Source organism: Lactuca virosa, chromosome 3 (genome assembly GCF_052849685.1).
Source record: "Lactuca virosa cultivar CGN04683 chromosome 3, Lactuca_virosa_CGN04683_v6, whole genome shotgun sequence".
Lineage (NCBI taxonomy): Eukaryota > Viridiplantae > Streptophyta > Magnoliopsida > Asterales > Asteraceae > Lactuca > Lactuca virosa.
In genome coordinates this window covers 119,598,435-119,670,523 of record NC_136428.1, presented here as the reverse complement: position 1 = coordinate 119,670,523, position 72,089 = coordinate 119,598,435, and the positions used below count along the sequence as shown (strand labels likewise).

General features: G+C 36.9%; 3 protein-coding genes, 1 long non-coding RNA gene and 1 pseudogene across 5 annotated transcripts in view; 3 read left to right on the top strand and 2 right to left on the bottom strand.

Annotated features, from left to right (window-relative positions):
* LOC145166473 (LEAF RUST 10 DISEASE-RESISTANCE LOCUS RECEPTOR-LIKE PROTEIN KINASE-like 1.1) overlaps positions 1-433 on the top strand; it is a 2,747-nt pseudogene extending 2,314 nt beyond the window's left edge. Inside the window, exon 4 of the transcript XR_013740549.1 lies at positions 1-433. This exon is cut by the window's left edge and continues 699 nt beyond it. The product of XR_013740549.1 is annotated as an LEAF RUST 10 DISEASE-RESISTANCE LOCUS RECEPTOR-LIKE PROTEIN KINASE-like 1.1 (transcript).
* A 34,168-nt stretch (positions 434-34,601) lies between these two features.
* Positions 34,602-35,219, bottom strand: LOC145163971 (uncharacterized). Its single transcript, XM_079082706.1, has one exon. The coding sequence runs from the start codon at positions 35,217-35,219 to the stop codon at positions 34,602-34,604; it is 618 nt and encodes a 205-aa protein (XP_078938832.1).
* Positions 35,220-51,430: 16,211 nt separating this feature from the next.
* Positions 51,431-52,445, top strand: LOC145163970 (uncharacterized). Its single transcript, XM_079082705.1, has 2 exons — positions 51,431-51,983; positions 52,048-52,445. The coding sequence occupies exons 1-2, from the start codon at positions 51,431-51,433 to the stop codon at positions 52,443-52,445; spliced, it is 951 nt and encodes a 316-aa protein (XP_078938831.1).
* An 8,882-nt stretch (positions 52,446-61,327) lies between these two features.
* Positions 61,328-63,891, bottom strand: LOC145166471 (LEAF RUST 10 DISEASE-RESISTANCE LOCUS RECEPTOR-LIKE PROTEIN KINASE-like 1.1). The gene is made up of 4 exons (XM_079085456.1): positions 63,140-63,891; positions 62,994-63,026; positions 62,651-62,887; positions 61,328-62,552 (listed from the first exon to the last, which is right to left on the bottom strand). Exons 1-4 carry the CDS (start codon positions 63,888-63,890, stop codon positions 61,594-61,596), a joined length of 1,980 nt encoding a protein of 659 aa, XP_078941582.1. The 5' UTR covers position 63,891; the 3' UTR covers positions 61,328-61,593.
* Positions 62,101-65,349, top strand: LOC145166472 (uncharacterized). The gene is made up of 3 exons (XR_013740548.1): positions 62,101-62,915; positions 63,496-64,040; positions 65,013-65,349. It is a non-coding gene; the product is annotated as an uncharacterized LOC145166472 (long non-coding RNA).
* The last annotated feature ends 6,740 nt before the right edge of the window (positions 65,350-72,089 follow it).

Here is a 72,089-nt window from a genome sequence, read left to right as displayed (position 1 = left end):
GGCTTTTCAGTGTTTACAGTTTTATTCAGAAATGAGGCCTACAATGAATGTGGTGTTGGACGTGTTGGAGGATATTCAAGCCCAGCGGAGAATAGATGCTGAAGAGTCGAAAACCCTAAAACCGCCACCTCGGTCGGAAAACACTGATACGACGGTTTTGTTGAAAAACTTCCCGCCTTCGCCGGTGTCCGTCACTGGTGAATGGCATAGCGATAGCACTGCATCAACTACACTAAGCATCAGATAGATTGGAGATGAAGAATCGTATACCATCGACTAGAAGTTTCAACAATTGCACTTATTTTACAGTTCCTCGATAATCACTAAAAGCAAATTCAATTCTTGTACTTCCATGGAATTGAAGGTATCGAAAGAGATATGTCTCTGAGCATATCCGACGCCACTTCTAATTTTTCTTCAAGTCAGCGTATGACAGTCAATTATTTGAAATTTTCAAAAAAACCTCTCTTTCCACTCTTTCATGAGAAAAGTCATTATTTTCTAAGAGACATTAATATTTATAAATATTAAGAAAAAAAAAACTATCCTTCACATTTTATACTTGTTAACATGTCATAATTATATACCAATAAAAAAACTCACGTCATTTTGAGTTCGAATAAATTTAACGAAATCTGTAAAGACTTGATTTAAATTTCTAAATATCAGACATTTCTAAAAGGATAATAATGCAAACATAATTTTTTATATCATTCTTAAGAGACATAGTAACATTGATGTTGGAAGTGTAACATACATAACCTTCCTACATAACTAAAAAAAATTACCTTCGTTTATATTTCCATTACTTGGTTGTGGTTTCGATAATGTGGCAAAAACTTTAGGGGTCACATTTGGTAAATGATAGGGACCAAAAATGGCAAACTCTTGAAACATTTGTAGCTAAATTCTGAATCATAAAAAAGATAGTGTGTGAATAATGATATGAGGAAAATATGGGACCAAAAATGTCGATTTTTGAAACAATTGTGGCAAAATTCTAATCATCAAAAAGTTACTGTTCCTAGAGCTAGGATAAATGAAGTTTTTTGTAAACTAAATAATATAACTTCAAGATATATGGTTGATTTAATTATCAAGAGCACAATTAGCAATTAGCATGTTCATATCAACTATTAATTACAAATGCATCGATTACAAAAGATATTACAATTAATAAATATGTTTATGTGGAAATATATATATTTTTATTAGATTTAAATAGTATTTTCATATATTTATTTACACTTAAACTATAGTTTTATATTTGCATTTAAACTATAGTTTTACATTAAAATCACATATTTGTATGTAAAAATATAGATTTTATGTTAACTTGCATATTTAACAAAAAAATACGGTTATAATATAAATAATATATATCTATACATAATATTACAATTTATATGTAAAAGCTGGTATTTATATAAAAAAGATATGGTTTTTAGTTATAAAAAATGTATTTAAATGGTTTTTCATGTAAAAACATTACTTATACAGTTTCAAATAAAAACTAACAACATTGAAATAAATAGAAAACATGAGGTTTGATTTGGACACAAAAACTAAGTGAAAAAAAAAACCTTAATGTCAAAATTGAAAAATAAAATGAAAAATTAGTGTCTTTTGTGCCCCTTTTTTTTTCAAACTTAGACATGTTTTCATGCAACTTTAGCAACAAATAACCAAATAGTGTTGTGTTTGATGACATGAAACCTTTTGTTGCAAAGACCTAAATCTCTTAAAATATAAAACTTTTGTTTATAATAACTAAATCTTTGAAAATAGAAACCCTTTGTTGTAGGAATCAAATCTGTCAAAATGTAAAACAATGTAAAACATTTTAGTAGGGCACCAATTTACTAAAAGACATAAACCAAAAGTGACAACTTTGGAAATTTTGGTGGCAAAAGTATTAACTAATGAAAAAGTGTGTTGGAGGGACCAAAATGACAACCTTTAAAAGTTGTGTGGTCAAATTCTAAGAATAAAAAAATATACTATTTCTCAATGGTTTGTGAATATATATATATATATATATATATATATATATATATATATATATATATATATATATATATATATATATATATATTAATTAGATAATAAATCTTTATAAATGGTCTGTGTGATTTTAAATAAGTTTAGTCATTAATTTTTTTCGGTTTTATGATATTGAAAAGTCATTTTGGTTTTAATTTCAAGCATGATTGGTCTATAACCCTTATAAAGACTTATTTATCATTTATTTTGTATTCTATTTTTTATTGTAATGATTAAAAAACAAAAAATAAATAATGAAAGTGTCCTTTTTATTCGGCCTAAACAAAACCATTTTTATTCAACCCAAGTAAGGGTTAATATCATTCTAACCCAACAAACTATTTTGATTTTACTCAGTTGGTCACTCATATTTTTTTTGTGTAGTCTACCTCCTCAAACTTTCAAAACCCATATCATAAAACCACTTTTACAAAATTGAAAGGGTCAACCGGTTAACATGTCTACATGACATGCCATATGATTCTTTGGTTAACAAAAATAGTCTGCATCACGTGACATGGCATACAAATCAATTTTTATGTTAATTTATTATTTCTTTTTAATTCTAAAATTACGTATTGGATTTTTAATTATATTAAATTTATTAAATATACAAAATCTTGTAATTAATATGAACATGAACGGACTACGAAGAACTTCATCTGTAATTAATATGAACATGATCTTCTCGAACAAAAAGCATCATGCATAACTTGAACGTTACAAATTTGAAGTGAAAAATACATCACTTGAAGGCTATGTAATCAAATATATTTTTATATGTTATCATCGATTTCCAACGGGAAATACATCTCTAGAACCACATCAAACCTATAAAAAAATAACAAAAATAAATAAAAATAAACAGTAATCGAACATGATGTAATATCCATTTTCAGAATGATGAATGTCAATGAAGATCCAGGTTCTTGTTATTGGATCTCTATTCGTCTTGTTACATAGATTTTTGAACCTAGGTTTTTAATAACGTGTTCTTTATTTTCTTTCACTGATAATTATTCTTGGGATGACTTAATAGAGGAATCAAGAACACAGATTTTAAACCAAGGAATACCGACTTTAAACCCAGAAAACAAGAACACAAAATCTTATGTTTTTAAAACCCTTATGTGTACCAGATCTTTGTATTTCAGAGGGTTTCATATGAATGTTGGGTTTTGTACCCAAGAAATCAAGAACATAAATTTTAAACCCTGAAAACAAGAACACAAAATCGTAATTTTTGAAAGCCCTTACTTGTACCAGATCTTAGAAGACTCATATAGAAGCAAACGAGATAAACTCGAAGCTTAAACATAAACCATGAATGGCCCTTTAAACCTTACAACCCCCCCCCCCCCCCCCCCCATAAATCAAAGCTTTTATAGGCGAAGAGATCTATGAACCATAAAAAAGTAGAACACATAAGACAAACTGAATTAGAAAATTCAAAGTAAGAAGCAAGATAGATACATTTAACTCAATAAAGCTACACCCTTTTATTTTTAAAAATTAAGATGGGTTGGAAACTGGCATCGAAGTTAATGATGAGTTTTGAGCATAACAAACAATCATATGTGTGCATGCAACCCTAATTGCTTTGTTCTATGTTTTCTCTAATTGAACATACAAGTATTGAACATCAAAAGGAAAACCCTAAAAGGTATATACTATTTTCGAAAATTAAAACATAAGATAATAGACATACATTTGATTGTTATGTAGTAATAACAACATGAATCCAAGAGTTCTTAAAGCTTGAGAGAAAGTGTTACAATTGTCACACCTCTAATGAATCACATCCAAAACTTTGCAAGAGGATGAAAGAGGAGAGAAAGGGGAGAAGCTCTTAGAAATTTGGTTATCCTTCTACGGATGTGGTTGCCAAAATTGTGAAGGGGTGAAGCCCTTTATATAGTGAGGTAGCTTAGAGTCAAAACTAGGGTTTTAGGAGGAAACCCTAATTCTCTTAGCTTAAGGACTAAGCAGCCCAAGAACTCACATCCAAGAGGCCTTGGACGAAAATTCTAGCGCATTCCTATAAATTTTCGTCCAACCCTTCTAGGGAGGTTCTAGAGCCCAATTCCTCAACTATCAATAAATTTCCAAACAACCCCTTCACTTTTAATTAATACAATTAATCCCAATTTTTTTTGAGTTCTCAATTCAATCCACTCAATAGAATTAAAAAGTTAATACATCTAGTTATCATCGTACAACGAATGAGAATTTCAATTAATTTCTGATTAACTATTAATTAAATAATATGATTTTTAATTAATATATTATTTTCATAATACATTAATAAATCATTTATTTCAATTTATTAATCAAATAAGTTCAACCTCTCTCCAAAAGTCATCATGTCTAGTTGTCAGTTATGAGGGCAACCTAAAAGGATTGTGCAACTATCAATTCAAGTATATATCAATTATAGTTATGGGCTTAGACACCTAATCCAACAGTATCCTACTTGGATAAGTCTAATAACTTTAGTTGCTAGTATAACTTCAAATTTTGATTAGCAAATTGTAGCTCTCAAAGTCGATGTCGAAATCTGACCTAGTCAGTTATGTGTCCTATCATAAGTGATCATATAATCCTCTGTTCTGCAAGATATCATGTGGAAAAACGACATGGAACCGAATCAATCTCATTGTACAATATTTTGTTTCTCGATCCAATTTGTAATGACAAAGAACTACTAATCGAACACATCAATTTAGTCCTGGTCGGGCCCGACACTATAAGTCAACACGAAATCATCGAGGGGCCCAAGATATCGCTTTTCCCGTTAAAGAAATGTTTACGTACCCCACTGGGAATCCGTCAAATACAACGGAGCCGTCAGTCTGACAAACAAATCCGAACGACGAACAGCTAGCACCGGGTCCTCACGCTCGCTCCTGCCCTCGAGCTCCCATGCTTATTCTTTAGCGCCCAAGCATCAAGGCCAGAGTCGAGACAAAACAGTACCAACCCACTCGTAGGGCGACAGGTGTGGTCCCTAGAACATCACACCTGGAGAACCTACGCCAATGGCAGGCAACCACTTGCGGAACACGGTTCACCAATCATAGTTCACCTGGCTCTGGCGGAACCTGATAAAGCAGAAAGTACTATCGGGGATCTGTCCCCCCCCCCCCCCCTTTTACCACAGGTATAAAAATCCACCTTTTCCCCCAAGAGAAGGGGTCAAGATCTCTAACCCTTCAACATTTCTTTACACTTTTAGCCCTATCTCAGACCCTCACCGACTTAATCGTCGAAGCCTCGTTCCAGGACAACCTCCTGGACGATGATTGACGGTCTTATCTTCTTCGTTACGATCCACATGCTCTTCATTCACGCCCTCGGATAGACGGAGTCAAGCCGGTGACATATCACAACAGTTGGCACCATCCAAACGTACACCCAGTGCGGCACAACCCGATAAACAACAACACATACCTATAATGGAGAGCAGACGCACTACACTGGCGCAACACGATAACATTGGGCCATACGACGTTGTCACGTGCAGTACAGCGACCACCAGGTGCCAATCGATTACTTCCTTAGTAAACGGAGCGCTGACAACAAACACACAACGAAAGCCAGAAGGAGTGTTCACAGTCAATAGGTCATGCATGAAACGAGAACAAACTCGAGCAAAGCACGACGTGTAAGCGCTGACCCGGCGGATTAACAATATTCACTTTTCACCAAACGACCCGAGACCGCCAAATGGGATCCCAGAGACCCAATCCTCATAACCGCATGCATAAGACACAAACAAATCCACTGTGTCTACATAGATAATGGCAGTAGCACGAACATCTTATACGAACATTGCTTCCGGCAGTTACCAGAGTCATGGAAGAAAGAGTTAAAGCCCTCAGCAGGTGGACCCCTAGTCGGCTTCACAGGGCACAGTCTATGGCTTCTCGGCACAATACACCTCCCACTGATGCTAGTCAGCCAGTGGAACAAAATATACTGTTAGGGCGTCCAACACTCTACGAGCTACATGCCGTACCGTAAACAAGTCACGGCACAGTCAAATTTGGCACAAGGACCGGATCAGCAACCATCATCGCCGATGCCCCATACAAATGGAAGTGTCACCAGATCATGGTGGCGGCGGGCCTCGTCAGCGCCACCAAGAAATGCAAAGAAGACCACCCGCTAGAAAAGCACGTCATACACAATGAACACCCCCGAACAAGCAATAAGGATCAGATCTAACCTATCGGCAGAAACCAAGGCCCAACTAGTCGCGTTACTAACACGGTTCGTCAGGGTCTTTGCATGGCAACCCACAGATATGATAGGTGTAGACCGAAGGATCATCAAACACAACCTTAACATCCTACCGGGCAGCACTCCGATTAAACAAAAAAGGAGGGGACAGGCGAGTGACAGAAACAAAGCGATTAATGAAGAAGTTTCGAAACTCGTGGTTGTGGGCATCCTCCGGGAAGCAATGTTCCCCACATGGATAGCAAAACTGGTTATGGTAAATAAGCATGATGGCTCATGGCAGATGTGCATCGACTACTCCGAATTGAACAACTCATGCCCAAAAGATCACTATCCCCTCCCCGAAATCGACCAAAAGGTCGAATCCCTGGAAGGTTTCCAACTCAAATGCTTCCTTGACACCTACAAAGGCTACCACCAAGTCTAGATGTGGCAGGAAGACGAGGAAAAGACAGCTTTCCACACCGATCGAGGCACTAACTGCTACCAGAAGATGACATTCGGCCTTAAGAACGTCGGGGCAACATATCAGCGCCTAATGGATAAAGTCTTTGCAGAACAGATTGGCAAGAATGTAGAGGTATACGTCGACGAAATGGTCATTAAAAGTCGCAGTGAAGCAACGTTGCTCTTGATGTGGAAGAGACCCTCTAGACATTAACACAAGCCCAAATGAAGCTTAACCTGGGAAAGTGCACTTTCGGAGTAGAATAGGTTCAGTTCCTAGGATACCAGATAACCAAAGAGGGAATCAAGCCAAATCAGGTCAAAATCCAGGAATTCCTAGATTCCAAGGTCCCGCACAGTATAAAAGATGTCCAAGAAATCAACGAGAGGCTAACTGTGCTGGGCAGGTTCGTTTCCAAGTCAGCAGAAAAAGCCTTACCGCTTTTCCAAACTCTGAAAAGATGTGTCGACAAGAACCACTTCAAATGGACGAAGGAGGCCGACGCAACCCTCCAAAGCTTAAAAGGGGCCCTACGTCAGTTGCCAACAATGGCAAGCTCCCTCCCAGGCGAAACCTTACAAGTATACCTTGCGGCCGCTGATGAAGCCATCTCGTCAGTTCTGGCAGTAGTGAGAAACAAGAAGCAGTCGCCGATACATTTCGTGAACAGGGCACCACAAGGCCCCAAAACCAATTACCCCATCCTGGAAAAACTAGTACTAGCGCTAATCTATACGGCCAGACTCTTACGACGCTACTTTCAGGCGCACAAAATCAAAGTACTGACCAGCCACCCGATAAAACAGGTCCTACTGTGACCCGAAAAGTCAGGACGACTAGCGAAATGGGTAATAGAGTTGGGGGAACACGACATAAAACACTGGCCGCGAACCAGTATCAAGGCCCATGCCTTAGCAGACTTCCTGGTAGAAATACCAGACATGTTTAGGGGAATACCAAAGGCCTTACCTGCAGACCCGCTGGAGCCCGAAGCAAGCAAATACGTATGGGAACTACACACCGATGGTGCTGCAAGTAAGGAGGGTTCGGGCGCAAGCCTGATTCTGAAAAACCCCAGGGGGGATGAAATAACTTAAGCCCTAAGATTCGATTTCCAAGTTTCAAATAATGAGGCCGAATACGAAGCGCTCCTCGCGGGCCTTAGCTTGGCGCAAGAATTTGGGGCGAAACACCTCCGAGCGTTTAGCAATTTGCTGCTAATAACTAACCAGGTAAATGGCACTTACAAAGCCAAAGATCGGAAAATGCAAAGATACCTGGAAAAGACGCAACAACTAGCACAGTCATTCAACAACTTCGAAATCAAACAAATACCCAGGGGGAAGAATACAAGAGCCGACGCTCTTAGTAAATTGGCCTCAACATCCTTCGACCATTTAACCAATAAGGTGCATGTAGAATTACTCGGAGAAAGGAGCATCGACAACAAGCAAGTCGATGCCATGACAGTACTGCCAGACTGGACAAAACCATACCTAGATTACTTGCATCATGGGGTTCTCCCAGATGACCCAGAAGAGGCCAGGAAGATAAAAATCAAAGCCCCTCCCCCCCCAGTTCGTGGTGAAAGGCGTGCAACTGTACAAAAGAGGGTATCTAGCACCATGGCTCAGATGCATCTCGTGCAACGAAGGCCAAGCTCTCCTGGAAGAAAGTCACTCAGGTGAGACGGGAGCGCATGAGGGGGCCCGACCACTCACAAGGAAAATACTACACCTAGGGGTATAGTGACCCAACGTGTACAAGGACGTAGCGGGAGTCACAAAGAAATGCCCGGAGTGCCAAGCATTCGCCCCGTTCCAGAACCTACCAGCGACAACCATGACCAGAATCAGCAGTCCATGGCTTTTCCACCAATGGGGTATCGATATCGTGGGACCATTCCCAACGGCCCCAGGGGGATTAAAGTTCCTATTAGTCGCAGTCGACTACTTTACAAAGTAGATTGAAGCAGAGCCTTTGGCCACAATCACAGGCAAACAGATGATCAGATTCATCTGGAAGAACATTCTGACTCGGTTTGGAACTCCCATGGTCTTGATAAGTAACAACGACACCCAGTTTGAAGGTAGCCCCTTCGAAGAATGGTGTGGGGAGAAGCGAATCCACCGTCGTTTTACCTCTATCGTGCACCCCCAGACGAACGGACAAACCGAAGTATCAAATAAGACCATCGTGAACGAACTTAAAAATGCCTAATGAAAACAAAGGGGTCCTGGACCGAAGAGTTTCCAACGGTGTTGTGGTCATATCGCACCACCGAGCGGTCAGGAACTGGAGAAACACCCTTCAGTCTAACATACGACACAGAAACGGTGCTCCCACTCGAGATTCTGAGCGAATCCCTACAGGTGACGAACTTTGACACGAACTCGAACGAGGAAGAGTGACGGCAAGACCTGGATATGCTAGACGAGAAGCATTAGGCAGCACAGTTGCGACAAGCAGCCTACAAAACCCGCACATAAAACTTCTACAATAAACGGGTGCGAGTAAAAAACTTCAAAATCGGAGAATGGGTGCTGAGAAAAAAACAAGGTCAGCCACTCGGAGGCACAGGGCAAGCTAAGCGCGACCTAGGAAGGCTCGTATAAAGTAGTGCAGACGCACCAAGACAGAGCGTACACACTGGAAGCACAAGATGGGAGACCAATACCTCGAACATGGAACGCACGAAACCTATGCCACTTTTACTTATAAAACAACTGGTGAATAGCATAACAAGAACAAAAAAAGGGGGAAAGTGTCGCCTGAACTTTTAGCCTCAGGGATGCACCCAAGTCAAAGTGACAACACGTAAACCTTCGAGATTTTCCCTAAGCACTTTCCCAAAATAGTAAAGTCTTGAAAGAAAATAGAACCGTGGATAAACATTAGGGTTAGCATATAAATATTGCATGCATGTATAGCTTTTAGTTGATCGTTCTCATTAATTACTTGCATTGTAACCCTAGCACACCTCTACAGTCGAAGTTCTTCATCGAGCTCTTCTGAGGTGTAAGTTATTAATCATTCGACACCACTGATTCGACAAAAAAAAAAGATTCAAAAAAAAATTGTAGGGTTTCAAAGCACTCCATGGATGATGGCAATGGGCCCCCTTGATGAAGTGTAGGTTAAAAGCCCAAGACTTGTCTTTTCCCTATAAATAGTCATGTATTATTCATTATTAGGGTTAAGAGTGAGGAAAAATGTAGCCGCCACGTTGTGAGGTTTCTTGTAGAGTTAGATTCTTATTCTTAAAGTGTAATTTATTCCTCATGTTTTGAATAAATTGAGTGATAATTCGACATATCTTATTTATTTGTGTTTGTTCTTATTTTCCACATCTTGTTCATCAAATCACAATTAAGGTTTTAATATTCTCAACAAGTGGTATCAGAGCGGGTATTTGAAGATCTATTGATTTTTGAAGTATCGGTTCTTGATTTGATGATTTTCTGCACAAGTTATTGAAGATTACTGGTGTTTTGGCGTCTTGGAATCAGAATTCTGTTCAAGCAACTGTTCATAGAGAATTTTGTTACTGTTCATCACTGTTTATATGGGTATGTTCTGTTCCGATCAATTGTTCAATTCAAGGTTATTGAATTTCTTCCCATATTTTGTTCACTTGATTAACCCCAATTTTTTTTATGTCGATCTACTGTTAATGAGCCCAACAAGTGTGTGTTCATCGTTTGACCCAACAAACATTTGTTCATTCTAGTCGCAAGTCAAAATCCCATGTTCGTTGAATCTTATATCGATTGAGTATTCCTGTATTTTAATCGATTCAAAATTACGTTTGGGTTTTTCATAGTTTTGATCACAATCCTTTCAATTGGTTTAATCTTCTCGATAATAGAGTTTGTGGTTGAATAACCGATCTGTGATCTGTTTAAATCGAGTTGCTTAAGAACAAATTTCTGTGAATCTTTGATTTTGTGGGCTGTTTCAAACATCAAGAATAAGATATCGATGGCGGTTATTGATCGTATAATCAGGAAATCGTTTTTTTATGTGGCAATTTGGTGTTTGTTAAATGGAAATTTCGACACCTGAGATGAACCGTTGAAGAACATATGAACATGGTATGCTAATCTCGTAGCCTGATGATGAATGGATGAACAGCTTGTATCTCGATTTGGTTGGTCAATCTAGAAAAGTCAAAATTCAAAATCAAGTTGAAATCGGGATGTTGTAATCAATGAAGAAGTATTCGATGTTTTGGAGTTACAGTCAAATCGCCATATGGGTCTCGCATCATCAAAGCTTAATACAATCGGAACGAGAAGGATTGTGATGAAAAACGAAGACTGTCAAAATCGAAAGTGTGAAATTTTTCTGGGATCGGAACTGGATGTGAATGATCTGTTTTGAATATCAATATCAAGTGAATGTTTGTTTCAGGAACAATGGTGAAACTAAACACTCGGAACGAAAGAATGATGAGTTACATGCGAACGAATGAAATCGAACTGGAATGGTTTAAAGTTGTTCTTGGTGGTCAATGCGAAAGTCAAAATTAAGATTACATCTTAATCAGATTCGTGTGCGATCGAATGAAATCTAAATTGAAATCAGGGTGAACAACTGCGAACGTCTGTTGATGATTGATTCGCAGCGAACCTGATTCTCGATTCGTATCTGCTGGACTCGTAACGAATAATTCATGGGAGTTATTATTTTTTATTTTTTTTGGATTCGCAGTTCACGAGTGGTTATTTGCCAATTTGCGTCTGGTTGATTAATTGGGAAGAAGATGTTAAAGATTCACTATTGGTCCCTGCAACTTCAGAAAATTGAAACTTTTGGTGCATGTTGTTTTCACAGCTTGGCAGTTTTGGACCATTTCCAGAATTTGTTACAAATGAAGGGGAATATGGTGCAGAATTATTAATTTAGTCCCCTGAATTTCAGCAAAGTGACAATTTCAGCCCAGTTTTCTAAAAGTTTGCAAATATGAGGGCTGGTGAACAGTTTTGGATTTTTTAACGCACATATTTTTTTTCGTAAACAGAAAAATAAAGATTTCATCAAGTCTTCGCGGTTCGGAAAGTCCTTTTTCGCAATAACGTCAAATTTTCATGACTTTTTCGGATTTTATACTTCATCGTTTATATCATTTTGTCATGGGGGAGCATAGTAATTTTTATCCGTTCAAGATCATTCTCATGACCATTTGAAGGCTTTATAATCACATTTTTTATTATAAATCGGGGGAGAATTTGGTATGGGCATTCGAAATTGGATTGTGACTTTTCAAAGTTGAAGATTTTTGATAAAGCTTGTGGTAGAATTATGAAGGTAGCTTTTACAGTAGAAGTTCTTCATCGAGCTCTGCTAAAGCTTTTACAGAGAAGTATCATTTACAGTAGAAGTTCTTCATGGAGCTCATCTAAGGACTTGTTATATCCCCGACTTCTTGTATTTTCTCGATCAAGTGGCGTTACGAATATTAAAGTTTGGGTTGCTACATGATATTTTTTGATGGCTTATATCATTAGCTTATTTGAAGATCATTGTGACTTGGAGGGGGAGCTCTTCAAAGACAAGAAGTGATTTGGTTTCTTTGTTTTGAAATGGGTTTTGCATGGCGGGTTTGGTTTTCATGAAGATTTTTTTTGGGATTACATTCGAAAATGAAGTTTAAAGACATTACTTCAGTGCTTGGTTTATATATCCTAGAGCCCGTGTTTGAAGACTATTGAAGAATCAAGATTCGTAGATTGCTTCATATATTCCTCGTTGTAGATCTTTTTATTTGCTAGATGCTTGTTTTGGAAGTTAAAGCATTGTCATCCATTCCATACTTTGAGGGGGAGATTGTAGGGTTTCAAAGCACTCCATGGATGATGGCAATGGGCCCCCTTGATGAAGTGTAGGTTAAAAGCCCAAGACTTGTCTTTTCCCTATAAATAGTCATGTATTATTCATTATTAGGGTTAAGAGTGAGGCAAAATGTAGCCGCCACGTTGTGAGGTTTCTTGTAGAGTTAGATTCTTATTCTTAAAGTGTAATCTATTCCTCATGTTTTGAATAAATCAAGTGATCATTCGACATATCTTCTTTATTTGTGTTTGTTCTTATTTTCCGCATCTTGTTCATCAAATCACAATTAGGGTTTTAATATTCTTAACAAAATTCCAGCCCATTGTTGCTTCTGATGTTACGAACAAGCTTTCGCAACTGAACTTCCACTTGCTTTATAAAGTTCTTCAGCTTTGGAGTAGCCTCTGATTTCTGTTTAAGAAAATATACCCAAGTGAAACGGGAAAAATTGTGACAAACCCGGAATTTCTATCTTGTAATGCCATTCAATTCAATCAAGAGTCAGACTTGTTTCTGCTATCTTCTAGCATTGTTAAGGGTCTGTTTGAGTGTTCTAAGCCTAGTACATTCAAGGATTGAGTGTTAGGAAGCATCTACTAGAGTTTATTGTGCAGCATTCAAGCCGGAAAACTCCATCACTTGGAGTTTACGGCCGTAAACTAGAGTTTACGGTCGTAAGCTTTTGTTTGGCCGTGAACTAGTCCCTTATGTATGATATTCCTTCATTATTCTTCACTTCTCACACTCCCAACTCAAGAACACTCAATTCTCTCTCAAGTATCATCAAGAACACATCCATTTCTCGTCAAATTTGTAAGTGATTCTTTCTATGTTAGTTGATATCATTCTTAATCTAGTAAAACCCTATGATTTCATCTGTGAATTCATCTCTTTTGGGTTAGATCTTCAAGAACACCAAGAACACACACTAGTTCTTTGGGCTGTGAACACCCCTTCAAGCTTCAAAACGTAAGTATCATTTCCATATACTAGTTATCCATTAGAAGATCTTGAAACACGTCCAAGAACCAACCATTTTAGCTTGAACATCAAGAGTTTACGGCCATAGATTCTCCCTTGGTCGTAAACCCTTCTCAAGAACATCTTTGGCCATAAACCCTAGCTACTTCATGTGTTGGCCGTGAACATCTTTGGCCGTAAACACCTTGGTCGTGAACACATTTAGGCCGTAAACACACCCTTGTGTGGTCATGAACACCTTTAGAACAATCATATGTGATTGTAACACTTCATTCTAAGTGTTTCCTAGTCCCTAAGGTTGTTCCCTAACATGATTAGTTGTTATATACACTAATTATATTCATATATGTGTCATTATATGCTTAATAGGATCCGTTTGTGCTCGAGACTTCACTTGACACTTAGCATCCTATGTCGATCTTACATTCGAATCACTCACTACAGGTGAGTTCATACCCCTAACTTATCTTTTAAATGATTTTAAATGCTTTTAGGGGGAGGGGGGGAATACAAGTAGAATACATTATAGTTATTGTATCAATCACATGTGATTTATAACTATCAAACAAGAGGATTTCTTATACTTCAAAGCTGTGTTATCAAACAAACTGTTTCAAATCATTTTATAAACTCTTTTATATGTTAAACTCTTTATCAAACTCTTTTAAACTAATATATTGTCAACATTATGTCTATATAGACATAGTTATGTAAATAAGGTTGAAAGGGCTTAGGACTGATAACTCGCTTTATTTCTTGTTCCTTGTTTGGTTGTGGACTTAGGGTATCGGTTGTTTGTCCGAGTGTCGTTTGAATCTTAGTTATATATTATGTATATGTATGTAGATATAAAAGTTCTTCCAATCAGTTCAATGCCTTTGGGTAGCAAAGGTGTACAAACATGATCAGTCATTCAAACAACAGTACTAGTAAACTATAATAGGTATAGTTTAGAGGTTACTACTCACTATTTCTAGAACAATGAAACATACAAGAGTCAGTTCATACATTAGTCAGTTCAAAACATACTAATACTATAACTAGAATAGAAGAAACATATTATACACTAGAACAGAAAGAACATACTATACACTAGAATAGAGAGAACATACTATACAAATACAAGAATAATCTAACATTAATGTGAGCCACTACTTCATGTCATGGCAATATACTGTTGTGTCACGTTTTATAACCAGAGTCTCTTGGAGGGAGAGCGTGATTTTGTGTATAGATCTATACGGGATTGACCATTGTACACCTTGCTGCTAGCTACAGTGGGACCTGCAGGTCTACGGGTGACGAATGTCATATCATTTTGACGTCTTTGATTGTCGTGTTTACTAGTCAATCAAGTATGGTTATAATCTCATCACATATTACCTTAATTAAAAAAACTGGTTTAAGGTAGTTAGTACATTGGTAGTTACTTATATATAATACTACAGTACATCTTTATTTTCCCATTACATTCAGATTGTGATCTTCTCACATAAACGGTAATGTAAAATATATTTTGGTAATGATAGTCATACTTGGTAAAAACACTCACTTTTACAAAAGAACAAACATAAAGAACAGTCGGGTCTTGGTAGAAGACTACTTTAGTAGAAAATATAGGATTTTCTAGGAAGTATACAAACATTTACATCAAACGCTTACAAACATGTACATCAAACACATACAAACATTTTCATCAAACTTATACAAACAATGACACTAAAATACTTATGAACTCACCAGCTTAAATGTTGATCTACGCTTTCAAAATAACTTGTATTCTCAGGTCACCAGTAGACAGCTACCGATGACCAGGTTTTGAGAAGACGGAGCATATTCAAGACTCGTCTTTTATTTTGATTCTTATTTTGGTGTCTTTCAAACTATACAGAACACACTTGTATTAAATTATATTATTAATGCAATGGATGATGTTGTTGCTTGTTTTACTATTATGCATTGTTATGATACTGTACATGACGTCCTCCGCCCCCGAACGTTTCCGCCGTTCTGGTTTGGGGGTGTGGCAGATTGGTATTAGAGCTTTGTTTATAGTGAATTGAGTATATCAACCCATAAAAGATATACAACTATAAACCCATCGGGATTAAAACACTCTGACCAAGAGTTAATACTTTTAAAATAATAAAGTATTTTAGTAAAAGTATTCATACAAGCATTCATACTAGGATCAGTGTCATACTAGAACAGAACAAAAGTATTGCGGTTGTTGGACAACACAAGTAGGCTTGGGGACATATAATCAGTTATGGGAGTGATATAGCCTGATCAACTATATCTTTCCGAGAAGTGATCAGTTGTGGTGTTGCAGCAAGTCTAAAAACTTACCAACACTACTACAATGAAAACTTTAGAACAAAACATAAACTTAAAATACTATAGGAGTATTTTGTGTTACTATAATTACTTATGTGCAAACTAAAAGGTTTTTACTAGTATGTCAATAGTTGCTGAGTGAATACGCTAAGGTTATATGTGACAAAGGTGTCATAGACTTAGAATCTGTGATCTTTGCTTTAATTCTTGTTCCTTGTTTGGTTGTGGACTTAGAGTTAGGATCACTTATTCGAAGGTCTATTCTATTTTGGTTACATATGATTGGTATGCATTATGCAAATATTGGAGTAACTAGTAAGGATCATCTTATAATTATCTATGGCAGTACGTCTATTAACTATCATTTTTACCCCTTTTCTCACGTAGATATCATGGAGGGATTTCATCCTCATGGAGATCCGTACTTTCCCAACCAAGGAAATGGTGGATGGCTCGATGCAGAGCCAGAAGAGAATCATGCAATTCCTCTAGATGATGACTTCGTAGAAGACTTCCTAGTGGATTCTGACCCAGAGCCAGAAGTCAACGATCAACCCCTGGTGGCTCCAGTCCCAAATCCTAACCCTCGTCCAGCTTTTCAAGGCCCGACGCCTTTGTGGGCTGAGAACTTGGGTAGGTGGAGCCGTGAGCAGGGTCAACCCTTACCCTACAGCGGAGACTGAAGCTTCTACAACCTAAGTGAGGGAGGCTCTGCAGACATAATTCTTCCCATCTTGGTTCGCCGAGTGGCTCGAAATGTTGAGCTGGCAACAACAGCCATTCAACTAACCATAGAGCTCGATGTGGATACGAACGCCAATGCGGATAATATTCGAAAACTTGAAGTTGCTCATGGGAGAGCTATGAGAGACAACGAGGATCTGCAGCAAGAACTAGCTGTAACTCAAGCTGAAGTCATAGAGCTCCGAGCACGCCAGTGAGTGTATGAGCAACACCTTCTTGATGTGGAGCGTCAGCTGGTTGAATTAAGGGTTCGTCCGAGGGGTGCCCGTCGCCAGTAGGAGATGCTCTACTCATCCTTTTTTTTTGATGTAAGGATTAGCCTTCTTATCTATGCTCTGAGTAGCACTTTTCCCTATAATTTTCCTGTTATGTTAATACCTTGAACTTCTAGCTTATTAGGTCTCTGTTCTGTCAAAATTTTCTCATTATGGTTTGATGTAAGACCTACTTCAAGGTCATTTCTCCCGAACCCGCTACATCTTTAATGCCAATATTATTGACAGACATCTACTCTCGTGGGAAATCCTTATCCAAATGCTTTCATCCTTCTATTGTTAGATCTCTATTACGAACATACTCTCATCTGTATTTGTTGGGCTATGGAGATTTAGTCCATGGATCACTCTCATTGTACTCACTATTAAATACTTACCAATATTTTCATCTTTATAAACTTATAGCTACAAGATGCCTCCACGTCGATCAGCGAGACGCACTACTCCGATAACTCCAACTCAACCACCACTACCTCCTCCACAATACAATCCAACAGCTATCCAAGCTGCAGTGCGGATGTTACGGCAGCCCTAGCTCAATTTAACTCCTCCGGTACTAGCGGGAGTGGAACAACTGTGCATTCCACTCAAGGTGATGCTCCCGTACGCTCTAGAGAGTGCTCGTATAAGGACTTCACCAACTGCAAGCCCAAGACCTTTAATAGGACTGGTGGAATCATTGCCCTCTCGTAATGGTTGGAGAAGACAGAGTCGATCTTCGAGATCTGATCCTGTTTGGAAGGAAGCAAAGTTAAATTTACTGCATGCACCTTCGCGAACAGAGCCCTGACATGGTGGAATAGCCATGTCAAGTCACTAACCCTAATAGTGGATAATGTTATGGGCTGGGAAGCTCTGAAGGAGCTCGTGATTAAAGAATACTGCCCGAGGGGCGAGGTTCAGAAACTTGAACAGGAACTCTGGAGCCTAACCATGAAGGGCTCCGACATAGTTGCCTACACTGCCAGGTTCAGCGATCTGGTGGCTCTATGTCCGGCAATGATCCCCACTGAGGGGAAGAAAGTCGAGAGGTATATCTGGGGGCTGGTGCCTCCATTTCAGGGGAATGTCTTAGCTTTAAACCCCACTACTTTCGACAGTGCCAAGCGATTGGCACAACGGCTCATCGATCATGGAGTCTACACCCCGACGACAACAACAACCCTGTCCATCCCAGAACCATCCAAAGCCGCTGACAACAAGAGGAAGTTTTGGGATAACAAGAAGAAGAATGCGGCGCAGAACTCTGCCAAGAAGCAGCAGATCATGGCTGTTCATGCTGCGATAGCACCTACTGCCACTGCGCCGGTAAAGCAGTATGCGGGAAGCTTGCCCAAGTGCAACAAGTGCAGCTTCCACCACAATGGACCCTGCCGGGAAATACAGTGCTCTAACTGCAACAGGAAAGGGCACACTGCCCGTTTCTGCAAAGCTCCGGCTAAGCCAATCACCCAAGTCCTAGACGTTGGTGTGGGCCAGGCTTGCTACGGATGTGGCGAGGTGGGTCACTACAATAGGAACTGTCCAAAGGCAGGGAATGCTGGCGGAGTGGGAAGAGTTTTGGCTATAGGCCACGAGGAAGCAGTAGCCGACCCTACAGTGGTCACTGGTACATTTCTCCTCGATAACTCTTATGCATGCATACTGTTTGATAGTGGAGCGGAGAGGAGTTTCGTGAACCAAAAGTTTGCCCACTTACTTAAACAACAATCACATGCACTTAAAGAACCGTTCACTGTAGAAATGGCTAACGGAAAGACTGAGAGCACTAGCTGTATATACATAGGATGTACCCTAACTCTAGATAGCCATTCATTTCCAATCAACCTCATGTCGGTCTCAATTAAAAGTTTCGATGTCATAATCGGCATGGATTGGTTGAGTCTTCATCGTGCCGACATCATGTGTTATGAGAAAGTCGTTCGTCTTAATCTACCGTCTAACGAAACTCTAGTTATCTACGGCGACAAACCAGGCATGAACCTTCGAATCATCTCGAGTATACAAGCCCAGAAGTACTTATGAAAGGAATGTCATGCATTCCTTGCTCATGTTGTCGATATGAGCCAAGAGACGAAAGACATAAAGAACATCCCAGAAGTACGCGACTTTCCCGACATATTTCCGGAAGAACTACCAGGATTACCTCCTCAGCGTCAAGTCGAGTTCAGAATCGACTTAGTTCCAGGGGCTACCCCAGTAGCCAAATCGCCCTATCGTCTAGCAGCAGCTGAGATGCAGGAGCTATCCGGTCAACTTAATGAACTGCTTAGCAAGGGCTTTATTAGGCCAAGCTTCTCACCCTGGGGAGCACCGGTCTTATTCGTGAAGAAGAAAGACGGATCGTTCCGTATGTGCATCGATTACAGAGAACTTAACAAGCTTACCATCAATAATCGTTACCCTCTGCTTCGCATAGACGACTTGTTCGACCAACTGCAAGGGGCGAATTACTTTTCCAAGATTGATCTAAGATCCGGGTATCACCAGTTACAAGTGTTAGAGGAGGATGTTCCGAAGGCAACCTTCCGAACTCGTTATGCACACTACGAGTTTGTAGTGATGCCATTCGGATTGACCAATGCGCCCGCAGTATTCATGGACTTAATGAATAGGGTGTGTCGTCCTTACTTGGATCAGTTCGTCATTGTATTCATCGATGACATACTTATCTACTCTCGTAGTAAGGAAGCGCATAGTGAACACCTGTATAAGGTCTTAGAAACACTACGATCAGAGAAGCTTTATGCGAAGTTCTTTAAGTGCGATTTTTAGATTCGAAGAGTCGAATTCTTGGATCACGTGGTCAACGAAGAGGTAATTCACGTGGATCCTTCCAAAATAAAGGCCATTGAGAACTGGTCAGCTTCAAAGACGCCTACTGAAATTCATCAATTTCTAGGTCTCACTGGCTACTATCGCAGGTTCATTCAGAACTTCTCTAGGATCGCGAAACCGCTTACTACATTGACCCAGAAAGGCGTGGCCTTCTACTGGGAAGAGAAACAAGAAAAGGCGTTCCAAACGCTGAAGCGAGCCTTATGCACCGCACTGATACTATCCCTCCCAGAAGGAATAGAAGACTTCGTGGTTTATTGTGATGCATCCAACCAAGGGCTTGGTTGTGTTCTTATGCAACGAGGAAAGTTCATCGCTTATGCCTCAAGACAACTAAAGACACACGAAGTCAACTACACCACACATGATCTTGAGTTAGGAGCAGTGGTATTTACTCTGAAGATCTGGAGACACTACCTGTATGGTACGAAAAGCACTATCTTTATAGACCACAAAAGCCTACAACACATATTCGACCAGAAGGAACTCAACATGAGACAACGACGGTGGGTCGAGCTACTCAGTGACTACGAATGCGAAATTCGTTATCATCCCGGCAAGGCCAACGTAGTAGCTGACGCCCTAAGTCGGAAAGAATACTCTGGTCGTAGAGTCAAATCATTGACTATGACTATCCATTCACATCTGTCTACACAAATTAAGGAGGCTCAGCTAGAAGCCTTGAAGCCTGAAAATGTGGCGGGTGAATCCCTTAGAGGGATGGATAAGAACTTGGAAGTCAAGGGTGGCGGAGCCTTGTACCTCATGGATCGGATCTGGGCACCGAGACACGGTGGTTTCAGAGACTTCGTCATGACCAAAGCGCACAACACTCGATATTCCATCCACCCAGGATCAGATAAGATGTATCTGGATCTCAAAAAGTTATACTGGTGGCCTAACATGAAAGCAGAGATTGCTACCTTCGTGAGCAAGTGCCTTACTTGCACCAAGGTAAAGGTCGAATACCAGAAACCCTCAGGTTTGCTACAACAACCGAAGGTACCAGAATGGAAGTGGGAGCGGATCACAATGGACTTCATAACCAAGTTTCCCAAGACAACGGGTGGTCTCGATACCATATGGGTGATCGTAGACAGGTTAACCAAGTCCGCACACTTCCTGCCTATCAAAGAAACTGACAAGATGGAGAAACTAACGAGAACCTACATTAGGGAGATAGTACGACTACATGGTGTCCCAATATCCATTATCTCCGATAGAGATAGTAGATTCACTTCAAGATTCTGGCAGTCGCTACAAGGTTCCCTAGGAACTAGGTTGGATATGAGTACAGCCTACCATCCGCAAACCGACGGACAAAGTGAGAGGACTATTCAAACTCTGGAAGATATGTTGCGAGCCTGTGTGATAGATTTTGGGAAGGCATGGGATACTCATTTACCCCTTGTCGAGTTCTCCTACAATAACAGTTATCATACGATCATAAAGGCTACTCCATTTGAAGCCCTCTATGGCCGGAAGTGCAGATCCCATCTCTGCTGGGCTGAAGTGGGTGACACACAGTTAGCTAAAGGACGAGTTCCTGACAGCATTCTCACAGGTCTAGAAATCATTCGGGAAACGACAGAGAAGATCTTTCAGATCCGTGAACGATTGAAAGCCTCTAGAGACCGACAGAAAAGCTACGCAGACAAGAGAAGGAAACCTTTGGAATTACAGGTTGGTGACTGTGTTCTATTGAAGGTCTCACCATGGAAGGGCTTGATACACTTCGGAAAGCGTGGAAAGATAAATCCAAGATACGTAGGGCCTTTCGAGATTCTCGCTAGAATCAACCCTGTAGCTTACAAACTCAAACTACCACACGAACTTAGTAATGTACACCCTACTTTCCACGTTTCTAACTTGAAAAAGTGTCTGTCCGACGAGACTCTTGTAATCCCACTTGACGAGATCGATATCAACGAGAGCCTCAATTTTGTGGAAGAACCAGTAGAGGTCATGGACCGAGAGGTCAAGTAAACGAAGCAAAGTCGTATCCCGATAGTGAAGGTTCGCTGGAATGCCAAGCGAGGGCATGAATTCACTTGGGAGCGCGAGGACCGAATGAAACTAAAATATCCTCATCTTTTTACTTAGTTATTTGTAATTGCTTAAACTCTAATTTCGGGACGAAATTCTCTCTAACGGGGGGATGATGTGACAACCTGGAATTTCTATCTTGTAAAGACATTCAATTCAATCAAGAGTCAGACTTGTTTCTCCTATCTTCTAGCATTGTTAAGGGTCTGTTTGAGTGTTCTAAGCCTAGTACATTCAAGGATTGAGTGTTGGGAAGTATCTACTAGAGTTTATTGTGCAACATTCAAGCCGGAAAACTCCATCACTTGGAGTTTACGGTCGTAAACTAGAGTTTACAGCCGAAAGCTTTTGCTTAGCCGTGAACTAGTCCCTTATGTATGATATTCCTTCATTATTCTTCACTTGTCACACTCCCAACTCAAGAACACTCAATTCTCTCTCAAGTATCATCAAGAACACATCCATTTCTTGTCAAATTGGTAAGTGATTCTTTCTATGTTAGTTGATATCCTTCTTAATCTAGTAAAACCCTATGATTTCATCCGTGAATTCATCTCTTTTGGGTTAGATCTTCAAGAACACCAAGAACACACACTAGTTCTTTGGGCCGTGAACACCCCTTCAAGCTTCAAAACGTAAGTATCCTTTCCATATACTAGTTATCCATTAGAAGCTCTTGAAACACGTCCAAGAACCAACCATTTTAGCTTGAACATCAAGAGTTTAAGGCCATAGATTATCCCTTGGCCGTAAACCCTTCTCAAGAACATCTTTGGCCGTAAACCCTAGCTACTTCATGTGTTGGCCGTGAACATCTTTGGCCGTAAACACCCATGGCCGTAAACACCTTGGCTGTGAACACATCTAGGTCGTAAACACACCTTTGTGTGGCCGTGAACACCTTTAGAACAATCATATGTGATTGTAACACTTCATTCTAAGTGTTTCCTAGTCCCTAAGGTTGTTCCCTAACATGATTAGTTGTTATATACACTAATTATATTCATATATGTGTCATTATATGCTTAATAGGATCCGTTTGTGCTCGAGACTTCACTTGACACTTAGCATCCTATATCGATCTTACATTCGAATCACTCACTACAGGTGAGTTCATACCCCTAACTTATCTTTTAAATGATTTTAAATGCTTTTATGGGGGGGGGGGGAATACAAGTAGAAAACATTATAGTTATTGTATCAATCACATGTGATTTATAGCTATCAAACAAGAGGATTTCTTATACTTCAAAGCTGTGTTATCAAACAAACTGTTTCAAATCATTTTATAAACTCTTTTATATGCTAAACTCTTTATCAAACTCTTTTAAACTAATATATTATCAACATCATGTCTATATAGACATAGTTATGTAAATAAGGTTGAAAGGGCTTAGGACTGATAACTCGCTTTATTTCCTGTTCCTTGTTTGGTTGTGGACTTAGGGTATCGGTTTTTTGTCCGAGTGTCGTTTGAATCTTAGTTATATATTATGTATATGTATGTAGATATAAAAGTTCTTCCAATCAGTTCAATGCCTTTGGGTAGCAAAGGTGTACAAACATGATCAGTCATTCAAACAACAGTACTAGTAAACTATAATAGGTATAGTTTAGAGGTTACTACTCACTATTTCTAGAACAATGAAACATACAAGAGTCAGTTCATACATTAGTCAGTTCAAACATACTAATACTATAACTAGAATAGAAGAAACATACTATACACTAGAACAGAGAGAACATACTATACACTAGAACAGAGAGAACATACTATACAAATACAAGAACAATATAACATTAATGTGAGCCACTACTTCATGTCATGGCAATATACTGTTGTGTCACGTTTTATAACCAGAGTCTCTTGGAGGGAGAGCGTGAGTTTGTGTATAGATCTATACGGGATTGACCATTGTACACCTTGCTGCTAGCTACAGTGGGACCTGCAGGTCTACGGGTAACGAATGTCATATCATTTCGACGTCTTTGATCGTCGTGTTTACTAGTCAATCAAGTATGGTTATAATCTCATCACATTTTACCTTAATTAAACAAACTGGTTTAAGGTAGTTAGTACATTGGTAGTTACTTATATATAATACTACAGTACATCTTTATTTTCCCATTACATTCACATTATGATCTTCTCACATAAACGGTAATGTAAACTATATTTTGGTAATGATAGTCATACTTGGGAAAAACACTCACTTTTACAAAAGAACAAACATAAAGAACAGTCACGTCTTGGTAGAAGACTACTTTAGTAGAAAATATAGGATTTTATAGGAAGTATACAAACATTTACATCAAACGCTTACAAACATGTACATCAAACACATACAAACATTTTCATCAAACTTTTACAAACAATGACACTAAAATATTTATGAACTCACCAGCTTAAATGCTGATCTAGGCTTTCAAAATAACTTGTATTCCCAGGTCACCAGTAGACAGGTACCGATGACCAGGTTTTGAGAAGACGGAGCATGTTCAAGACTCGTCTTTTATTTTGATTCTTATTTTGGTGTCTTTCAAACTATACATAACACACTTGTATTAAATTATATTATTAATGCAATGGGTGATGTTGTTGCTTGTTTTACTATTATGCATTGTTATGATACTGTACATGACGTCCTCCGCCCCCGAACGTTTCCGCCGTTCTGGTTTGGGGGTGTGACAAAAATCGTCAACAATAACAAGTATATACTTACTACCACCGACACTTTCAATTGCAGACGACCCACATAGATCAATATGAAGAAGTTCAAGAGGCTCGATGATCTTTGTGTTTACAAGAGTTAGATGACTCTTTCTGCTTTGCTTGCCCATTCCGCATGCTGCACACAAGTGATCTTTATCAAACTTTAAGAGAGGAAGCCCTCGCACGTGATCACCAAGAACTAGCTTGTTGATGTCTTTGAAATTAAGGTGTGAAAGCCTTCGGTGCCATTGCCAGCTTTCATCAAAGTGAGCCTTTGTTAGCAGACATATAGCATGCTTCCCTCTTATGTGATTTAGGTTTAAGGGGTACATTTCCCCTGTTCGCTGTGAGTTCAATAGAACTGCTTTCGTCTTTTTCTCTATAATTTCTGATCCTTCATCATCAAAGGATACTTTCAGGCCAGTTCCCACAACTAATTGTGAAACACTAATTAGATTGTGTTGCAACCCTTCCACATAAGGCACCTTGTGGATTGAAAAGTCTCCATTTGTGATCATCCAGTAGCCTTTTATTGTTCCAAAGGAATTGTTACCATACTTTACACATCCACCGTCTTTGAGAGCATGAAACTCTCTCAACTCTTCCTTTCTTCCTGTCATGTGACGCGAGCAACCACTATCAATATACCATTCATTGTCAAACTGTTCGTCACGTATGACCTGCAAAAATTAAGCGGATTTAGGAACCCAAAGTTGCTTGGGTCCTGGTGAGGTTTTTACAGAACAAGGAAAAGTAATAGAAAGATCAAGCATATACATTTGTTTTATTAAAGTTGTTTTGTCTTTCCTTTTAATGGTGAAAACCTTGATTTTGTTACTCGTTTTGTTTGAATCAGTTTGTTTTTCTTTATGTTGATTCTTAACAAATTCTCTCTTATCCTTCCTAGGGTTAGTGGTCGTCTTCTTTGTTTGAACTTCAGAATCTGAGACGAGCTTTCCCTTCCCTTTTATATCCTTGATAGGAGTTTTCTTTGGTAGAGAGTGAGGATGATTGGGTTTCTCAGAAAACCTTTTTGGGACTGATGACTTATGAGCGAAACTACCATTTTGTTTCTGTGAAGCGTAGGAATGACAGTGTGAACACTGTTTGGGTTTCACCTGTGGATGTACTTTCATCTTTTGGTTGGAAGCTTTTTCTTTACATATATAGTTGGAGTTCTGGGATTGCCAAAACTGCTTCCTTTCGTTGAGATTTTTCTGATATCTCCTATTTCGTTGACGTTTCTGCTCTGCAAGTTTCTTAGATGATTTGTGAATATTCACTTTCGGTTTCGCCTTCCTGACATGAGGTTCGGTTTTCACTAACTGAGGTTCACTTGTACAGTTAGTTTCTCTTGTTCCTTTCAAAAATTCACTTTGAACGTCCTTGGTGCCACTTGTACTAGCTTTATTGAACCTCGATGGTTTGTTTATTGGTTCAACTACGTATCTATTTTTCACTCTCCACGAGGTTCGTTCCAATAAACCTTTCGTTTCATCTGCATTGTCGATTGGGGCCGACCAAAAATACTCATCACAGCCATCAGCGTTGTCTTCATCTACTAAGTTTGTTAGCTCAAACGTATGATCCTTAGTAACTCCAGTAGTAGTGTACACTTGATTTGGTACGTTTTGTACCTTTTGGTATACCACAACCTTCTCTTTCAGGACTTTGACCTTGTCTTTAGACAATCGAGCGAACTCAACAGAGTTTTCGGATATAAGGACTTTTGTTGGGTCAGGTACTGTTTTAATAAATTCAGAACAGTCAACCTGATCCTCTACAGATATTTCACTCATGTCACTGTCCTCATCAAATTCAGATGTATTTTCAGCATTGATCTTTTTATCTAAACTCAACTTAGAACTAGATGAATCAAATTTCTGTACAGTTTCGGTCTTTATTTTCAATCTGTCATTTTCATCCAGTAAGTTTCTGAGCATCTCCTTATGATCTTTGGACTTAATAAAAGACTCAATTTTGTCCAGTCCAATTCTGTAGGCTTCAGAGGTTTCTTCTGATGAGACAATAGATTCACAATTATAGCAATCAACATCTATTTCGTCTTCCTTTAATTCATGGAAAGGAAAAATCATTTTGTGAATTTTATTGCCAATCTCACAATTTAAATGCAACTGAGTAATATTGGAATAAAGACGTTTAGCAATTAAGCAAAAAATATTATTTTGTTTCAAAAACTTTAAATTGTCACGTTGCAAATAAATTAATTCAGCTTTTTCCCTAATCAACTCTAATTCCTTCTTCTCGATCCACATCCTTCGCTCCTCACTCTTGGAAGACACCCTGCTAATTTGATCAGTTAGGTTAGAATTCGTGAGGCAAGTTTGTTTTAGGCTGCCACTTAAACTGGAGAAGGTGAATTTTAAATCATTTAATTATTTTTCATAGTTAGATACGGGTATTTTAAGGGAATCAAGGATAGAATTTACCTTCTTGATCAACTGATCACACTCACTGATCTGTTCTCCAACTGGTTTTGCGGTAAAGCATTTGTCTTCCCTCTCCTTCGCTTCTTCACACCCGCCATCTGTTGTGTAGCCTCTCATTTGTGACACACCAGCTGTTACCATCAAACATCTGCCAGTAACCTCAGAGCCTTCTTCCTTCGCAATAAATGCCCTTCCATGTGTAGGCTTGCGAACTTCTTCATCTTCCGAGTCAGTAGACCAAACTTCTACTGTGACATCCCCTAATTTCTCGGCCAGAAAAGACCGATTTAATTAATGCTTTTTAAAATAAAATCAGAGAAATCTTTTCAAAAGATATTGCGGAATAGGTCCCCAATATAAAACATGATAATGTTTATCAAAACCCTTCTTTAAGAAGGTATATATTTCCCATATATATATCAAAACCTCGGGATGTCATGTTCCGATACAGATCAAAAGCATAAACAAGACATTATAAGCCTTTCAACAGTTATTTACAACTACTGGCCTATAATCAAAAATCTCTCATCGTCCTCCGACTATGCTCGGGGTCCACTACCTGTAATCATAAAAAGCTGAGTGGATCAGGCTTGGGAGCCTGGTGAGCATATAGGGTTTTCAACCCACAATAATAATAACATATTAAGTTCACCAATCAACAATAACCCTGATTACCCATTCCCGTTGTCCTCATTTTACATCCCTAAACACCTAACACAAGGGACTTAACCTAAGGAATATCATCGGGTTGGACACTACTGCTAAGGGGACTCCTCAGCCATACATGTCCTAAAGGCAACCATGAGGGGGATTGGAGTAAACCAATGAACATTTAGTTCATCAACACCTACAAGTTGCGAACTTGCTAGTGTACCACTGGACTGTCTAGAAAGGTCTGTGATCGTCATCTATACTCCGCTAGATGACTACAACAACACCAACAACAACACCCACCGACTATTTTGTCTACCCATGTTCTACCCAACATATTTGTAGATAAAATACATATACAGTTTAAAACTTGTATAAAACATCAATTCAACAGTCACCTCAAATAAACAATTAACATATTTACACATAACACGTATTTTAAGGTAAATACTTCATATCTATGTGTAAATTGAAAGTAACTACACACTCACATGATTTGATGATAATCGGGCAGCAATTCGTTTCCTAAAACGTTCGTTTCTAATAAAACCGGAAGTTTTATTGAGAAACTGGGCTCTGCAAAAGTCGGGCTTCGAAACCGAAAAGATAAATTTTCCGGGCTTCACGGGCACTTCGTGGCGTATTCCGGGGCTTATAATTGATACCGGGGCTTTGGGGGATGTTAATATGAAAGAAATATGGGTTTAGGGGCTAAAAGTGACAAGTTTTCAAAATACCCCCAGGAGGTCTCGCACCCTTCTATTTATAGGGGCGAGCCTCCTAATCCAACCGCTGAGAAGAAGCCACGCGTCGCAGATCCGAAGCTCGCAGGTGATGGCTCGCACGAGGGTTGCACGTGCGAAGTGGCTGCTGGCTTCTTGTGATTGGACCGAAGCCTCGGTCCGAAGTCGGTTATGGTGGTGGGGTCCGCAGGCGAGGGTGCGCAGGTGGCTGCACGTGCGAAGGCCTCGCTGTCCTCTCCTGATTGGACCGAGGTCTAGTCCGAAGTAGGGGGGATCGTGACATGCAGGCGAGGGTTCGGACACGCACCAAGGGCACGCGTCGGATTCTTAGTGGACCGCGGGTACTGTTCATGCGAGGATGACCTGGCAAATCGTGACTATGCGAATTTTTTCGGTTTTTGTGCAAAAACTTCTAAAATCCATAACTTTCGCATACGAGCTCCGTTTTTGACGTTCTTTATATGCACGCGTAGGTAAAATTACACTCTACAACTTCCGTTTAGACTTCGTCGGCTAATTTTGATTTTAATTTTTATATTATTATTTTTAACAGACTGGGACAGGAAATCCGTTAAAAATTCATAACTTCTTCATCCGACGTCCGTTTTCGTCAGACTTTTTACCGTTGTGCTACAAATGACGAGACCTTCGATTCTCGTTTAGGTTGTGTCGGCTAAAAATCACTCGATCTGAAATTCGAGTTTTTAGCTGTCTACTGCTAAGTTGAAACTTCGAAAAATCATAACTTCCTCATACGAAGTCAGATTCGGGCGTTCTTTTTATCGAACTTCTCGGTTTAACGAACACTACAAGTTTTGTTTAGATCACTAAGGCTAAAAAGTAGTTTATCGAAAACTCACTTTTTACGACATTCAGTACCGAGCCGGTTTTTGTCGTGAAACTTCGACAGGTCATAACTTCTTCGTTATAACTCGGATTTCGACATTCTTTATATGTCCGTAATCCTTGTCACGACCACTACAACTTTCTTAATAGATATCGGCTTTATCTAAAATTTAATTTTGACACTTATTTTTATTCTTAATTAATTAACTCCTAGTAATTAAGCATAAAACACATAAAACACATAGAATTCACATAATTCCCTTTTCATTTCTTCAAAATGAGTTACAAAGGTTAACCTAGACTATCACCTTAATATTAATGCCTAGGCTAGAAACACGAGTGTTACATCTACTCCACCGAACTCGTTCTCTGCGACATCTTCCTGCACAATCAAAGCAGGCATAGATTTATTATTAGTTTTCTTCTTCTTGATTTCCTCCAGCTTACGTTTGAAGTAAGCTTCATCATCTTCTCCCTCTTGCTTCTCATTCAGCTTTCGTAACATGCAATCCTTCGCCAAATGACAGTAATGACAGTCATACCCAGAGTTACCAACTAGCTTTTCTTCTTTCTTCTATTCTTCCTTCTGAGAAGCGTTTTTGTTCTCCTCCTTTGTCTTCTCGGAGCTATAATTCCTTTGCAAATTTCGGTTCTTGGCAGAAGGGAATTTCTTCCTTGCGAACCGCATGGGGTTAGACACCATCAGAGCATACTCCTCACTAGTAAGATCACATTCTGAGAGATCAGTCACAGGTTCTTCTTCGGTCATGGATTTACCTTTACCCACAAGTGCCAAAGAGCCCAAACTAGAAACAACTTTTGAGTCTTTTGTCACAACACTTTCATGTGACTTGAGAATTCCTACGAGCTTTGCCAACGAGTAAGACTTGAACTGTTCATGTGCTTTAACAGTTGAAACCACCGCCATCCATTCGGGTCTTAGGCCATTCATGAAAGTGACCATCTGATCGATCACCTCTCTGCCAATTCCGTGCTTAATCATCTTACTGAGAAGATGGTTATAACGATTGAATGTCTGAATAAGACTTTCCTCAGGCTTTTGCTTGAAGTCACCAAACTCCGAAAGTAGAAGAGTTTGGATGGAATGCTCGAGATACTCATTAGTGGTATATAACTCCTTAAGCCTTTCCCAGATTTCCTTTGCAGTAGTACACGTACTCACCAGACGAAAGGTATCAGATTCTAAAGCGAATCTGATCATCCTCATTGCTTTACATTGCTAATCAGTTTATCCTTCTCATCTTGAGGGACTTCTTTCACATCTACCATAAGCTGATTGTACTCTTTCTGTGTCTTGATGGTTCTGTTGGTTCCGGAGTGAACGAAAGGACCCAAAGTAATGGCCTCCCAGATTAAATATCCGTTATCCTCTGTACCAAGAACATAGTCTTCAAAATGAAGAGCCCATACCTCATATTCATGAGTGTATAGGATCAGAATCCTTGTGGTCGAGCCAATGCTGTTAGAGATGTTGATGGGATTGTTTTGAGACTCGTCGAGAGACATAATGATTTGATCTGCGTACCTGTCAAGAATCAGACTTGTAAAGATTGAGTTATGTTAATATCGAGATCTAGGAACAACGTCAATAAAGTGACGACGGCTCCAATGGATTCGATAAAAGCGGAAACCCTAAGGATTTTCTTCTAACAAAAGAGATGCGTATTATTTACACAGCCTCCTGCTCTGATACCAATTGATGAGACTAAAACTCTTTAAGATCGATAAGATTCTTAACAAGAAACACAAGAACACAAAGTAAATCAGAACACAAGATGAATCAAACTGATGTCGAATGATTAATAAGCCACAACCTCAGAAGATCTCTATTAAGAATTGCTACTGTAGAGGTGTGGTGGGGTTACAATAATGATATCAACGACTACTCCATACACGGTGCATGCATGCACTATATATATAGATACTATAACCCTAATAAATGACAGCTGGACAGGCCCAAAACCGTATACAAAATGGACTAAAGCAAAAAGCCCAATGACGCAATCTTCTATACCCAACAAGAATTTTATGGGTAGCCAATGAAAATACATCTCTCACTTCGTGGTTCAAGATTTTCTCGAGTCTTTCGTCAAACGAAAGCTTCACAACCCCAAACTTTGATATGTGCCAACGAGGGAACCTTCCTTGTCCACATCTCGTGAGGTGTTTTGGCAACCTTCTTTGTTGGGACAAGATTAAGAATATGGGCGGCAGTCTCTAAGGCATACCCCCAGAATGAGATTGGAAGTGAAGCTCGACTCATCATGGAATGAACCATGTCTAACAAGGTTCTATTACGCCTCTCAGCCACACCATTAAGTTATGGTGTCCTAGGAGGTGTTAATTGTGAAACTATTCCACATTCCTTGAGGTAGTCGTGGAATTCGATCCTAAGATACTCGCCGTGTCTATCAGATATGAGAATCTTGATCTTCCGGCCCAATTGATTCTCGACTTCTTGTTTGAACTCTTTGAACTTTTCAAAGGTTTCTGACTTATGCTTGATTAAGTAGATATAGCCATATCTACTGTAATCATTAGTAAAAGTCACATAGAATCGATTTGCATCCCTTGTGGTGGATCTGAAGGGCCCACACACATCTTTGTGTATGAGATCCAACAATCCTTCACCTCTTTCACATGAACCAGTGAAGGTGATTTTATCATCTTTCTAAGTAAATAAGATTCACACGTATCATCTGACCTTAAGTCAAATGATTCCAACACTCCATCCTTTTGGAGTTGGGTGATACGTTTCTTGTTAACATGTCCAAGACGCCAATTCCACAATCATGCTTTGTCTAAACCATTAGATGAATCAATTTGTAAAACAATATTACCTAAATTGTCTACAGCCATCACAGTTTCATACACGTCATCACAAGGTAAAGATTCAAAATAAAATACACCATTTTTATAAGAATAAATAGATCCATTCTCATTGTCAAAAGAATATCTAAAACCTTGTCTATATAAAGTATGAAATGAAATGATGTTTTGTGTCATCTCTGACGAGTAGCAACAATTATTCAAATCTAAAAACAACCCACTACTAAGCACTAAGTTATAAACTTCAATCTTAGTAACAGGTGACGATCTCCTATTTCCCATGATCAAGTTCATTCTCCCATGCTCCACGTCCATACTTTTTCTTTGCCCCTGCAAATCAGAACAAATGTGAAAACCACATCATGTATCAAGGACCCAAGAATGAGAATATGATGAGTTTTAAGATAAGATAGTGTAAATACCTGTCGAGGTTGGTTTCACCTTGCCATCATTTATGTCTTGCAAGTAATTAGGTGTAATATCCATAAAAATCATGCCAAATTTAAACTTTTAAAATCATTTCAAAACCTATGATTATTACAAAACTTGTTTTCAAAATGGTATATTGTCAGAGTATCCTAGAATCAAATCATAAAATCATATAATGTGAGGAGTTGTACGATCACGCCTTCGCCTTCCCGCGATCATCAAAAGTACATGAAACAATAATAGATAAATGTAAGCTCGAAGGCTTAGTGAGTTACACCTAAAATACCAACGCCATAAAACATATCAATAACATATAAGCAAACAACATGCATAATGAGCCTTCAGCCTGACTGGACCGCCTCGCATGCCTTCAGCCTATCTGGACCGCTCTCCGGGCCTTCGGCACATCTGGACGGCCTCATAGGGCCTACAGCCTATCCTGACCGCTCGTCGGGCCTTCAGTCTGACTAACATGCCCTTCTGGGCCTTTAGTCTATCTGGACTGCCCTAGGTATGTTGGCCTTCAGCACAAAGCAGGACCGCCTCAAACCAACCCCCAATCAATAAACATGTGCACATAATATCATACACTAGCATATATAACAGTCAAACCGATCTAATAGATCATTAATCATAGCAACATCCTATAACTAGGATATAGACCTAACCAGTCACTAACATAACATCATCCTATATACCAGGATACCGACCTAACCAGGTCACTAAGCATAGCATCATCATATATACCAGGATACCGACCTAACCAGGTCACTAAGCATATCACCATCCTAACTACCAGGATGTAAACCAATAAGCATATCATGCAATAAACCTGGATAAAAATCTGATAAGGGCCGACATTGGTGCCTTAGACCCTGTTGATATAATGAGGATAACTCACCTCGCAAGTAGCTCGAAGTGCTAAGGTCAACTCCTACAAATGCAGCTCCAAATCCAACACCTACAACCACCGGTGACTCCCTTCCATAAATTCCCATATTACCAAAATACCCCAAGAGGTCAAACTGGTCAACCCTTGGTCCAAGTCAAAGTCAACAGTCAAGGTCAACAGTCCATGTTGAACCAACTCGTCGAGTGCAGCTAGCAACTCGTCGAGTTCCTTAAGAGTTCAGAAGGTCATAAAACCCTCCCTGAATCGCCGAGTTTACTACCAACTCGTCGAGTCTATGCGTGTCCAGAAGTCGGGGAAAACCCTAGCTGACTCGTCGAGTCCTCTGCTGACTCGCTGAGTCCATGCAGAAACCATACCATGGGAAAACCCTTCCCAACTCGTCGAGTTCCTTATTCGACTCGCCGAGTTCATACAGTTCTTTTCTTATCCAGATGTTTTCGAGCCTTTCCAAAGCTCCAAATGGTAGATCTAGCCTCATAGGTCCTAGTTATCACGTAAAGTTGCAAACTTTATGTGCATGCAACGTCTTAAGAGCCAAAACCAAGATAAAGAAGAAGCTTAAGACAATGGAAGGGCCATAGTTTGACAAAGGCTGAGACTTTATGACAATAAGGGGCTAAAGGGGTCCAGATCTGAAGTTGCAACCTCACATCTTGCCCCAAATCCGAAATACCACCACAATACCCTAAAAAGGGTTCTAAACCCATGAAACAAGAGATCTAGCTAATGGAGAGCCAAGGTAACAACTTGTTACCTTCAAAATGATGCTGAGATGAAGTAGAACTCGGATCCACAGCCTCTCTTTGCTCCAACTTCTTGTACTTCAAGCTTTTCCCACCACAATCCACCTTCCAAGCTTAATATCACACCAAAATGAATGGTAAGCAGCGATTTAGGTTTTCTGGACTCACAAGGGGGCTGTAAGGGAGGCTAAGGGGGCAAGTGACCCTTAAATAGGGTGCAAAACCCCGGGGATTAGGGTTTCTCATTCCAGCCGCAACTCGTCGAGTCAGGTCCACCGACTCGTCGAGTAGATCTTCTGAGATGGACATAAAATTGTAAAGTTATATACATGGGAGTCAGGGTGTTACATTAGGGAAGCTTCGTTTCCAATGCCCTTTCTCATTGTAGTAAAAGCAAGTAGCCTCTTTAGGATCAAAGGCGGGAGGAGCATCAGAACTGGCATTTCCTTTGGGTCCGTTACTTGAGGACCCAGGTTAGGGTTTTCCCTTCCAGTTATGTTTAAGAGGACCTTTCCTCTTCTTCCCTTTTCCTTTCCCTATGGCCAAGATGGGAGCAACAGAAGGAGTGGAGGCAATACCTTTTCCCTTCATACTTGCTTCAGCAGTTAGCAGGAGGTTCTGAAGTTGGGCCAATGTGGTCTCTTGGTTGTTCAAATGATAAGTTAGGATAAAATGATCATAACAACTGGGCAATGAGTGTAAGACTATATCAATAGCCAATTCCTCATCAAAGTTCACATTTAGCTTTAGCAAATGCTCCACGTAACGTTGCATTCTTTGCACGTGGCTACTGACGGATTCTCCGTCTTTCATCTTGCTAGTGATGAGGGACTTTACTACTTCAGACTTTTCCTGACGAGCTTGTTGGTGGTACTTTTCCACCAAGTCCTTGTTCATCTCATATGGCCAGTAATCCTCGTAGAACCTTTGGAGCTCAGGAATCATAGTAGCCACCATGATGCATGCCACTTTGGTCGCATCATTGTAGTGCTTCCTATACTCAGCTAGTTCTGCGTCAGTCGCTTTGGTTTCATCAATCTCAAGAAGTAATTTTTCGAGAATATACTCCTTTTCCTCAAAATGTAGAGCCATATTGATGTTTCACATCCAATCATTGTAATTGGTGACATCAAAAGTAACTCTCGAGCAGATGTTCAAGAGTGAGAAGTTGTTGGAGGAGGAACCAGAAGCATCGTTGGGAGTTAACATCTGAAGAAGAAGAAGAAGGACAAGTTTTGGTTAGATAAGAATATTCCTCAATATAACACCCAAATGAAATATTAAGGCTAGGATCCAACTAGATATTTCACAACTTAGAAAAGGGATGTTGTAATCTAATTGTGAAATAAATAAAGGTAGGTAAATGACGATTTACCAATTTCACCATGAAAAACAAAATTTTAAATGAATTAGGTTTTTAATGAAATTCCTAGATCTTTTGAGATTCATTGAACTATTTAATGGCATGTTTAATCTCGATTATGCTCTTCTATTTGTGACTGGGATACCGAGGATCACAAACATGATGTGAATAACCATGCAAATTACTTTGGTACTCTCGATGTCATTTATCATCTAATTAATCTGTCGGTTACCCACACACGCTTGATTAATCAATGATAATTTATGAGACACCCATTACCACCCTTTATTAGTCCATATTAGTGTGTCGGTTAACCACACACGCTCCACTAACGACCTATATAATGTCTAATGTGCAATTTTATGGATTAACATCAAATTCACATTTTTCCTAATGTAACTAAGATTGGGAATTTTATAAAAAAAAATAGTTACTTTATAATTTCATTATACATATTAATCATAATTATTTGTCCTATCAAACCCGTTCGACTAACGACCCTCCACCAATCAAGGAAGCGGTGGGTGAGAGTGGACATCCATTCAACTACCATTTTATAGGCAGTTTCCTTATACTCCCCTTATAGATCAGCTTCGTGAATGAGGCGTACTAGCGATTCGACTGACTTGTCTTATACATATAGTAAATATAGTATAGGGTGTATTTTAAACATTTCAAAATACTAGGGTTTTATAATCTTTTAAATTTCGAAATTAAAACAATTTAATTTAAATTTAAAAGAAATTGATTTAATAATTATCTATAATTAAACCTTTAATTAATTTATTAAACCAATTGAGGATTATCCAATTAGATTAATCAAAATAATTTAACCTAATCCTCTCCCCTAATTCAAAATTTATAATTATCCAATTAACGACATAAAAAGATAATTACCAAAAATAAGAAAACCATATCATGAAACCCTAATTTTCGAAAATACCTTTGCTTAGGGAGGAAGGCAAGGATTTCAATCATTGCCTATTTCGAAAATCAAGAGGGTTTAGGAAAACCCTAATTTGAAACTTGTAGGACAAGGGAAAGGGTTAAAACCCTTTTCCAAAATTTCGAAATCTAGGGTTAGGAAACCCTAATTTCGAAAAACCCTAAGTCCAAAAGGTTTATTTACCATAAACACTAATTGATCAAATTCAACCAATTGTAATCAAATTCAATAGAAAACAAGCCAATACACTGATACCACTGATGAGTTTTGAGCATAACAAACAATCTTATGTGTGCATGCAACCCTAATTGCTTTGATCTATGTTTTCTCTAATTGAACATACAAGTATTGAACATTAAAAGGAAAACCCTAAAAGGTATATACTATTTTCGAGAATTAAAACATGAAATAGTAGACATACCTTTGATTGTTATGTAGTAATAACAATATGAATCCAAGAGTTCTTGAAGCTTGAGAGCAAGTGTCATAATTGTCACACCTCAAATGAATCACACCCAAAACATAGAAAGAGGAAAGAGAGAGAGGGGAGAAGCTCTTAGAAATTCGGTTATCCTTCTAGGGATGTGGTTTCCAAAATTGTGAAGGGGTGAAGCCCTTTATATAGTGAGGTAGCTTAGAGCCAAAGCTAGGTTTTAGGAGGAAACCCTAATTCCCTTAGCTTAAGGACTAAGCAGCCCAAGAACTCCCATCCAAGAGGCCTTGGACGAAAATTATAGGGCCTTCCTAGAATTTTTCGTCCAACCCTTCAAGGGAGGTTCTAGAGCCCAATTCCTCAACTATCAATAAATTGCAAAATAGCCCTTGCACTTTTAATTAATACAATTAATCCCAAAATTAATTCCAATTAATTTCTGATTAACTATTAATTAAATAATATGATTTCTAATTAATATATTATTTTCATAATACATTAATAAATCATTTATTTCAATTTATTAATCAAATAAATTCAGCCTCTCTCCAAAAGTCATCATGTTTAGTTGCTAGTTATGAGGACAACCCAAAAGGACTGTGCTACTATCATTTCAAGTATATATACCAATTATAGTTATGGGATTAGACACCTAATCCAACAGTTAATGGGGCTGGAGTTTGTTTGTTATAGTTTGTGTAGAGTTGGATAATATTAATTAATTTAACTTTTTAGAAAAAAATAAAAAAAGCCACATGGATTTAGTTAACTGGTAAAACCAGGGTGTTTTCTTTTTTTGATAGGTAAAAAAAAGTTTAGGGATTTAGTATACACCAAAAAAATATTAGTGACCAAATGAGTAAAAACATAATAGTTAGTTGGGTTATAATGACATTAACCCAGCCAAATAAAATGATCAGTAAGGTGTATGTGTATATCCCTAGACTGTCTCCTTCCTGATCACAACTTCGATTGACAACCATCAACTCTTATTGTTGCTTACCGATCATAGCCAAGACCCTCCTCTTCTTTCCTCTCTATTCTAATTCTAATCGCAGGTCACCACCGTATTCCACCGTCTCTGTTTCTACTTTCACTTCTTTCTGACTTCTTCCCAATTCTACATCTATGGCGGTGTCGTAAGTCCTAAGCTAAACCCTAGTCCCTTTCTTGCTAGGATTCCAGATCTCTACCACAAACTAATAGAAACTGAGAAAATTAAATAGTCGAATGCATATTACTTCGATTAACAGGGCCAAATTCGAGACAGCAAGTCTACTTAGTTACAAGAACACAATTAACTTATTATCTGACGCCAAGTAGGAGACTATTGGATTAAGGTGTCTAATCTCATAAGCAAATTTATATATTCTTGTAATTAAAAGCGAAGTTCTTTTTGGGTTACCATCATAACTAGAACTTGGTTAGAATGACATTTGTAGAGACATGATAAATTTATTAGTTTATTATATGATTAATAAGTTGCAATAAATGATTTGTTAATATATTATGTGATTAATATATTAATTAGAAATGTATAGTCGATTTGTTAATTTATTATGTGATTAATAAATTAATATGAGATCAATTGTTACATAATTGATTTGTTAATTATATAATTAATAAATTAATGTGAAAACAATAAGAATTGATTAATTATTAATTAGAATTAATTTGTAACTAATTCAGGATTAAGTGGAATTAATTAAATGTTAAAGAGTTGAATTGTAATTGTTCTTAATTGAGCAAGGAAAGAAAATTGTAGAACCCTAATAGTGATGGACGATTTTAGGAATGATTATAGGGTTTCTAGAATATTCCTAAAGCCGATAAGGATACCATATTTGAATAGATTAAATCTTAATGTTTTATTATTCAAATCTAGGGTTTCCTTTATGTCATCCTCACTATAAATAGGACCCTAAGGCTTGTAATTTTCTTTTACAACATTCCCAAGAGGATACTATGGCTGTAAATTACTTCCTCATCTCTCCTATCTCGTCTTCTAGTTCTAGAGTTTGGGTGTGAGCCATTAGGGGCATCATCTTTTTGGTGCTAAGCTTTCCAAGACCAACAACTACAAGGGGTTTAAGTGATTTGTTTGCTACAAGAAATCAAAAGTATGTAACCCCAACTTGGTGTTTTGATTACATTAGGGTTCATTTTAGTTTTGTTGTTCTTAGTATGTTGCCTTCGAAGTGTTATGACATAGATCCTTATAGGTTGCATGTACCCTCTTAATTGTTAAGTGTTTTTCTGCATGATACATGTATTCATAACCTATAAAACCCTTCAACAACAATGTCTCAATTTGTCTTTTAATTAATAATTATAATTAAACAATTAAAAAACAACAAGTAAGGTAACAACCAACATTTATAAACCTCAAGGTTTGCATGATAATATACCGAGCCAATGTTTTAGTAATCAAACATACTCAATTCTGAAAATAAAAAAAACTTCGTAAACAATGCTAAAGCGTGTCATGAACCAGAAGGGTCGCGACACGACCAACGATTAGGGTTACAGGGTTTTATCATGCCAACATGCTGTGATCCTAAGACAGAAACCGATTTATGATCAAAAAACCCTAGTTCGATTTTCAATGTTTAAAACAATTGATTTAGAACTTTTAAAATATAGTGGATCGATCCAATCAATCCACATTATGTAAATAAGTTTAACACAAATCAAATTGGAAACCAAAACTATAAAAGGCGTGAACAAGTGGCTTTGATACCACTGTTAGGTTATGGGGATACAGACAAGTACCACAAAGGCACAACAAAAGCAAAACAGATAAATCTAATCACATAACTCAAGAGAGGATCCATGTTCAATTAGATCTAATGAAACTAAAACATAACCATAAATAGTTAGGAATAAAACCCTTGAACACTTTGAATAAACCCTTGTTGATTGTATGGATGTAAAGAGCCCAAACCAACACTCTTTTTTTGTAATCACATCCAAAGAAGGCTGATTAACAACCTTGCCAAATCCTTCGATAATCAACATTAAAACTATAACATCCACATTTTCTTCATTTTTAATTAACTAAAAGCATTGTACATAAGAACCCATCTCAAGAAAATCTCAAGTGTCAAATACAAATCATCAATAAAATATTAGAGTGTCCCAAAATATCCGGAATCAAAAACTGCAAGAGAATGTGTACAATCAAGCATTCGCCTTCCCGTGATCATCAAAAGTACCTGAAACACAATTAATCAACAACTGTAAGCACGAAACTTAGTGAGTTCACCAAAATACCACATACATCACAACACATATAACAACTATGGGTTATCAGCAACCCTGGAGACTTCCCAAAGTCTCAATGGGCAAACAGCATACCCTGTGGGTTATCAGTAACCCTGGAAACTACCTGAAGTCTCAGCACACATAAGGTAATACATATCACAGTAATAGTACATAGACCCAACTGGTCATCACATAGATAATCTATTCTACCACATAGGTAAGAATAAGAGAGGAGACTCACCTTGCACAGATTAGTGATAAAACTCACACTCGAACTGCCGGAACTAGACCCCGCCTAATAATTACACCAATTAAGTAATAATTAAGGCAATTTTCATACTACACTAATCCCAAGCCAAGTGTAATCCATAAGTTGGGCATAAGACAATTTTACCCCTCCTAGGATCCAAAACCCTCACAACTTGTTAAAAGGAGCACTTGGTCAAAAGTCAATGAAGGTCAACGACGACAGTACATGGGGCGTACGTATCTTTATGCTGAGCGTAGAGCGTTGGGCAGGAGGAGGCGGGTTCGTAACTCACTACGTTGAGTGTAGCTATAAGTACACTTAGCGTACACAACATGTTCCAATACTACACTTTTAAGGTCTTAATCAATAGGAGCTTTATTAAAACTTCAGATCTAACCATAAATAAACATATTAATCCATAAAGTCTCTGATTTTGAGCCTTTTCATGGCTACAAAGAGCTAAAACCCAAAACCATAACATTTCACCTCACTAAAGACTCCGTAACTCTTGCATGGGACAAAGGAAAGGGCCAAGCTAACATTTTTATGACTCTAAACTCCTTAAAACATATGAAAGGACATCTTATAAGATCTGGAGTATTTCATAGTAAAAAAGATCAATGCTTTGGGACAAAATGAACTCAAATCCAAGGCTAAACAACATCTATTAAAATAAGCTCCAAGGTTTGAACTTTATACCTTAAAAGGTGGATAAGGAGATGAAGATTTTGGATCTAAAAGCTAGAATGCACCAGTACCTCTTGAATGACCTTTCTTCTCTATCAAGAACACTCAAGAATCACTTTTAAACTTCAAATCTCATTAATAGAAGCTAGGGTTCGATTTTATGGTTTGGAGGATATGGAGGCTGATCATAAGAAGGTCCAAAAGGGATTATGATGCTTAAATAGGGGTCATAACCCAAAAGATTAGGGTTTGGGAAAGCACGAGTACACCCGACGTACACACATGTACGCCAAGCGTACTTACATTTTGACCCACAGAGTATTGACTTACGCCTGACGTATGGCTTTGTACGCCCAATGTAAGGACCTATTTTGCAAACTTTTAAAACATAAGGACTGAAAATGAAAATACGTGACAGCAGGTGTTACAAAAACCTAAACGGTTTAGCTTTTTGATCTAAAATCGCATCGTGATTTAGAATGTTGCGCCACGATCCATGAATCATTTCGACATTGAGAGAATCAGAAAGGATAGTTGGATGTAAGAACATCTACAATGGTGAGTTCAGTAAGATGACAAGTGTATTTGTCATTCAATAGATTAAACTCTACCATAGTGAGATGCCACATTGCCATCCAATGGATATGGAGTTCAATGGTCATTGAAATCTTTAATGGGAAAAAGGAAAGGTTTTAATTCTTAAATATTTATTATAAATTAGCTTTTGTAAATTTCTATTGAACTTTGAAGAGTTCAATGCATTGTAGAGAAAAAATTGATAGAATTGTATGAAATGTAAAAAATGATATGACAATCTATTGAACTATGTGGAGTTCAATGCATTGTAGATACCCTAAGGTTGATAAGTGAAAAACTCATCATAAAGACCGATCCTATGACTCTCTAATAGAGAGGAGGGATTAGGGTTCTTATGCGATACTTACTTTGTCATTTTTAAGTAATTATGCATATGTTTGGTAATTATCCAAATAAGATTTTATTTTCAAATTTTTATACTTAAACTCTTAAGTCTATGAGTTTCTATTAATTAATTTAGGGGAAATTACTAATCTAACCGTTTACTTTTTCGTGGCCTATTAGCTCAAAGTATAAAATGAAAAAAATTTCAGTTTAGTGTTTTTTCCTATTGTTTTCTTAGGTTTGGCTACTTTTTTCTCTCAATGGAGCACCCGAAGAACAACCAGGTTTGTCTACTTTTCATCAAAATTTTACTGTGTTTGTGATTAGGAGTAGGTTTTGTATATGTGGTTAAATTTTTTTGAAAAAAATCGAAAAAAAAATATAAAACCGTAGGTTTCATACGAAACCTACGGTGTACAAGTGCCCAATGCACATATTGTGCAATGTCGACTTGTACACCTACGGTTTCGTATGAACAGTATGGAAAAAAAATTCGTTTTTTTTAAATCGATTCAATAGCATCGGATCTTTATTTATGTTGTATTCGTATAATTTTTTTTTAAAAAACAAAAAAAAAAAGGAAACCGTAGGTACTTTGGAAACCTACGGTGTACAAGCGTTTACTGCAGAGTTTGTGCAGTAAACACTTGTACACCGTAGGTTTCCCATAAAATACATTTTTTTTTTAATAAAAAAACTTATAACTAATAAACACTTGTATCCCCTTGTATGTATGTTATGATTTTTTGTTGGAAAAAAAATCGTAGGTTTCGTAAAACCTATGGTTTTATATATATTTTTTTCATTTTTCTTCAAAAAAAAAATTGTTTACACGTATTTTTAAGGATTGTATCCCCTTGTATGTATGTTATGATTCAATGTTTGCATGTTGTTAAAAATGATTTTTTTTATATGTCTCAATTATAGCATACAATAGCAATGTACGATCGATTTGAAAATGTTTTTATGTTTATAATGTGTAGATACTTTGAAGTATACTGTATTGATAAAATAACATTGTGTTTTGATACTTTCTGGTTTGTTATAAAATATGTTATTTTCATGCCATTTTCAAAGTACAATGCTAAATTTGGTATACTAGTAGTATAGAAAATACAAAAAAAAATATATTTCCTTTGGTATTTTATACAAAGTAAATAGAATATATGAAATGATTAAGTCTTATATTGTATGCTTTCTCTAATTGTTATTAGTTTTTTTTTTCTTTTATAAAACTTTATTTAACCTTAATGTTTATTTAATTTTGTAGCTTCCAAACAAAACGATGATGGGTCACTTATCTGTCAAAGCTCCATGCCATAAATTGCATGAAGTTTTGAGTCGCTTGAACGGACCCGTGCGCGATCTTTTTTCAACAACTAGCTTCGGTTACTTGTTGGACCTACCAGCTCAGTCCGGAGACGGACTTCTTATTCATGGGCTGTTACTGCATATGTTGCGTCCTATTGCTGAAACGGACGCCGCTGAACGTCTATATTTTAGGTTTTCTAGACGTACACTGTCATTTGGGCCGGAGGAGTTTTGTCTTGTGACCGGACTTTACATGGGCCGGTGTCCTACATCAAGGATCGAATTTTCAACCATGTATAAACACGGATATGGTGAAAATACATTTCGGTCCAGAGTCTTCCCATATCGCACGGACACTTCTTTAGTTGTAGAAGATTTAGAGCTCCTTATCTTGAATCAACGATTCAATGACATATCGGCTCACGACGGTGTCCGTGCGATTTTGCTATATATCCTCAATCAAGGTTTTTTGGGAAAGAAGCTTAATGATAAAGTCACCAAGGAATTTTTGTGGGTGGTGGAGAACCTCGATCAATGGAATAGGTATTTGTCAATTTAATATTTATAATAAAATACTAATTTTTATACGTTTAACTAATACTTTTTTCTTATAATATAGGTTCTCGTGGGGGAGTTATCTATGGACTAAAACATACCCTAGATTGTCGGGTATGTTTAAGAAATTTGAGGATCATATGTCCAACAATCCAACAAAAGCGATTGTGTACACACTATCGGGTTTTGTTATTCATTTGAAGGTATATTTAATAATTAAAAAAATATATTTAATAATTTATCGGTTTTTATTTTTATTTTTTAAATTTTAGTTAGTGCTAACACTTATAAATTAACGTATATTTATTACAAGATATGGATATCAGAGATGTTCCCAGTAATTCGGGTAAATGCTGCGATACGACGCAATTATTTATATCCTCGTATATTGCGTTGGTTTCATATTAGGAGGTTAACTTGGGCGAAAGTTTGCGATGTTTTCGATGTTGATCAGGACGAGGCGCATCAACCCAAAAAAAAGATGATTGCCTCAGATGTCGAGTCCTCTACTCCACATTATTTGTCATATATTACTAGTCTAAATTGCGAATCGTCTAAAGTCCCTTCTTTTGTACGCTACAACTTTAGAAATGATGTAAGTAAATTTGTAAAAGCAGAATCTAGTATAATAAAAATTTTCAACTATTATTGATATATGAAATAATTTATGTAGGGGGCATCTTCGTCTCATCCATCCTGTGGAAACATCCAATCTTCCAAGTCTACCGATAGAACTCATACGGTGGGAATTAACAAAGAAACCGCGCGAGAAATAATGGCAAGACTTCAATCTTTGGAGGAAGAAATCCGAGGATTGAAAAATAAAGGTGGAAGTCAAGACGGTGATGATTTGGAAGAAATTTTTAACGAAGCTTTTGAGGTATTACTATCGATTTAAATATATATGATGTATTATTTAATTTTTTAACGAAGCTTTTTATTAATTATTTTTCTTTAAATGTAGGGGAATGAGAATGTGGTTGGTAGTCTACAGAAATCAAATCGAGTAAACGAGGATGAAGCTGTTGATAATCCACAATTGTTTGATTCTAGAAAACAAATAGAAATCGTGAAGGAGGTTATAATTTTTTTTTGTATATTAAACTTTTTATTTTATTAAAGTATATTAAAAAAATTAATATTTTTTTTGTAGAAGAAGAAGAAAAAGAAGGTTGTTGCTAGCGAGATTGTGGATGCGGAAAATCATATACCCGGGCCTCCTGTTGTGAAAGAAAGTCGTCCGGTTAGGCAATTGAAACCTTCTCAATATCTTAGCTCCCCATACGTTTCGGTAAGTATGTTAAAAATCATATTTACTATAATTTTACTACTATATGGATAGTTATTGACTACGTATATAATGTAGGTTCAAAATGCCCCCCGTATTTGCCAGCGATCCCCCGTCACTTTTATTGGAGTCGTATGTGAATCCGGGTTGTAACGCCCCTGCTCTATACATGGGAAACAAACCGGCAGTTTTTTTGAAACATCGGTTATACAATGAAAAAATGGAAGCAAAGTTTTAGGATCTGTTTTTTTATTCAAGTGAATTGGGATTTTTAGATGAATCGGTATGAAGACATTCCTTTATATTTAAAAATTAAATAATTTAATAAGCTACTTATGTTTAAATTAATTTTAAATGCAGCATGTTGATATATGGGGAAGGCTTTTGAATGAGCGGAGACCGAACGATGCTCGATGGACAATCATGCCATCATCATTTTTTGGTGCATTTGAGATGTTCGAGTGGGCAGAAAGTGCAATGGGAAATCCGTTTGACCCATTGGATGGATGTAAATCTTGGCTAGAAGTTGACCGTGTAAGTAAAGAAATAATATATATATATATATATATATATATATATATATATATATATATATTATCAGTCACTTTAATTTTCATATTACACTAATTAAACGATGTAATTAATTGCAACGGTTGTGTGTTAAAACAAGTTTATTTTCCAATATGCATCAAACCACATCATTGGGTACTTGGCGAGTTATGGATGGACACGCTGTCGTTGAATTTGTACGACAGCTTCCGATTATTTGGCAGCTTGAAGATTATTGATTCTGTGCGGTTTGAAGAGCTTATGGACCGCATTCTGCTGGAAATTGGCTATTGGAACCACATGGGTTTGCCTGTTCAGAAAGCATCCATCACTGTTACGGATGTTACGGACGTGCTCCAACAAGAAGGGATGTTTGGAGAGTGCGGTGTATTTATGTTGATGTTCGTGGCGCAGCTTGTTTCAGGTCGACCGATTGGTATATCGATGGCACATGTTGTTGCTGCTACTCAGTTTCGCTATAGGATGGCCATGATATATTATGGATCTTCTACACAGGCGATTTTTAGTTAGTCCGAGTTGTATGTTTTTATTCAATGTGTACTGTTTCATGACGATTGGTTAACAAAATGTCCCCTAAGTATTAAACATAAACAAACTAGCAAAGGAATATTACATATTATATAGATTAATCATAATAAACAAGCAAATATAAAACTTAATACATAGATAAACTCATAAATAATGCATAAACTTACTACTTGGTTAATCAATAATTATTAAATTCAAACATCTGGAAAATCATTTGGAAATTTTGCTTTTTCTTGAATCACCCAGTCGTAATTTTTTTGTATGTTTTAAAATCTTTTTCATTTTAACCTCTTCTTTGTTGGCGTAGTCAATTGCATCTCGTACCCAAACCCTTGCAGTTTTTATGTCGCGTTCATTGTCTTGAACCGATCTCATTTTAGACAAAATATCGGTTTGTAAGTTATCCAACCGTTTCCTATCTTCTTCAACGCCTTTAATCTCGTTCTTGATCTCTTCTTCTTTTATTAACATTTGCAATCGCTTCTCTTGTGGCATCAACCACCATTTTTCTTGAGAGGTGGACATGATTGTATGTGTACGACGGTTATAGATTAACCACTAATATATGATTTGTAAATCTCAGACGCATACATTTAAGTCTCTATATATAAATTACAATTTAACTACTTTTTTATAGGCGTTGACTACTGTCAAATAGCTTTTGACTACTTTTTTTATAGGATTTGACTACTCTCTACTAGCCATTGACTACTACCTCATGTTTAGTCTTATCGTACAGTGAAGATTCGACACATGATTGTTATTTGACTACTTTTTATAGGTTTTGACTACTGTCTATTAGTGTTTGACTACTATTTTATTCGATTGACTAATTTTTATAGGTTTTGACTATTATCTTATAGCCGTTGACTATTATCTAATGTCATATTTAATGTAAATTTGTTATCAATTTAGAAATCAAAAAAACATTAAAAAAAATTGTAGTGTGAAAATGACAGAAAGATCAGAGGAGATGAAAAGGATCCTGACAAAATTTAATTGGTCATCTACGTCCAACAATAAGCCTCCTTTGGAGTCAAATTCCAATAACGTTTCAACCAATCCCCCTCCCCACGTCGATCTTCCTATATTAAGGGAGAAGATGGATGAGGAAGTGAAAAAAGTGTTGTTACAAAGAGAAGCTGATGTGGATAAGGCTTTTGAAGATTATCGTTTCCAACAAAACCTTCTAGACATCTACTGGGATGATATTGACCGTAAAAGGAATTGGATTATAAGTACTAGGGAAGAAATCCAATTTGCCGAGAGTTCGATCCGCTCTAGTGAAGAAATGTTTTGAAAGCTAAAGAGTGAATTACAACTTCGTGAGTACTATTTGGAGAAAAAAAAGGAAGTCATTGCTATGAAAAAAGAGTATCCTTACGAGTTTCCGATGTGGGAAGAAGATGAGTAGTATTTTAATAATTTGCTTGTTTGTTGTAGTTATTTTAAGGTATAATATATGTCTATGTATGTCTTTTATTTGTAATTTTTAGGTAATATATCTGTATCTTTGCTTTTTAGTAGTGGTTGGTTAGGAAAAAAATATGTAAGAGTATTTGGTTTACCTATTGTTAATTAATCTAATTATGTTAATGTCAAATAATTATACTATATGCGCCCTATAAGATTCTTTAATTTTCTATATAACAATTCTGTCATATGACATTAGTATGTATCATAAAAGATGGATCCTAATTTACTACTAACCGAACCAAAAAAGATGTAAAATTAAAAATGATACAAGTGAAACGACATGTGAAGCACTTTCATAGAATTCATAGCGAGATCATGTTTGTTTTATCTAAAGAAATAAATATATGATATTCCAGAAAAACAACATATGATATTCCAGAAATCATATTTGTTTTATCTGTTACAGCTTGTACAAAACAATATAAAAAGGACAGCACAACAAGTTACCATAGATGGAAACATAAACCATTACAAACAATAACATACATTACATTTAACATTTTACAACTTGTAGACAACAACACAAAAAAAGAAAATCCAACTACAAAGTAACGCTATCTTCAAGTGCAGTATTTTACTTTGAAGCTTCTTCTTCGATCGAGCTAAGTTAGAAATTATCAACGAATTATTGTCTTTTGCATCATCCACCCAACAAATAAACCCAGACTGTGGTGGCTGATAAATAAATATCCAAAAAAATTATGTATATTGTGTCAATATTCACTAAAAAATTATAATATAAATAATTATAGGACAACCCAAATACCTCTTTAGGACAAGCGTAAAATAACCGTCCAGGGTTGTTGGTAGTTCTTGAGGTCCTTATAATACCTTGAGCCCCACAATTGCAAATTGTCATTTCTTTGGTTTATGAAGTGTAAATTTTTATTGGTGTTGACAGGTAAATATACCTTCAATTATATACTGCCATTAGACTACTATTTTATAAGTATTGACTACTGTCTACTAGCATTTGACTACTAGTTTATGTGTTGTCTTATCGTACAGTGAATTTCGGAAAATATGATTGTAATTTGAGTACTGTGTAATACGTATTGACTACTGTCTACTAGCATTTGACTACTAGTTTATGTGTTGTCTTATCGTACAGTGAATTTCGGAAAATATGATTGTAATTTGAGTACTGTGTAATATGTATTGACTACTGTCTACTAGCATTTGACTACTAGTTTATGTGTTGTCTTATCGTACAGTGAATTTCAGACACATGATTGTAATTTAACTACTATTTTATAAGTATTGACTACTGTCTACTAGCATTTAAGATTATTTGACTACTGTTTTACATACTTCGACTACTTTCTACCTTGCATAATGTATTCTTATTTCCAAATGACTACTCTAAAAACGAATAACTACCCCTCCATTCAATTTGAAATGAAATCCATTTATAGTGGACACCTTATTAATTGAACATACCAATTGGCAAAATGAGTGGATTCAATAAGGTATACAAAAAAAGTTTTTCGAACCTATCAATATTCTTTCATAATCTTGAAAGAACAAATCGTAACTCTTTCACAATCATTAAGAAAGATATGAGAGACCGGTTTCAATTTTGTTTTGTCGCATTGGGATGCGTGGTATGTCCTTCTATACAGTAAGTATTTTTTATATTTCAAGTTCATATTTTCCTAATGTTGGTATCGTTTCTTACAGATTACTACCTTTATCACATCCATGATACCAACAATATTTGTTGGTCATGTACCCCTTATTGGGGCCAACATAACGACAATGTATGTTGCTCTTGCTTTGGATGGTAATCATGAACCCCTGATCATAGCATTCGCTTTGGGAAGCATAGACTGTGACGAGGCTTGGATTTGGTTCATGACAAGGTTAAAAGAATGCTTAGGTGACACTATTGAAGTTGGTTTCATAAGCCATATGTCTGATTCCATAGACTACGCCATTCAGCGGGTATACCCAGATTCATATCATCGGTATTGTTGTAAAAATATAGCCGATAAAGTTAGGGATTCCACAGGAAGTACCGTTGTGGTACAGTTGTTTTGGAAGACATGCAAAACTTATAGTGTGTTTGAATTTTATGTTTGTTTGAACAAATTAAAAAATGAGGTTAATGGGAATGATCTTCGCTGGCTTGAAAATATTGCAATTGCAAAATTGGCTTGAGCCTTTTTTCCTAAAGTTCGTTTCAATCTGAAATATATCAGCATTCCGATTGGATTGAATTGGCTAACAACAAACACGCACGAGTTACCAATAACATCAATCATTGAAGTGGTCCATCAGTCGATACAAACAGTGTACGACTATCGAGCTGCATTTGGAGGTAATAAATATTGGTTATTTAACTTTTACCTTAATATACCCCCTATCTGATTGTAACTCAAATAATTTCACAGAGAGAATGCATGGTCATCTTACCCCTTATGCACAACACGTGCTTGAAAGAAGAATGAACCAGTCTAATGGTTATGCGGTTACACAAATTGGTAGTGACAAATTTGAAGTGAGTTTAAATTTAACCATAGAAACGGTACAAGTTGAACGTGGTATTTGTACTTGCGGCAAATGGCAAAAATGCGGCATACCCTGTGAACATGGTATAGCATCGCTAAGAAGGCTTACAGTTGAAGAAATACAGCAATTGGTAAATTATAAGTTGACTTCTGCGGTGTATTGAAATGCATTCCAAGCTGAGGCCGTTAATCCTATTCCAATCCTTCTGCATTGGGAAATACCAGTTGAAAATATGGTCGTCTTACCACCACTTTCACGTTACTAATATGTTAAGTCATCTTTATTATTAATGTTATGTTTATTTGTAATTCTAATTTCCTTTCAGTTTTTATGTTATCTTTATTATTAATGTTATGTTTATTTGTAATTCAAATTTCCATTCAGTTTTATGTTATCTTTATTAGTAATGTTATGTTTACTTGTAATTCTAATTTCCTTTCAGTTTTATGTTATGTTAATTAGTAACGTTATGTTTATTTGTAATTCTAATTTCATTTCAAATTCGGATATTTTCTGACGAACAACTATGTACAAAGAACGTAACCAACATATAAAACATGAAAATCAGACTTAAAAACATACTTTTATGGTAAGCTAAAAATGACAACTTATGTTATTTAATGTCGTAAGCATGATTATAATTTGACTACTGTCTACTAGCATTTGACTACTAGTTTATGTCTTGTCTTATCGTATAGTGAATTTCGGACACATCATTGTAATTTGACTACTGTGTTACAGCCATTGACTACTGTCTACTAGCATTTGACTACCACTAATGTGTTATAGCCATTGACTACTGTTTACTAGCATTTGACTACTACTTTATTCCTTTTAATATCTTTTGAAGTCATTCATGGAAAGACTTATCACTAAAGATGAGTTTCTCATACAATAACCATGAAGAAAGCTTTACCAACTTGCCTGTTTACCTCCACAACATTCAGCGTACAAATCCCCATAGTTACACTTTCATCAAAACTGATGTTTTGGATCGGTTTGAACTATGTTTTGTCGCTATTCGATGTGTAGTAATGTACTTTCGATTTGTTTATTTTTTGTGCTAAAAAGATTTAAATTAGTTTGAAAACTAATAATTGTGTTGTACTAACTATGAAATAGATCAACGCATTCTTAGGATGCATGCTTCCGGTCATCTTCATAGGCAGTGTTCGTATTTGAGGAGAGTATCTTAATTCAATGTTCGTAGCAGTTTCTATGGATGGAAACAACAACACTACGCCAATAGCATTTGGTATTGGGGTGGCAAATAATGTTAACTCCTGCACTTGGTTCCTTATGAGGTTGAAGGATGCTATCGGAGAGGGTATGGAAGTTGCGTTCATAACCAATATGGACGATACCATTTCTTCTTTTGTGGGTCAGGTATTCCGTGAGGCTTATCATGGTTATTCGTCTAAGAGTGTTTTGATTTACTGTCGCTTAAGAATAGGTCAAAGCACAAATTTAGATTACTTGTTCTTCCGTGCATGCAAAGCATATACCACGCAAGATTTTGAAAAATCATTTTCTAAGTTAAGTCAAGCTGCACATGAGGTTCTTGCCAACATCGGAAAAACGAAATGGGCACGGACGTATTTCCCGAATATACGTTGGAATGTACTAAACATTAATATTCCAGAATTCCTATTGGTGTTATCGGTTAGTCAACGCAATGTACCGATAATAACGCTAATTGATGCAATTGTTCCGTACATCCAACAGACGTTTGCAGAACGCAGTGTCGTGGGAGGTAATTTAGAAAGTTTTTATAAACCATTAAAATATCCATAATTGACTATCCTTTTACTTTTCAGGGATGTTGAACACCGTATTCACCCCTTACGCAGAGATGGTCCTTCACAGGAGGATGCAAAAGTCTCTACAATGGAAAGCAACTAAAATTCCACTTGAGATCCCGTCTCCGTTCCCCTCTTATATTTTCCAAGTATTTGATCTACAAAGAACGTGTGTTGTAGATCTTAATCGACACACATGTTCTTGTGGGAAATGGCGCAATGTGGGTATAGCATGTGGTCATGCTATTGCTGCAGCACGTTATACAAAAAACACAGAATTAACCGATATGGTTCAAATATATTATCTTGCTGATGTGTTTCGAACTACATACCAGACTAGAAATGTGAACGTTGTTCCCCCTGCATCAGAATGGGAAATACCAGAGCCGTTGATGGTCGTTTTAATCCCTATGTAGTCCTATTTTACTATTATTTGCTAATAGTTTTCTTTTTAAATCGATGTGGAGTAACCTCAGATTGTGGTTTTAATAAATGATGCAAGCGTATAATATTCGATGTGGAATAACATGAGATTGTGGTAATGAACATTTCCATTTTACAAAACCATACTGTTTATATTACATTAGGTGGTATAAATCAAAAAATATTTACTAAACATTAGGTGGTAAAATTCAAAGAAATTACATTGCAACATTTACTCTTCTTTAATCGTTTCAAATAGCATCTACAATATATACTAACTGTAAAATTAAAAAAATATATTTATGTAAGTTATACTACAATTTGACTACTACTTCACATTATTTCACAACGGTTTCAAAAGTTTTGACTACTAGTTTCTAGAGTGAATAATGTTTTGTCATTTCGAACAGTAAAATTGTCCTTTCAAACAGTACTTCTATGTTGGTCTCACCCTATTAATATGCAACTAACATACATCTTAAACGTGATACATTACAACATTCAAAAATTTAGAATGAATTTATCTAAGTTCGGTGTTTGGCATTGTGAAGAAGAAGATTGCTATGTTTGTTCCGATAACAACCCAATTCCGGAAGGCCCAGATTTCCCACTCCCAGATAACATGTCTGACGACATTTTCCAAGCTATGAAGGCCGTTGAAGAAGCCAACGAAAGGGATTCTCAAATTAGTCGCACACTCAACCAACGTGCAAACGACGTAGCAGATCAAGTAATTGAAAAAGAAAAATGGATTGTTGAAACTACAAAAAATCAAAGAGGCTAAGAAATGGATTAGAGAGGCAAATAGGGAGTTTAATATGCTTCAAGCTGAATGGGACCGTCTAACAGATGTTGTTAGAATTAGAGGGGATTTTATCGATCGTGAACAAAATTTGTATCCCAAACAGTTTCCTAATCTGTGGAAACCAATTTAATTATGTTGTGTTTATTATGTCGCAAATTATGTTATTTTATCGTAAGCTAAAAATGGCAACTTATGTTATTTTCTGTCGTTTTTAACAGCACCAAGCATACTTTGGAGGGTAAAACCAATGATGTAACGATATCGAATTTGAAATCCGGATAATTTCCGACGAAGAACTATGTAAAAACAACGTAACCAACATATAAAACATTAAATTCACACTAAAAACATATGTTATCGTAAGCTAAAAATGGCAACTTATGTTATTTTATGTTGTTTTTAACAGCACGAAGCATACTTTGGAGGGTAAAACCAATGATGTAACGATATCGGATTTGAAATCCGGATATTTTCGGACGAAGAACTATGTAAAAACAACGTAACCAACATATAAAACATGAAAATCAAACTAAAAAACATAATTTTATCATAAGCTAAAAATGGCAACTTATGTTATTTTACGTGGTTTTTAACAGCACGAACAAATGGAAAATATATTACAAAGACAATGGCAAATACATTACAAACATAATATATTTCAAATATATTACAAACACAATGTCAAATATATTACAAACATAATATATTAAAAATATATTAGAAACAACACACCAAATATATTACATAGTCAACGACAAATATATTACATGCATCAATATTTAAAGGGAATAAATTTTACATCGGCAATAGAACGACCATCAAAGGGTCTGGTATTTCCCATTCAGATGGTGGGGGAAGTGGGTGAACGGTTTGTGTCTGGTAGACGAGCTGAAATACATCAGCATGGTAATATACTTGAACCAAATTAACTATTTCATACATGTTTGAATCACGTGCTGCTGCGATGGCATGACCACATGCTATACCGAGACCGCTCCATTTTCCACATGAACAAGTACGATCGTTAAGGTCTACAACACAAGTTGTTTTAAAATCAAATACTTCATACACATATGTCGGCATGTGAGACGAGATCTGTTGGGGGATCTATGTTGCTTGCCAACGAACAGACTTTTGCATCCTTCTTTGAACCACCAGTTGAGCATACGGTGTTAGTACACCAGTCAAACTCCCTGAAAAATAAATATGGTTAGAAAAGGTTGTTGTACAACCTATTTAATTCTTTTATATTGCACCCGAAAATATATCTGCCATTATACTTCGTTCAATAAATGTATTTTGCATGTACCCGCGAATTCCCTCGATAAGCGCTATTATCGGTACATTACGATGATTGAGCGATACTACTGAAAAATATTTAGGAACTTCCATGTTGAGTACATTCGAACGGATGTTAGGGAAATAGGCTCTTTCCCATTTCGGATGACCGATATTCGTAAGCACTTCACGAGCATCAATGTGTAGCCTAGAAAAATTTTGTTCAAAAGTCGACATAGTGTACGATTTTAATGTTATCTAGAACAAAGTTTCCATTGATCTTCCAGAGCCTACTCTTGTGCGTAAATATTTGTGGACGCTCTTACAAGTGTAACCATGATAAGAATCAGTGAAAACATTATCTACGCAAGAGCCAACAACATCGTACATATTGGATATGAACACTACTTCCTTACCCTCCCCGAGAAATTCTTTTAACCTCATTAGGAACCACGTAGAAGTTACCACATTATTTTCAACTGCCATACCAAATGCTATAGGGAAAGTCAGATTGTTCCCATCTTTAGCAACCGCTACAAACATTGTTTTTAGGTAGTCCCCTCTAAGACGGACACTACCTATGTAGAGGGCGGGTAAGAAACAATTTACGAATGTATGGACCTGTATTTTTTAAGAGTGAAAAGCAATTAGTTTATATGTACCAATATTAACAAATGTAAAGCAACAAAAGAAATTTGGAAAAGAAATATACCACTCATCCAATAGCCAGAAAACAAGATTGGAAACGATCCATCAAATCCGTTTTGATGTGAGTGTGAGTATGCGGGTTGGTTCGCCTTAGGTTATAAAGGTAAACATGCAAGTTGTTAAAACTTTCTTCATGGTCACTGTCAGAGAAACTCATTTCGAATCACTTGTACGAGACAATTACCAATTACTTAGTTTGCCTAAGGTTGTAGAGGTAAGGGCATTACCACATGCGGACACATATGTATGTAGGAGCTGTAAATGCAAGGTCCATAATGTATTGTCTTTTCGAACAGTATATTTGTCGCTTCAAACAGTATCTCTGTGTAAGGTATCTGACAATTGGATACTCTTTGACATTATTTGACTACAGTTTCAAAGACTTTGACTACTGCTTCGTAGCCTGCATAATGTATTGTCTTTTAGAACAATATATTTGCCGTTTCAAACAGTATCTCCGTGTAAGGTATCTGACAATTGGACTACTATTTCACATTATTTGTCTACGGTTTCATAGACTTTGACTACTGCTTTGTAGCCTGCATAATGTCTTGTCTTTTCGAACATGTATATTTGTCGAATACTCCACATCCATGGACGATAAGAGAGGTAATGGTGGTAACACGATGTTGGATGAACATTTACGATGATGTAACCATGGTTAACCCTGATTGCTTTGAAGGTGATGAATGGACCCGCATAACAGTTATGTTTAACCTCTCGTTGGGAGAAGGAAAACACTGAACACAAGAAGATATTGTTGGTAAGTGGATGGATTTAAAGGAAAAAATCACATGGTTCAATCGATGGTATCATCATCTTAAAAACAGGTATCCTTATCCAAACAACGACGAAGATCTTTTAGAAATGGTTAAAGCTATTGACTTAAATAGTGCAGTAGGTGGTTCGACATCAGGAAGTGTTTTCACACCATCGACCGACATCGACTCATCCCCATCTTCATTTTTTATATAGGCTCGCTCCCTCTTTTTCCAAGAGTCTGGGGCGTCCTCTAAGAATCATAAATGAGTTCATTTACTGGTGTGTCTTCTGCTTCCCTAGTGGCATCAGGATATTGAGTAGACGGTTGATGTATCAGACTCGACCCTCTCTTTTCTCGATGCTTTTTTTGGGTGACTCACCAAAGTAGAGTTCTCAGAGGAGAGGAAGAAGGAGCTGATCATTACATTTTGGAGCACGAGGGAAGTGACTTCGAGTATGAGGATGCATGGATTCTAGTTAAAAATAACAAATATTTCATGTAGAAGGCACTTTTATGTGAAATGTCTTATGTAGTGTTTCGTACGGATGTATCTCTTTTCCAATAATGTTTTATGTTTGTGTTTTATTTTTCATGGAATAAAGTAGATTTAATTAATAATCTCATAAGTGCAGTTTAATACAAGCAATACAAATTACAAATACGGGAATTCATTACTTTCCTACATTAATCTAAGGACAATTTAAATCAAATGTGTTGTTGAAATCAAAAGTAGGGTACACGCTTTCGTTCTGTGACCCGCTTCCGGATGCAAATTCATCAGTCATTATGCCCTTTTGTGTAGATTTTTTCCTCCCCCAGATCCGCTCCCCGATCCCCTACCCATACAATCGTTCCTCGTGTGTCCAAATTGACCGCATGTAGAACATTCTTGTCGTATGGGACGCTCACCTTGTGACGGAATACGACCAGTGTTTCTTGGCCTACCCGGCTGACGTCTCTCCATTATGGGTGGCTTCACGGTCATCAAATCATCCGGGATCTCCCACTCAGATGGACTTGGTAAGGGGTTCACAGACTCCTCGTAAGTTTTCCTCAGTGTCTCTGTAAAGTAAGCTTTTAAAGCAAATTCCAAACAATCTTCATAACGGCTCATTGTTAGCACTTTTATGACATGGCCACAAGGTAAGCCATTTATTTGCCACCGCCTACATGTACAGGTTCTTTGTTGGAAATCAACAATGGCACTTTTGTGAGTAGAGCTTTTCACTTCAAATATGCTATTTGAGATATGGTACACCATCCAATTATTACAAGCATTCTTATTAGCTTGTATAATCGTTTCAACCCATGGGGTGAGTGTTGTTTTTGTTTCAGCTAAAAAAATAGACATAATTTCATAATATCATAAGAGTAGTAAAAATAACATTTCAAGTACTATTATATATAAACTGTTAATACCTGCAACATTACGTTTCTGAAAACTCCATTGTTGCATTGTTGCACGAAAATACTCAATCAACATCAATATTGGCATCTTTCTTGCAAATCTTGACATTGAATTTATCGACTCCGCACTATTTGATGTCATAAGAAAATACCGATTCCCAGGAAAATGTGCCCTGGCCCATCTTTCTGGATTGATGTTTTGTAGGTATTCCCATACACGATTATTTACATTTTTAATTTTTTTCATCCCATTATCGAATTTTTTAATAGTATACGCTTTGCATGTCTCCCAAAGTAATGCGTGTATTGTATCACTGCTTCCAAATTTTGCTGAAATGTTGAAATACAAATGGATACCACATATTCCATGATAGGCGTGAGGAAATATATTTGCAATTGACGTCGCTATGGATGGAGCCCTATCATATATGATTGTAAGGTCTTCCAGGTTGCCTATACATTCACGTAGTTTTCGAAGGAACCAGGACCACGTCTCCGTACATTCACTTTTGCATATGACATAAGCAACAGGCATGATTTGGTTTTGACCGTCCATTGTCACTGCGAGCAACATCGTACCTTTGAATTCACCCTTTAGGTGACCACCATCAATTATTAGGGTCGGCCTACAATATTTTATGAACGCTCGTACCTACAATTATTTTTGATTGCATTAACAAATACCAATTAGGATTCATATGTTATATTTGTTATAAAAATTATCACTGCTTACCGAGCAACCCAACGTGATAAACACTAACTCAAACCGATCATCATCGTCTGTTCTTATCTGAGTAACAGTTCCTGGATTGTGCTTCACCAAGTTGTGCAGATACGCTGGTAGTTTAGTGAATGAATCCTCTTTGGTACCTCTTAACATAAACAACGCATATTGTTTTGCCCGCCATGCCTGTTGGTATGAGATATTGATTGGAAATTTCGAATTGATGTCCCTCACAATTTCATTACCCCGATAAACTCTATTATAATCTCCGGCCAATACTTCAACGATAAAGTGCCCGAGTACCTTTTTCTTTGATTGTCGATGATTAGACTCCAAGTTTGTTGCACAACAAGTGTGTTGGTCAACAACTTTTGTGACTTGGAAAGCAGTAGTCGATTTGATTCCCCTTGCCCTAACCATCCAAGAAGAATTTTCTACTAAACAAACCACCTCGAACCTCTCTTTCCTCGATCTGGTAGTCTTATACTACTTACCTTGTTCCATGCATTGTCTTCCAATTGCAAGCTTGAGCAACTCTTTGTCATCAAAAATGTCTAGAACCTTAATCTCTTCATTTATATCCACCCTCTGACATGGAATGTTCACATCATCGTTTACAGGACACGAAGGCAATGGGGGCATACCATGAAACATGGTATCTGAATAAATAAGTTTAGCTTCATCATCAAATTCTTCTCCGTTAGAATCACTCTTTAGGTCGGATATATCCAACTTATCACAATCCGCAAACTCGTCATATCCTTTTAGTTCACCATCATGCAAAAATGGAACTTCTTGTTTTGCAGATTTATTACCAACCTTATCCACCACATCTAGTGTTTTTTTTGGTCAAAGTAATGATTTACACCAACATCATTAACATATGTACCAACATCATTATCATCGATATACTTATAATTCTCCGGTGTAACATACATAATCGGTTCTGGCACTACAGGCACTACATTTACATTTTCAGCGACACTATGATATTGACTTTTACTTGGACTTTTAAAATTACATATTGGGTTGTTGCTCCCTTTTCCACTTGATAAATTAGCTGTAGATGCCTTTCCTCTATCATCCACTTCGTTACGCGATACGCCTTCTTCAACCACCACATAGACAGACACAGATTTATCTCCAACGGTATTTATTACCTTGATCAGCTTTCTAATATCACGATCATCAACAATACCACAATAATAGAGTTGTTCTGGATGTTGATAAGCCAGACTGACTTTTGATTCTTCGGGAAGACCCATTTTGCACTTCACCAAACGAACAAATTCGGTGTACGTGGTGCTTTCGTAAAATTCAACACCGAAATAAAACATTCTCGGATTGTATTCGGGTGGCCAAACATATGATAATTGGGAATTAACAAACTCCCATCTTCCATCCGTAATGAGCAATACGAAATACTCATTACAACTCATTATGTTAATTTTGAGAATAAAGAAACTAGAGAGAAGTGCAGTTTTCAAAATATGAAATAATTTCAAAAATATGAAATACTTAATATATATAGGGTAGGTTCAAAATAGTAATCCACTCTGACAAAAAAATAGTTATGTTTAACAAAACAGTAGTCCACTCTGACAAAAAAGTAGTCAAGTTTTACAAAACAGTAGTCCACTCTGACAAAAAAGTAGTCAAGTTTAGCAAAACTAGTTTTTATATTTTACAAAAAATATTTTTTAACAAAATAATTGTCGAAAAATAACTCTACATTTTATAAACAATATAATTGTTAAAATAATTCTACATCTTATAAACAATCTTTTTAATACTCTATATCACAAAAAGAATACGGTTTTTTTTTAAAGTCTAATTTTTTGAATTCTTAAAAATATTTAATAAAATAATTGTTAAAATAATTCTACATTTTATAAAAAAATTTAAAAAAATTTAAAAAAAATTAAAACCGTAGGTTTTTTCACAAACAGTAGACGAAACCCCAAAAACAGTAGACTAAAAAAAAAAAACCGTATTTTCCCCCAAAACCGTAGGCTGCGGTTTGGGATACCGTAGCTTAACCGAGAGGAAACCGTAGGTTTCCCAAAACCTACGGTTTTGTAGCTTACAAATGAAAAAAAAATTTATACAAAACACGAAACAGTAGACAATATGGCGAAACAGTAGACGATTTTAGAAACCTACGGTTTCGTGGGCTATATTTGGACATTTACTAATTTTTGGCTAAAATTTGATAATCACTTCCTTAATTTTGCTAGATTAGTAATTACCCCATTAATTTAACACTTAATGAATTAACAAATTAGACCCAGAATAAACCACTGATGTAAATTGTTTATTACATATGTCCTTGTGTGTAACAAAAAAAAACCCTAGTATTAATATTAGTATTACCGTAATAGAAAAAAAAACCCTATTATTAAGGGGTCGTTTGGTTCGCTGGAATCTGTTGGAATCGGAAGGAATTGGAATTTAATTCCATCACTTTCCTATGTTTGGTTCAAGTTTTGAGAAGGAATTGGATTCCTAAATGTGTCCAACTTTCCTTCCATTGAAGGAAAATAAATTTCATCTAAAAAATGAGGAAATTCAAATTCCTTCAAGTGGGAATGTTGAAGATTACCATAATACCCTTTTCATTTATAACATTAAATATGAAAAACCACCGTCACTACTCGCGACCACCTCCACCACTACCCACCACCTCCACTACCACCCACCACCACCACCACCGTCACAACCACCACCACTACCACCACTACCCATAACCTTCGTTACCACCTACACCACCACCCTACCACTACTATTGTTACGACTAACTCTATCATCACGACCATCACCTCTATGTCACCACCACCACCACCACTGTCGCCGCCACCCGCACCCACCACCACCACCACCGCAACCACTAACACCCAACGCCACAACCATCGCTGCCTCTACCATCAAAACTAGTGATGCCACTACTACCACCACCTCCACCTTCGTCATCACCACACACTACCGCCATAACCACCATCGTCGCTTCTGCCACCATCACCGTTTACTATTTTTATAATTTATATAATATATCTTTACATATAATTATAAAGCAAAGTAAAAGTAAGCAAAAATCAAAAAGGGTAGTTCTATCATTTTACATTATTTCAATTCCATTTTCCGCCAACCAAACAAAATATAAAAATGAATTCAAATTCCATTTTTTGCTAACCAAACAGAATATTGAATTGGATTCCAATTCAGGACAGATTCCAATTCCTCAACAGATTCTAATTCCTTCAAAAACATTCTGTGAACTAAACGCCGCCTAAGTATATATTAATATTAGTATTATCTATTGTACACTATTTTCAACAATATTTTGTAGTTTTTGTGGGTTTTACATCTCAATCCAGCGTTATCTAGGGTTTTAGTGACCGGGTGGTTCACCCACCAACAATACATTGTGTTTCTGTCTTTCGAGATTGGAATTGCATTCTATCTGACGTTTAGTGTAGTTGATACGGTGCTATTACTATGCCATTCACCGGTGATGGAGACTGGCGAAGGTAGAAAATCTTTCAACACAACCGTCTTATCATTGTTTTCAGACAGAGGTGGCGTTATTACTTCTTCCAACTCTCTGATGCTGTCGTCAACATCTATTCTCCCCTGCGACTGAATATCCACCAACACATCCAACACTTCATTCATTGTAGGCCTCATTTCCGAATAAAACTGTAAACACCGAAAAGCCAACTCTGCTACCGATGTAACCATCCTCATGACTTCAGGATCTGAATCGGATCCTAAAACCGGGTCGATCAATTGATCAAACGCACATCTTTGGATCCTGTTTAAAGCCAGATTAACCAAACTGATATCGTCTTGAGTCCTACTTAAATCAACAGCCACCATGGATGATATCAGTTCGATCAAGACCACTCCAAAGCTGTAAACATCACTCTTGTCTGTTAATTGGTAATGATGATGATATTGAGGATCCAAGTAACCTGGGGTCCCCTGAGGAGCTGTAGACACATGAGTGACATCATTTGGTAAGAGCCTTGAGAGCCCAAAATCTGCTACTTTGGCACAGAAATTGTGATCAAGGAGAATGTTACTAGTCTTGACATCTCGGTGAATGATTTCAGAGGCATGGAGGTACACTAGAGATCTGGCAGTTTGAATGGCGATATTCATCCGTAATGGCCATGCTAGTAAGCTTGAATTTGCTTGTTCTCCATGGATGTGGTCAGCAAGTGTGCCATTGGAAATGTACTCATACACAAGAAGAAGTTCATGGCTTTGTCGAGAGGTGCAACCATACAGCACAACAAGGTTAGGGTGGCGTAATCTGGTGAGGATTTGAACCTCATTCATGAATTGCTGAACTCGCTTGCAGTTATGCTCATAAAGTCTCTTCACTGCAACTTCTCGTCCATCTTGGAGTTTACCTTTTATCAAATTTGAATAACCGAAATGAAAAATGTACAATCCACGATATTGTTATTTGTGAATAGTAGGGATTTATTAGCAGGTGTAAAGTTCTCACCATAGTAAACAACTCCAAAACCTCCATTCCCTAGTTCTTGAGCAGGGTCAAAATTTCTGGTGGCATCCTCAAGATCCTTGTAGGAGAAAACAGAGACGCCAAAGAAGAAAACCTGATCTTCAATGATTGGAGATTTGTTCTTTGATGTGCAATATGAAATAGGGTTGCCCTTGTACCGACACCAGATCATGAAGATGACAAGAAATAGCATGAGGATGAAGGCAGATCCAGCGAAAACTAGAGCAAGATAAGGCAATAGCATCAGGTACAAATTCCTACATGTATATGTGTTTGTGCATTTATATATCTATTAATGCTGCATTCAATCAAGGAGATATATTACTTAGGATTCGTGTCAGTTTTCTGCCTCTTTTTTCTGCTGCAAGTAAACAACAAAAGATAAGACAAGAAAAATTAATTTTACGAATATGCTTATAGACGATTTATATTTGGTGTACCCAGAATAAGAAAAAAAGAAGGAAGAAATACCCTTTTTGGCGTCTAGACACTGAACATGTCCATCTAGAGTATGACACTGGCCGCCTTCCTGGTGACACTTGTGGCAGGAAGGTGACAAATGAAAATAAATAGAGAAGCGAGGAGAGAGAAAAGAAAATATGTTGGTTTCGTCAATTCCTTTATTGTCTTCTGGCCCTCGCACTAATTTGACTGGTAGGCGTACTACTTGACATGTAGGTGGGAGATCGCTTGGAACCGTTGTATCACTTATACTATACTTATAGTAGAATTTGTGGTTTTTGCATGTGTTGTATCTATGGTAATTAGATCTGCCAAAATAAGCATCGTTTTGAGTAGGATAATTGGTATTGTTTGTGCATTTGTAGAGAGTGATGAAGGATACGATTGAGATGGAATACAAAAGAGGAATTGGAGAAGTGAAATTATCCATAAGTGCCCCACAACTGCTATCATTCACAAGTCTTTCAAACGTTAGATTACGGATCGATACGACTGATTCAGACACATACTTGCCAACAATCTCATATGAGTCTCCTCCAAGTTGAATTATCCCACCATTCAAAGTACAGTTGACCTGGATCAACCCACATTGCTTGTTATCAGTGGCATTATTATAAAACGGGTACTTGAATGAGGCAAAATTCGGATTTGGGCAACTGAAACTCTCTGGGCAGATAGACATGGAAATGTTGTGGTCTGTAGTAGAGTGTACGTAAAGTAAACAAGAGAGAAGGGAGGCAAAAAAGATGACGTGATTCATTTTAAATGTCCAACTGAAAAGGTTAGAAACTTATATCATCGGTGTTCTCGAGACTACATTATATATGTATCTTCCAGGTCTATGTGTTCTCAAGTGGAAGTCCTTGTAACATTTAGGCTACAAGATGTGATGTCTTCTGTGACTAAAATAGTAAGCTTTCACACTGAAACTCCCAACTTGCATCCATTTGTGTTTCTCATTTTGTGCACATTTAATAGGTCCCCACTCATGACCATAGTCCAAAGTTAAGAATAAGACATCTTTGGAATTTTGACACCTTTTTCTTATAGCTTCATGTGTTTCCCATTTTGTGCCCATCTAATACGTCCCCACTCACCATAATCCAAAGTTAAAGAATATGACATCTTTGGAATTTAGATACCTTTTTCTTAATTTTACAATATATCATAATTCTACTTGAAAGTTAAAAATAGATATAACAGTTGACATCAATATAACAGTTATACTGTAAAAGATATTTCATGGTTTATATTATTTTAATGGGAAATTGTAGCCGGCGACCTTCCATTTTTGAACTTGTATATTAATGCTAAGAAATCATCTTTCTTTTTCATGTACTTGCGAAATCATCAAGAACATCACACTTCTATTCTTGGATAATTTTAAATGCTTGATCCTTATATTTTGTTATCTTGAATAGGATTTCAGGAAATATATTTTGTAGTCTTTCTAGGGTATTTTTTACCGTATGAAAAAGAGAATTGATATTTCCACGGATGATATTTATCCATCCACTGCAAAATATATACATTGATAATTATGCCCTTTTTCTTTTTTAATTACTGATATTGAAGAAGAGAGAAAGTTCTAGATTCACTTCAAACGACATACACACTCTTCTTACTCCTTCTGACCTGCTTCTTCCCTCCGATAGCACGCACTCTTCTTCTTCTTCTTCCTATATTCGTCTGTTGATGCTTCCCTCCAATCGCAATGTTTTATCAAACAAAGTTAGATTGTTACATATTCTCTTTCAATCTTTATTACAAGAACCCACAAACCCATCTTTCCTTTCAACGATTTTCTGATAATTCATACACGTCTTTATTGATTCATCATCATAAAAGACAAAGTAATATGTTATTATATTATAATTCGTAGGTCGCTTAAAGGTGAAGGGGGACCTGGTAAACTTGCTAAGAAATCAAGAAACTTTGTGTTGTTTCTAGAGAGATTTTCTTGTGACAGCCAGATTTTGTTAGAGCTCGAAGCACCCATCAAGATTTGTGGTGTCATTTCCGTTTTTAGTTTATGTACTTGTTTGAATTCCGATTTTACATGATTAATTTTGTTATTTTCTTATAATCTTTATGTCCTTTGTTATATAGGCTTTGAGTTTTTGTTTACTCTGTAATGCTTAATTGCCTCTTTTATCATCAATTTCAGCACAAAACAAACATAACCCTCTTTTTCATTATATGAAAATTTTGATTATTTTGCCTAATTTTATATAGAACAGTGTCAAATGCCATGATTGTACCAGAATAACAGCAAAGAGGTGCTTTGTACTGAATCTGGGCAACTTTAGTTTCCCCGACCTCTTCCGACTCATCATAATCGGTAATGATCTCACGCTTAATCAACAACTATCCTTCAGCTAATGAAACCCAAAAAAGAAGACAAATTGCAATCACTATAGTAATGGCTTTTTATCCGAAAGTGTGTTTGTTCCCAAAACAATTCGCCAAAAACTGTGTTCTTGACATATGTAGGTGACGTGTTGAGTTTTATAATTAACTCTGTTATTATTTAGAGTAAATTAAATGAGGGTTGAATTAAGTGAGGGTATAATTGTCTATTCATTTTATTTTGACAAAATTGCAAAAATGGTCCATGTGGTATGCAAATTTTTGGTCCTTTTGAGCTAGTTTCATTGCGTTTTTGGTCCCTCAGAAAATTGAAAAAACTAAAATGCCCTTCTGATACATTTTTTATGATTTTTCTATTTAATTTAAAGTTTTATTAATAATAATTATGGGGCCTCTCTCTCATCTCTCTCTCTCTCTCTCGTTGCTTTTCATTAGAACTCTCTCTCTCTCTCTCTCTCTCTCTCTCTCTCTCTCTCTCTCTCTCTCTCTCTCTCTCTCATTAGAACTCATTTCGAAGTTCTTTAATGGATCTAGCCTACAACTTATGTCACCAGTGAATGTTTGTTCAACATTCAACAAAGAAGATGGTGAAAGAATATAAAAAAACCAGGTAGAACAAATAACAAATTGGAGAAGAAGAAACAAGATTTGAGTTTTCAATTTCTCTGGTGGATTTCATCAAATACAAAATTTGGGTTTTTCTGTGATTGACTCAAAAGATGAATATATAAAAGGATCCATCGTCCTTACTCCCTCTCACTTCCCAAAAAGATTTGTCATCGTCATCCTCTTCTTCATCATCGTTTCCCCCAACTTGGTGACTCCCCTGCTACTTATACCAACTAAACCCTCATCTACTCCACCACCATTAATCTCAAACATAACCATCATCTTGTTGAGTTAACTGAGGGAGATTAAACATCGTATACCAAGTGATCGATGAAACGCCTAAGTGAACTAAGGTTTCTCTATAAATCAAAGTGACATACAGACCAAAGGTCCTTCTCTTCCTCCATTTTCTTTATAAATCAAAGTTAGTAGCAAAGATTGAGGTTCCGGTGGAAACCCACCTTCTTCCCCCTATTTGAACTAAATTGCAGGTCAAATCCAAAAGAAATTCATCTATTTCTCCATTTGAATCGATATAGGTATGAATATGGTGATTCAGTGATGGTGTTTGGCGGAGAGTGTAGAGAAGATGAATGGTGGTTCTTAGTGATGCGAAGGCTGTGGGGAAACTGATATATTTTAGCAGTTTAAGAAACGAAAAAAGAAATACAGAGAAACATAAATTGATCCAAATCATCTTCATATTGTGAATCCATCTTCATCCGAGGAAAATCGGAGATGAAGACGGGGTTTGGATTAGGATTTAGACTTTCATTGAATTGAGCGTACCCATCATCTCCTTTGTCCCTCAACTGGTTTGTGCTTACCCTCACACTCAAAAATCGACAACATCAGGAGAAGGGGAAGAGGTCAACAATGGTTTGTTTTGTTGGTGTCAAGCAGGTGTGGGGTATTGAGCCGACGTCACGAAATCATGTTGGCAACAACAATGGTTTTCTAGGTTTCAATGTGGTTTACAAGAAAGATGAAAGAAAGGTGGGTATCCGATGCTGATTTCTAGAGAGAGAGAGAGAGAGAGAGAGAGAGAGAGAGAGAGAGAGAGAGAGAGAGAGAGAGAGAGAGAGAGAGAGATAGATGTGGGCCCAATTGTATATTTAATAATAATAATAATTTTAAAAATTGAAAGAAAAATGAAAACTAAATTCATAAAGGGTATAATAGTATTTTTAGTTTGAACAGAGACCGAAATTGCAAGTAAACTGGCTCAAAAGGACCATCAACCCAAAAAAGTCGGGGTTTGGACTAAAACCCCAAAAAAATGGATACCACAGGGACCATTTTTGCAATTTTGTCTTTTATTTTTAGTGAATGGATAAAATAACAACGCGGAAAAATCGGAAAAACAAAAGTTGACTTGAAGTCTTTATATTTTTTTTCACCAAGTTCCCTTTAAGTGATAAAGACAATGTGATATTAAAGTGGGTAATAATATTTATAATAATAAAATGAATTGTTGTATAGCTTGTTAGTTAAAATTTTTGGAAAGATAGAAAATAAAAGGAATGATAGAAAATGAAGGGTATTAAGGTATAATAGAAAAGTAATTTTTTTCTCATGGGATGATAGCTTTTATTAATAAACAATTGTTTGGTATAATTATTTAAAGATTCTAATCAACTTTAATAATAAATAATTGTAGATTTTCTAGGATTAATGAAATATATCTAGATATGGGTAGATTACTTTTGTATTATAGTATTAATCTTTTTAAGCTATAAATTTGAGTGGTATTCAACCACTTCTTGTAATCCAACTATAATTATTTGTTTTTTTATATATAAAAGACTTGAGTTTTAAGCTTGTAATACTTGACATTATTTTCTTTTCTGCTTCTTTACACTTTTTATCAGCTCATACTGTGAACGATAATTTACCTTTAATAATGCATACAATTAGATTATTATTTCCAACAGACAAAATGTCAAGACTTGACACATCGACTCTCCACGATCCTTGTTCCATTTAGAAATTATCATCCTTATTCTTAATTTTTCAATATGACTCATGACATCATTTTAATTCACAAAATGCATATATATTTGGATTTTTCAAATATGTGTATTTATACTTTTTGTTTTTTTTCCGTTTATTGAGATTTTTGATCAGCGATTCTTCAACGAATATAAAATCATCGTGGTAGTAATTCGGAGTTGAGAATGGTAACAATGAAAGAGGATTTGATGTATATGTCGTCATTGTTGGAAGTTTTGTTTGTTTATGAAGCTCAATCCATTAATCGATGTTTCATGAGTAGAAGAACCCTAACGTACGTCGACGTTTGGATCATTGTCTCTATTCCGCCTACTTGGAGAAAGTACGTTTTTTGTTGGGAATTTAAGATTTCAGAAGGTGGGTGGAGGTGAAGGAAGATGATGTCCATGGTTGGGTAGTCTTCGTTGTTGTAGGGGATTCGAAGGAAGCGAATTTCAAAAGGGCGGGATTGGGTGGAGTCCATTATATTTTAATAATAATATAAATAATTATATAAAATAATTAAATTAAAAAATAAATTAGTAAAGAGCAAAATAGTATTTTTTACGTTAAGAAGGGAACCAAATACATAACAAAAACATGTTATAGGGACGATTCAAATTAAAAAATGAAGTTAAGGATCAAACGTGAAATTTACTCTTAGTTATCAGAAATGATGTGTTTTTTTAAATGTTGTACTAAATACATAAAAAAAATAAAAAGATATAGATTATATGGAGTGGTGGGTATTTCTAAAGTTTGTAGTGTGATGATGGTGGGCGTATCACCTTTAAAGAAAACATATTGTGGACCACCTGATAACCTTAAGTTTATAATTGCTTAAGTTTTGTAAATGTAGTACTTTGCGTTAGGAGTCGAAGAAAATTTGGAAATGGCCTAGAAGCCCCTCACATATATTTTCTTCTATAAGTAAAAAAAAAATGTTTGATAATATGAAAATGACTTTTAAAATAACGTCTCATGAACGCTTCAAAAATGACATGTCAATAAGTTGATATTTCTAGCTTTTCAAAACTCCTTATAACTTTTTGGGTTTGGGTTGTAAAAACAATATTACCCTAAAATACCCCTTAAAACATATATAAGCTATGAAAAACACTTTTTCAAAAAACAACTTATTGACTTATTTATTTTTCCCACCATTAAAGCTAATCCAAACAATTTATTTTATTAAAAAAACTCATTTTCCTACCACCATAAGTCAATAAGTCTTTTTTCCTAAAAGTCTTTTTAGTCAAAAAGACAAACACCCTCCTCCTATACATTAATAACACATCATAATGTTATTTACATTTATTTTCATGAATTTGCACAATGAAAAGGAATCTATCTTGCGCTTATTGTAGCGGACCTAGTGAAATCCCTATGCTATTCTCCGGTGACGGAGACTGGCGAAGGCAGGAATTCTTTCAACAAAACCATCGTATCACTGGTTTCAAAAGGAGGTAGCAGTTTGCGGTCATCAACATCTATTCTCCTCTGGGATTCAATATCCTCGAACACATCCAACACCTCATTCATTGTAGGAACATTTCTAAATAAATTGTAAACACCAGAAAGCCAACTCTGTTATTGATGTGATCATTCTCATTATTTCAGCATTTGGAGCAGATCCTAGAATAAGGTTGATCAGTTGATCTAAGGCACCTATTTAGATCTTGTTTAAAGCCTGATTAGCCAAACTAATCTCGTCTTGAGACCTATTCAAAACAACAGCCACCATTGATGATATTAGTTCTGTAGCATCCATAAAATTCATGAAAAACTTAAACTTTTAAAACCGACCCATAAATCATCGTTGTTTACAAAATAATTTTCAAAACATGTTCAATATCAGAGTTTTCCTAAAATCATAAAACAAAACACGAGGAGGTGCATGATCACACCTTTGCCTTCCTGCGATCATCTGAGGTACCTGAAATATAACCCAAAACTGTAAGCCTAAAGCTTAGTGAGTTCCCCCAAACTACCAACACAAAACAAATAATACAAATATAATAATTGCATGCAATGAATCCACAACATAAGTCTGTCTTGCCCTCGACCCACAGCTTATGTTTGGCTTGCTCCCCGACCAGATTAATCCTCAGACTGAATATCACTAAGCCCTCAATACGAGTCTGGCATGCCATTCCCGTCTCTCAGCCCGTATCTGGAATGCTCATGTGCGCTCAGAATGAGTCTGGCATGCCCTCCCCAACCCTTAGCTCATATTTGGATTGCTCCAGGGTTTTTTGGCTACCGCACGGAGCAATACAAACTCAACCCAACCCACACAATATGTCGACATATAAAAGATAATAACATACACAGATAATCAGACAGTATCATAGGTAGTCCTACACATCTACCAGACTAGCATATCAAAACTAGAATGCATATCTATTCCATACTCAGCATATCAACAAATATTAGGTTATCAAACCAATGGGCTGTCCTTGGTGCCTTCGACCCGTAAGTACAGTGAGGATAACTCACCTCGTAGACTGAACAAAACTTGCAAACACGCCGTGTTCGCCAGAGTTCCAACAACTTAATACATTCAGCTGCCTTTTCGACTCCAAGAGTTCCAAAGCTTAGATCTAGACTAAAATGTGATTAGGAAGGATAAAGTTTCCAACTTTATCCATTGGGACTACCAAATAGGTCCAAAAACCCAAATCATAAGCTTGATAATGCAAGGGCTTAACCACAATACACTTAATCCTTAAGATCTGAAGTTCATCCTTTCCAGAAGTGATTCTAACACCTAAACCATCCCAAAGGTTGGTGCTTTTCAGACATACATCCCTAATGCATGTCTTGAACCCATATTAGGCCAAAATTAGGATTCCTGACCTAATCTTTATGCATGGTGTGAAAACTTGGTTATAGACCAGATCCAAGACACTACTAGGTCACCATGACCTAGATATTCATAAAGTTGCAAACTTTATGAGATCCAACCATTGCAACATTCAAGAACAAGGAGAAAAAGAGACAAAACTCAAGAAATAACAACTTTGAATGATAAAAATCAAGTATTGGACACTTACAAAGGTCCAGAAGAGTGCCAAACTGGAGAATGGGGCTTGATTGTTGGATCTTTGCTTCCTTCTTCCACCTTCTTCCTTCTTTTAGCCTCAAAACAACAAAGTAGTTTCATAAATGGGAGAGAAAATGATTAGAGTTTCTTTCAGGGCTTGAGGGGCTAAGGGTGAACAAACTCTAGCCTCCAAATTCCTTTAAATAGGGAGAAAAACTCGGAAGATTCGGGTTTCATTCTAGCCGTCAACACACCATGTTCCAAGAGGAACACGACATGTTAGCCAAAATGAAACCCACGCCTTTTCATATCCAGACACGTCGTGTTTGTGCCTCCAACACGCCCTGTCCAATCCTCAATTATACCCAAGAGTGCTACCACTTGACCAATTGACATGAAATAGAATTATAGGGATGAATTAAGAAGTACCTGAACATTGAGATGTTACAAGTTCAATCAAGACCACTCTAAACTTGTAAACATCACTCTTATCTGTTAACCGGTAACGATTGTAATATTAGGGATCATAGATTTGGGTGGTACTCCCAATTGCCATGATCACAGATTACTATGATTTTTGTTAGAAATTCGGGTAATAAAGGCACTTAGATATTCTGAGAATTGTGATTCCACTTTCAAATCAAAGTATTTGGGTGGTACTCCCTAATCTTTGATTAGATAAGACTTAGAAGAGAAAAGAACAGAGAATGAGATGTATGAATTTAGTGAGTACCAGAAAACTGACCAAAAATTGGTTAAAAACATCCTTTGTCTGAAAACTGTCATGTTTTTCCAACAGTCAAAATTGTCATAAATCCGAGTTTTCTATAAGGATTAATGTAAAGCCAAAAACGGGTCAAATATTCAAAATTTGGATTTTCTGATGCCCAGCCAAAAACGGGCTAAAAAAGGGTCAAATTTGGATTAATGCCCGGCCAGGGG

Coding starts and splice junctions, on each gene's coding strand:
- LOC145163971 (XM_079082706.1), bottom strand. CDS start 35,219: ATGGCTCTACATTTTGAGGAAAAGGAGTATATTCTCGAAAAATTACTT.
- LOC145163970 (XM_079082705.1), top strand. CDS start 51,431: ATGTTCGTAGCAGTTTCTATGGATGGAAACAACAACACTACGCCAATA. Junction 51,984..52,047: donor AGAACGCAGTGTCGTGGGAG/GTAATTTAGAAA, acceptor TTTACTTTTCAG/GGATGTTGAACACCGTATTC.
- LOC145166471 (XM_079085456.1), bottom strand. CDS start 63,890: ATGAATCACGTCATCTTTTTTGCCTCCCTTCTCTCTTGTTTACTTTAC. Junction 62,888..62,993: donor AAAACTGACACGAATCCTAA/GTAATATATCTC, acceptor ATCTTGCTCTAG/TTTTCGCTGGATCTGCCTTC. Junction 62,553..62,650: donor TTTTGGAGTTGTTTACTATG/GTGAGAACTTTA, acceptor ATTTGATAAAAG/GTAAACTCCAAGATGGACGA.